The 72,089-nt window shown below is 37.5% G+C and overlaps 3 protein-coding genes, 1 long non-coding RNA gene and 1 pseudogene across 5 annotated transcripts; all 5 read left to right on the top strand.

The window, feature by feature from the left end:
- Window positions 1–16,206: 16,206 nt before the first annotated feature.
- Window positions 16,207–21,148, top strand: LOC126603903 (nitrate reductase [NADH]-like). Its single transcript, XM_050270923.1, has 4 exons — window positions 16,207–17,290; window positions 17,812–17,952; window positions 18,235–18,467; window positions 19,721–21,148. The coding sequence occupies exons 1-4, from the start codon at window positions 16,312–16,314 to the stop codon at window positions 21,077–21,079; spliced, it is 2,712 nt and encodes a 903-aa protein (XP_050126880.1). The 5' UTR covers window positions 16,207–16,311; the 3' UTR covers window positions 21,080–21,148.
- A 21,423-nt stretch (window positions 21,149–42,571) lies between these two features.
- LOC126605914 (probable calcium-binding protein CML29) lies at window positions 42,572–43,203 on the top strand. The gene has a single exon (XM_050273371.1). The coding sequence runs from the start codon at window positions 42,631–42,633 to the stop codon at window positions 43,102–43,104; it is 474 nt and encodes a 157-aa protein (XP_050129328.1). The 5' UTR covers window positions 42,572–42,630; the 3' UTR covers window positions 43,105–43,203.
- Window positions 43,204–43,814: 611 nt separating this feature from the next.
- LOC126605911 (mogroside IE synthase-like) lies at window positions 43,815–47,419 on the top strand. Of its 2 annotated transcripts, XM_050273365.1 has the most exons (4): window positions 43,833–43,981; window positions 44,267–44,328; window positions 45,028–45,911; window positions 46,554–47,419. In XM_050273365.1, the coding sequence occupies exons 3-4, from the start codon at window positions 45,264–45,266 to the stop codon at window positions 47,274–47,276; spliced, it is 1,371 nt and encodes a 456-aa protein (XP_050129322.1). In that variant the 5' UTR covers window positions 43,833–43,981; window positions 44,267–44,328; window positions 45,028–45,263; the 3' UTR covers window positions 47,277–47,419. The 2 variants fall into 2 exon arrangements, with proteins under 2 accessions (XP_050129321.1, XP_050129322.1); XM_050273364.1 differs by lacking the exon at window positions 44,267–44,328 and having other exon boundaries at window positions 43,815–43,981.
- Window positions 47,420–49,237: 1,818 nt separating this feature from the next.
- Window positions 49,238–52,943, top strand: LOC126605913 (small ribosomal subunit protein S13, mitochondrial-like; annotated as a pseudogene).
- Window positions 50,554–50,774, top strand: LOC126605915 (uncharacterized). Its single transcript, XR_007617059.1, has 2 exons — window positions 50,554–50,685; window positions 50,724–50,774. It is a non-coding gene; the product is annotated as an uncharacterized LOC126605915 (long non-coding RNA).
- Window positions 52,944–72,089: the final 19,146 nt, after the last annotated feature.

The raw sequence follows: 72,089 nt of genomic DNA, 5'->3' as shown, positions 1-72,089 counted from the left end.
TGCACTTTACCGTAGTGATGAAAAAAGTTAATGCCTATACACCTCGGGTTCGATCTCCACCGATTTCCTTATCTCATAACAACTAATATTTTAACTCATTAATGTTATTGTGTATAAAAATAAAACAATAAAAAAAAAAGAAGACAAGTGTTACACTGAAGCAACAAAAAACAAATATAAAACTAATAATTAACCTTTAAAAAAATATTATTCCTCCCTCTTAGGCATTCCGTTCTCAGGGTGCCTAAGTATCCACCGTAAGCCTTTTCTTGTTTGAACCTTGCGAGGCTATGCCATCCTCTAAGGTGATGCACCTAATATACTGAACTCATATAAGAATCACACTTTTACAATTGCCCAAAAAATTTGAGTGTGATACTCTGAACCCTTGCTGATCGTTGAAATCGTTGTTTTGTACAGTTATTTTGTCAGCGTTGTTCTTGCTGCACAAACTATCGAGGTATGTTATTCAATCGTATATTGTGTATGTGTTTTTTATGTTGTACGTTTCTGAGTTTTGATTTCGGTTATTGCGTTTTCAGACGTGAATCAGAGCAGCTTCCTCAACCTCAAACGCCAATTCACACGAAGGTAATCTCAATTTTGATTTATTCAAAGTTACGATCTTTAAATTGGAAAATTAAATGAATTGGGGAGGTTCTTTGTTCGCCTGATTGGAGCACAAGTTTCAATTAGGGTTTGATAGATGTGTTGGGGTATATTCACACCAAAGTAATCTTAATTTTGGAAATTGGAAATATTGTTCGTAAACCCTATTTACCGTTCTTCTGCTGCTGCTCTGTGATATTGCCCATAAAATGCATAAGTACCAGCTACAATGATGCTGAGGAATCTTTTTACAAATTTATTTACTGAAACTGAAATTTACCTCTAAATTGTGATCAAAGAATCTGAAATTTTATCAGTGAATTGGAGATTAGAAATGTAATTCTTTTATAATTATTATAAAAAATATTTGAATTCCTAGAACTCTTGAAATGAACTCTGTTTCCTTGATTTGGAAACAAAGAAATGGAGTATGTGGGAGGGAGGTATGGCCATGCCTGTGATTCTGAGAATTTCTGATCATGCAACAAGCTGTTGATCTGTCAAAAACTAAAGTCATGAATAATCCGGAATTTATTTTCTTTTTTTGGACTCTGTTCGTGAGCATGTTGCTCATTGATTATTCTCAAACATTCATAAACTTCCCATCTAACTTAAAATTTGTGAAATCCTATCATGTGAATACTTTTGCCAACTTAATATACCTCCTTTTGATTTTGGTTTTGTGTTGAATTTTACTATCGTCTCCCCTTCATCTCAGGAACAAAAACTACCATTTGCATGCCTCGATTTTTTACGGTCTAGGTGAATCAGTGGTAAGCTGATGTCCAGTTTTTCCGAAGAGGTTTTTTGAGTTTTTCAGCCGGTTTCTTATTTTATTTTCCGTTGTTTTTTTATAAAAAAAACCAGAGCCTTTCCATGCTCAAGAGCTCCACAGGTATGTCACAGCTCTTTTACATGTTTCTGCTTTGATTTCCAATACGAGGTTAAAGCCTTTGATTAACAAATTTCCGTTGGGTAATTTGATTTCCCTCAAAGACATAAATAAATGTGATTTCTTTGAAACTTTGAGTGCTTCCACAGACAGTGCCACGAAGCTGCATTCATTCGACTACTTCTAAAGGTTAGTTTCTCCTTTTCTTTCAAGTCGTCTTTAGTTTTTCATCATGGAGAATGGTTAGCTTGCTTTTATCTTTTTACAATAGTTTGTTTTGATCCTATTATATGTTGCTATGCATTTTTCACTTGCATGCCTTTTAATTTCAGCTGTCCGCGGAGAACATAGTTTAAATATCTTCTGCACTAAGTGTGGTTGGCTGTTAATTTATTGAACCAATGGTACGTAGGGTCTGCAAGAGGTTAGGTCGTAAAGGGATGGCTCAGGATGAGGTTGTTAGGATGGTTTTAGGGGAGAGAGTCTTTTGTGTAATCGTTTTATCACATGGTAATCGTTTATTAGACGTTGAATACATGTTAAGTGTATTTTTTCAGTTGTTTGGATGGTCCTTTTATAATATAGGTGAGCCTTATTTAAATAGATGTGTTTGTATATTGTGTTTTGTTCAGGTGGATGAAACAAATTAAGAGAAATAGCAATTTGTTTTTTTTCTTTCTTTTCTGTTGTGCTTTGTCACTCTTTGTTATCAAATTGCTTTAACAGTTTGTTCTCACCATGTCAAAAATTAACTAATTTTTGTTAATATATAATCCTTTTCCAAAATGGTGGGTGGAATGAGCAAACGACTATGGAAGAACAAAGAATGAACTTTGAGTGGCCAAATAGTAATTAACATTGTGAGGAAATAAAAGTTTAGTATCTTTTTGTTATCAACGCGACAATTTAGTTATATCACTCTTTACTTATAAGTGTAAAGTTTCATATTTGATTCATTTGATTGATCATTTTAGGCGCGTTTACGTAACCGTAATCAAAATAGAGGAATTGGATTGATGAAGAATTGAATTGAGGAGGAATTGGATTGAGGAGGAGTTAGAATCAGATTCCTGTTGAAGCTGTTTACTTAAATATTCTGGAATTGGAGTAAAAATGAAATGAAATTCATATAAGTTGTTAACTAATTCACCTAAATCGGAATATAAATTAATATGATTACTAAAATGCCTTTTTTTTTTTTTAATTTCTTTCCCATATTTTTTTTAATAATATTTTCATTAGTTATTTTTATTAATTTGATTAAAGTGAAAAGCTAAAATGGGAGAGAGGGAGTTGTTTATATGCTGGAAATGGTGAGGCGGTGAGTCAAGCGAACATACTCTCATAATCACCACCCCTCACTTTCATCTTCCCCAGCGGAAGATAAAAACTCCTCCCACCCCTTTACCCCCTCGCCTTCATCTTTCCCACTCAACCTACCCCATAATCACCACCACTCCTACGTGCCAAGTGTTTCAATTTCAAGATTTTCTAGGTTGAGTGATTTCTTCACTGGATTTGTGGGTTTATTATCTGGGGTTTTGGGTGATAAATTCTTGAATTCGATTTGGGGGTTGGGTTTTGTGAGGTAGTGGCAAGGGAGTAAGGCATGGCTAAACGGGGAGATGGAAGGTGTGGCGTAGGCGATGAAGGTGAAGTGTAGGAGCGATGGAAAGGAGTACTGAAGGTGAAGGGCATTTTGGGAAGACTAATTTGATCCCGGATGGAGCCTTCTCCAATCCAAATACTACCTTTGTCCAGGTAATTCAATTCCGGCGATATCAGGAATTGAATTCTTGATTTTACGTGGGGCCCGCAAAACTGTGCATTCCGCATAAGTTGGTAAACAGAGGAATAATCAGGAATGGAGAAACCATTCCGCCACATCCTTTCCCCATATGTAAACACGCATGTTTATCTTAAATCTATCGGTGAACAAACAAATATTAACTATGAGTATGAGAAAAGAAGAAAATGATTACCATTGCTCCAAATAATCAAGGCTGAGATTATCACTTCTCATAATTCTGATCCGTCTCGGAATGTATTTTCATTTCATTTTAAGGTTATAATATTGAGAAATTCACTGTTCTTCAATGGTATTGTCGTTTCCATAATTATTTTTTAGGGAACTTTAACGAAAAGCTCATGGTACTGTTTACTTTAACGAAAAACCACATTTTTACACTAAAAAGTTAATCCTGGTACTATTCACTTTACCCTTTATTTTGTCATTATCATTAAAACTCAAAGTTTTCAAACTTTTTTCATTAGTTTTCCTTATTTTTTAACTCTTACATAACTATTGTAGCTAATTACAACAAACTCAACTTTTCTGGTGTTAATCAAACTCAGACAATGAACAAAGTTTATTCAGATTCTCAACCCAAGTAAACACTCAATTCCACTCACTCTTTATTTCTTGATACTTTTGTTTTTGTTAATCAATATTATGCTACTACAAAGTTTTAAACTTACTAATTATACTCAATTTATTTTTTTTATAATTTTTTATCCATAATTATCTATATGCTTTGTCATCCCGCAATAACGTGCGGACATCACATCCTAGTATTTTCTATTTATCAGGCATATATTATTAGGAAATGATAGTCACACATAATTTTTGCTTCTCTAACATATTTTCTTTTATTTATGCTCATCAAATTGAATAAATTAAACAAAAGGAAATATAAGATGAACAAAAATGTGTATAAAAAAGAAAGAAAGAAAGTGTAGTTAACATTTTTTTGTGTATTTTTGTTTTAAAAAAAATATTTCTTTTGTATTTACTATTGGGCTTTAAGCGGTCAACCCACTGGCCACTTCGCAGTGGAAACTGAATTTAACCTGGTTCCAATATTTAGGCCCAAGTGAATGAGGATAGCCCAGGCCCTTTGCGCCATTGTGGCAAGAAGTTTAGGTCCATTTCATGGAAATCGGGTATTAATATGACCCGGCCCTCCTAAAGAGAACATATCTTAAAATCTTTCTCATCGGATTTCAAACTAGCAAATGAAATTAATAGCAGAAAAACAATGCTGAAAGTAACTAAATCTATTCACCAAGTTAGTTCACTAGATGGCGATGTCATTACGCGTGTCATTACTACATATTTTCAATTTATTAGTAGGCTAGCTTAAAGAAAATTTTATAAACAAAGAATTTTCACAGTATCAGATAGCATAAGAAAATTTTCACAAGGTGAGCCAAGAATTTTTTATCATTAAACAAATACGTGTCAAAATTCAAACTTGAAACATATATGTACAAAAAATGATGAGGAAAATGGTGTAAGAAAAATAGATGATTTGGAAATTGTGTTATATAATTTTATATAATTAAACTGAGTGAATTAAGATTAGTGACTAAATAGATGGTGGATTACATAATTCGAAAATTAAAGAAAATTACATGTAAATTTTTTTTTCCACCGAAAGCTACAGCTACCTGGGCAACCCATGGGTAGCCTTTAACGTGGCTCTGCCAATACTTGGACTGAGTTTACTACATCATTTTGTGAACAAATTTGATAGTTGCAGCACTACTAAACAACCAGTTTCGTGAAGGATTTGGCTTATGATATACTGAAAAACACAATCAATTAGGCTTTTAATTTTAAAATATGAGAATTTAGCTGAGAATAAGCTTTTGGTGGTTTGCTTGGTGATGATGAAACACAACGTAATGGTTTTCATATTTTTTTTCAGTAGCGGTGTAACTGGTGATGAAAAATGGTGTAATGAGTCCCCACCACTGTATTACCCTATAAATGAGGAACAAAGATCTCCGATGCATTGGAAATTGAGTTCCTAGAGTATAAGGACTCACCGAATACTTGAGACATGTACCCAAATATAGGGACTGTATATGAATGAAAATGGTGGAGTCCAACAGGCGTTTTGAGTGGGAAACGAGGCTCATCGCATGAAAGTTGTTGTGCAGTTGTTTGCCAACTCTTTCCACACACGCAAGTATAACTTTAATCGCCAGACAGCTGCTAACGCAGCTATAGACATGGGTCTTGCACTACATGTTTCTTCTTTCTTATTTTTTTTTAATTGTTAGAAAATAAATGGGCTATATTAATCGGGGGTTTTAATACACAAACCTCAAATTTAAGACTATATGGACTTTACTATTGGAGGCAATATTTCTTTAGAATATCTCCAATGATGTCCCTAAAATTTTTCCTACCACCGTATAAACCTTACATATAAGGTCAATCATTCTCCAATGGGCCAAAAATGGAGTCTGTAAAGCATAGGGACTCGCCGGAGTACTCAAACAAAACCCCAAATATAGGGACGCTGTAGGGACTCTCCATGGGGGTGAGGTCCATGTTCTTATAGGAGTTGGGTGATGTGATTGATGCCACACCACATGAAGGAAAGGGATCCTCTCCAGATCCACTTTGTGGGGATCCTAGGGATCCCCACATCATAGTCATTCATCGTATATCGTATAATCAATTTTCGTCAGATACTATTTGTGTTTAATTTTAAATAAAAAAATCAAATAATTTTTAATCGCCCGATACACAATGAATGGCTACGGATGGGATCCAATTCCCCACGTGAAGAAGCGTGAAGCTGTTGTGTGACGACCCGTCCTTAATTTTACAATTTTATAAATTTCAAAAGAGTGAATTTACGAAAATTCCACTAGTGGCGAGACCATCGACTTTTGTTGAGCGTCATTCGTGATGTGTATGGCTATCATTTTACCATATTCTCGAAGTACTCAACGGTACGAACGTGTAGGCGCAAGCGAAATCGAAGTCAGGGTCACGATGGAGGTTTTATGGAACTACAAATATGGAAAGTACTTTTGTAAAAATTACTAATTATTATTGTACATATTTCTTATAATTATTATATTATTATTTTAACATTTATTTTGTTATGATATCATTATTTTAAAATTAGTTGAGAGATGAGGAAGGGAGAAAGAGATGGATGAGAGGAGGAAGAAAATAGAGATGGGGAAAGGATTGCCCAATTAGGAAGGGAGAACATGGAAGGAAAGGAGGATGATGGACCAACCATAAGAAGGAGGTGATGAGATGACCAATGGGAGGAGAGAACAAGGAGGGAGAAGAGAGAAGGGGCATAGCAGCCAACCAGGGCTGGATCCCATTGACCCGGTTTCGACCTGGTTTCTGGTGGCTTCTTCTGTCATCATTTTCGTCCGTTTTCCGACAAGTTGGAGTCTCCCACCACCACCATTCGACTCAACGTCCTTCCCTCTTCAAATTCCACACAAACTTGACAGCGGTTAGTGGAGATTTCACGACGAACTCATGTCGTCTTCTCTGGCGAGTCCGAGGGCACCTAAGGCGGTGATCCACCATTTCTGAAGTCACCACCGTCGACCACCACCATGGTTCAACTCCTTGTGAACCCAGGAACAAGTCCCAAGCCTTGGTTGGTGCATTGAAGCATTGGAGCATTGGAGACGACGAATTGACAACCACCATTTTCTAGGGTTTCTGGTAGGTTCATGGCGATTTGAGGCTTTTTTTTCGGCCAAATTGGACTTGGCCACATGTATAAAACTTTATCTACTCATTGAGATCTTCATTACTGTAAAATTTGGGAATTTTTGGAGTTGTTTGATTTTCCGGTGAGTCGGGGCTGCCGATTGCCACGTGGCCAATGGGTCGACGCTGCCTTTTTAAGTTAAATTCAATGTTCTGATTTCAATTTGATCATCGTTTGTTATAGTTCAATAGTTTGAACCTAAAATGGAATACTACACCACTTGACCATTTTATGGTTCAATGATCTGACCGTTGGATCATCACCAAACTTTAATACGTTATAGTACGTAATATTTGAGGACATTAGGAACTTACAGATCGGGAATCCGATGTAGGGATCTTCCTGAATTGGATTTGTAAGTTCGTAAAATAAAACGTTGACCGCCACTTGAATTGTGATTGGTGGATATCCGACCGTCGGATCGTGGAAAGATTTTAGGATGTTGTTCTAGAAGATTATTGAAACTCTCGGGAAGCTATGGATCGGAAATCCAAGGTGCGGATCTTCCGGATCGAGTTACATAGGGTTGTGGACCCTACCGTCGATCCTCGACCGATGGTTGACTTTTGGTCAATGGGTTTCAAATCATTCTAAAACGTCCTTGGTGATGTGTTTTATGTAAGTTACGTGTTCTATCGATAAGAATTTTGAGATGTGATTTGATATTTGTTCCAGGTAACGATCGTTCATGACGCCTTGATATTTGTGCCAGGGAGTTGTAGCGTGAACTTCAAGTGAGCGAGTCTTTTCCTTTTTATAGTATAAATACCCTAAACCATTTATGCATTTGAAAAAGAATTTCTTACGTAACGCCTGGATTAGACTAAAATTTATAAGCATTAGCGAAATGATGGAATTTATGAAATTATTCCGGATCCTGCGGGATGCCTTAATCCAAGTTACGACTTTGATGAATGTTATATTGACTAGAAATTAAGGAATATACTACATCCTACGGGATGCATAGGTATGTTTATAATCTTTGATGCCATCATTATATCTACAGCTATGAATGTTAGTGTGCTGATTAGAACTATCGAATCACTGCGACATGCTTATATTTATGTAGTCTGCTCATCATTGCTGCATCCCGGTGTTAGTGCTCGCCCAGGGACAGGGCTAGTCTTTCATGCGTATGTTCACCTCCGCACCGCACGCTTGCCTTGGATCCAAGTAGGTGCTAGTCCTGTCTTATAGGTTGCATTAGGCAACTTCGACTCGTAGATAACTGCGAATAATGTCAGTCTTCATGTAATTGTAGCACTAGAGCATATATTATGATTACACCCAGTCCTGTCGTACATGTTGCATTAGGCAACTCCGACTCGTAGATAACTGCGAATAATGTCAGTCTTCATGTAATTGTAGCACTAGAGCATATATTATGATTACACCCAGTCCTGTCGTACATGTTGCATTAGGCAACTCCGACTTATGTGCTAGCATAGATTGATGAGCATCAGTTCAATCGTATAGGTTGCATTAGGCGATTCTAACTTGTGTGCTAGCATAGATCGATGAGCACTTGGTTTGATAGGTTTGCTTATGTGAAAGTATATGATTACTGACGTCATGCACTTATATATGAACTATTGTGCTGTATTGATATCTTGATATTTTGCAGGCTACGATGAGTATTTTTATACTATATGTAGTATGTATATCTTGGAAACTATACATGTTTTACGGCGAGGGATTATAACGTTTTCAAAGGTTTTTATTCAAACTTTATTTTCAGGCCTACTCATCCTTGTTTTTTGTCCCTCCAAATTTTAGTAGCTGACCTTTTATATCGACAAAGACTCTTGGCAAATCTCAATATAAGTGGTTATCTCCGAGGGTATAATTCTCAATCAATTCTACTGTACTTTATTTATGCTTTGACGTCACTTGTGAAATGGGTTCATTCCCGCTCACCAGCGCACTCTTGTATTTAGGCACTTTTAGGTTTAAAATTATTCACATTTTCCACATCACTACACTTTATGGCTTCGTCACCTTCCAGGTGTCGGCCAGCACAACTCGATTCAAAGTTTTAGTGGACATTCCGGGTCGAGGTGTGTAATGCTTTTTCTTTTGTTTATAGATGAGAAACAACGGTCTTGATAGTTTTTTTTTTGTTTTTACTGTTTAGACCAACGGTTACGAAACTAACAATGATTTTTTAATCTTTTAGTCCTTAAATTTAAGGATTGTACAATGAGGACACAGTCATTGGAGCTAATATTCTTTTAGGGACATGTCTATTCTATTGGAGTCCCTAAATGAGTCTTTAAAAGTGGCGGTGGGAGTCCCTAAATAAGGACAATTCCTTTAAAGTCCTTAAATGAGTCTTTACAGATGGTGGTGTGAGTCCCTAAATAGAGACTCCCAATGAAGATGCTCTATCGCTACAAAAGAATGCATTTAGCCAACGATATCTCCCCAACCCAAACACAAGCATCTATTACTAGTTGCCAATGCCAATTCATCACTGCCTACTCATTTTCTTGATGCTGTTCAAGCTCTTTGAGTCTATCTTCATTTGGATTTTTGTTGGTCTCATAAGTCTTTGTGTTAACCGCAAAATATCTTCAGTATTACTCCAATTCTAATCTATTGGTTTATGATATTTTAGACACTCTTTTGTTGTAAAAAAAAGAAAGAAAAACGAATCAAAATTTGTTTCTGTTTACCAACCATACATCCGTTCTTTCTTTCAAGCCAATGGGTTATAGAAAGCTATCACGCTGATCAACGAGACCGATTAACTTTTAATATCAACTAAAGCTAGACTAAGACAACAAAAAACCAGACATGTACCAAGTGGGAAATGTTGGAAAGGTTTAAGGTTCTTGTGGTTTTGTGGCATTATCTTTATGAAACACAAAGCATCCACCCAAAAGCCAATCAAATTAGAGTCGCATCAACAACGGGAGTACTAGCTAGATTTGTCTGTATATTAGGTTAACGTATATTTACAATTGCTACGGACATAAACATGTCTACGTTTGTAAGACGTTTACGCACACACGATTCATCTACTTCGACGAACATTTAACCAAAAAGGAAAGGTTTAAAATGACCCTCCCATTCTGTGGACGTTATTCATTTTTGACAATGATATTGTCTGGCAGCGGAGGAGGGGGAGAGAAATCAAGAGAGAGAGAGAGAGAGTATGAGCCACCAAATACCAAGGTGGCTCCATGCTTCACCCAAAGGGCAGATAACAATTTCATGTTTAACCCCCCCACTCATCTATGAGCCGCCCTCAGTTGTGATGCTGTGGGCTGTGACCCTTTCCGTCTTAGTTACTACACCCTTTGAGCCTTGACCCATCCCTCTCTCTCTCTCTCTCTCTCTCGTGGTTTCTGGATGAAAAACCATATGTTCATGCCCCCTGTTTTTTGTCTATTGGCTATTGGGATCTCCATGCGCCACTTCACACCTTACCTTTACTTGCTTAGCTTGAAGTCCTTGACTTGTTCTTCCCTTTAACTTTACCCATCTGTCAATTTGTACTTATTTTATTGGTACAAGATCCGATCAATCATTTCTAAATAGAACTATATTTAGCATCTTGGGTATTTTGGATATGCGATTTAAACCTGTATTAAACAAGTTAATCAAGGTACACAACTTGTTTCAAGACGACTTTTCGCCACAAACAGTGTTTAACTAGTATAAGTTTCGGGACCTTTCCACATATTGTTCACGAATGCAACACGGTTTCTCTAACAGATTAATCGTATACTTTAATTTAGGATTAGTTGACAATACGTTTTAATTTGATGCAATCACATTCACACATAACAACCTAACTTGATAAAGCAATACGATGTTCACAGTGTAAACACCAACCTTGTTACAGTAATAATAATGTCATTATGTGTTATCAACTATAAATTTATTGTTAATCTTAGACTGTAAACTTTAACGATTATAGTGTAATTTTACATTTTTTGTAATTCAAACTGTGAACGTAAACATCACTGTTAAACGTTAATGTCATCGTTCAACGTGAAAGTAACTAGCCAAAAAATGAATAACAATGATTTATCAAAACAAAGTTCCAATAACTACCCATTTTAAAGGGTACGTACTGTAGAATTCCATTAATTTTAACAATAATTCCATGTACCCACATTTCAACGTACAAACTTATCCAAGAAAAATGGATATTTCATTCCTCTTGTATATGAGTAATAAGATATGGAATAAATTTTAACTCACGTGATGTGAGGTGAATAATTTTTTTTTTTTTTAACTTAAGTCCTGAACTCAAAAGTTTCTTCCAAGCAAAAGAAGTAACTCCATAATTATAAAAATCAAATATAAAACCTGATAATAGTTCTTTTACAATTTCGTATTAGCCTTACTCTATCAAACTTAAATTCTATCATTCACACTGTAATTTACTAAACCCTACTTACGTACACCAATCAAAGAAATAGTTAAAAAAAAAAAATCCAAGAATAATAATCCAAGGCTAATTACGGTTGGATTGAAATTTTACGCCCCAGTAATTTGTTAACTGAACCAAAATATATATGTTGCACCTACCCATTACTAACTAGCAGCACAATTACAAAAAGAGATGGACTTGTTCTATATATAATATGGGTACTCTAAAGAAATATAGGGCAGCTGATCAGAAACAGTTTGTTTGCGCTTCTTCTCCAATCCTGGTTTTAACTTGTGTGCTTGGAAAAGAAAATTACTGAAAGACTAAAATATAAATATTCTATATATTATTTATAAAATTATATCCAAGAACTCAATTAATATGTACTCAAATTTGATGACAAGTTTTTCTACTTTAATTAATAGATGTCATGTTTAGCTGGATTTTCTCGTATATATGGATGGGAGGATTTCCTCTAACTCCGATGGCTGGCAGAGTGCTAAAGTGATAACTGTGTAATTACCTTTCCCTATGTATACGTATCTGTATATGTAGAAAACCTTTAAGAGAAGGAATCTCATTATTTTTTTTTTAATAAAAATGAGGATTAGTTGTGGAGTTCACACCACATTAAACTTTAACAATCTGAACCGTTTATTTTTCAAGTTGCACCTCATAGATCATTATTGCAAGGTATTAGCCAAATCGGAAATGTTTAAGACATCAAATTGAGTTCAAAGAAATTAATGAATACTTTGTTATATAAGAAACAATGAAATTTTATCCTGATAATTAAATAAGCAAATGATTTCGGATTGAATTGAATTTTTGTAAGGATGATCTATGAAACGAAACTTACAAAATAGACGATTTGGAGCATTGAAGTTCGATGTGGAGTAAACCCCATACCTAATTCTCATTTTTTGAAAAAAAATGTGGATCCCTTTGCATAAAGGGTGCCTCGATTCCCCGTCTTTAATGTCATCTCCAATCGAAGAAGGGTCAAAATGCTATGTTTATAGTTATGTAAGAAATTATATTTTAATGAACAATGTCATGCCATGTTTTGTACCATCGCCAACCGAGAGAGCCAATGGGCTATAGGCCAAATATAACTATTTGACAAAAAATCATCTCCAACCGAGGGGACCAAAGGGTCATAGGCTAAACATAATTTATTATTTTAATTGAATTAATATAGTTAATTAAATTAAACTACCATATTAAAATAAGATTTTCGGACATATTGGAAGATTATTGAAAGATGTAGCAATTTGAAAATTATTAAAAAAATTAAAGGAAAGATTATTGGAAGATAATAGAATGTGAAGAATTGAAATAAAATAAGGTAAGATAGTATAAAATTGTGAAAAGTATGTGAGAAATGATGTAGGAAAAAAATTAGAAATTAAAAAAAAAAAACAAAAGTGGGTTGGGCTCATTGGGCTGGCATGATTTGGTGGTTTTGGACTGGTGGGGTCCACAAGCCCTTTGGCCTAGCTTTCAATGTTTTTGTGTCATTTCGAGTTATTTTTAGCTTTATGGCCCTTTGACCGGGTCGATTGGAGATGGCTAAGGGGACAACTGACACACCCCGATCCTAGAATCAAGGCGTGCTGGGAAAGTATGCCATGCTAATCTTATCCCGTTAGATATTGTGGATTTTGATGTGATTTTAGGGGAAGTGATGGTCCTACTTGACTGCACTTAGTACTTATGCTCTGAATATGTGTGTTTCACACTTAAACTCACTCTAGCATGTTAGTTGTATATTATTGCTAGTAGTTGGTTTTTATTCCTTCGTATTTCTCTTATCTTATTACTTATGCGTCGCACTTTTGGTTACGTCATGCTCACGTGACGGGCAACACACCTTGATTCTAGGATCGGGGTGTGTCAACGACCGGGTACATCTTTACTAGACCTACATGTGAATTGGCAACTTTCATATCATATATATGCATCTGACCAAACCAAAAAATAAAAATAAAATAAAAGTGAGAGAAAGAAAGATATATACATTATTATTGCAGTCATATTTGGAATTGTGTAAATACTACTGTATCTAGGGATATCTAGGGATATCTTTTATATTCCTTGTAGTAATCTAATTCCTATTAAGGATTTAACCTATCCTACTACTATAAGTTTAAAAATGGATTAGAAAAAATGGTACATTTTACATGAGTATTTATCAAATATAGCAAAAAATTAACCCTTAATTTCAAAAATGTCACTTTTTATCAAATCTTTCAAATGTATCCAAAATTCCACTTAAATAGACACAAATACCCTCAAATTTAACAATCAAATAAATTAAAGGCTTTTTAGCCAAAATGATTCGTGACATTGACATAACTCATTAATCTGATCCTTAACAATTAATGATAATCAATAGTAGGATTCTTGAATTTGTTATCATGAATCATTTATCTTTCTTTGAATATGTCCATCGTGATCATTTTAGTTTTTTCGTGAAAAATCTATCAATTGCTCTGTTAGTGTGATGATGTGGCATTACGTGGGTTTCACAAATACAATCATATAACGACATGTGGATTAACTTTAAAAACTATTTTTTTATATTTAAAACTAAAAAAGATATTAGTAAGAAAAAAGACGTTGAAGGCATGATTGAAATTCTGCTACTCCCACTTGCGGTAACCGCAGCGGCGCTCAATGCCGGTGATGAGGGGGTCGAAGGGATAGGGTTGTTGTGGTGGAGTGTAGAAGCGAAGGTGAAATTGGACCGAAGCTTGAGGCGACAGTAGCTAAAAAGCATTTAATTTATTTAATTGTTAAATTTGAGGCTATTTGTGTCTATTTAAATGAAATTTTGGATATATTTGAAAGTTTTTATAAAAAGTGACATTTTTGAAATTAAGAGTTAATTTTTGGCTATATTTGATAAATACTCATTTTACATATAACAAATTGGTATATTTAAGAATGAGTACATTTTAAGATTAAAAAGTTTTACATGAATGGGTACATATAATTAGCATGGGTACATTTAGCAAAATAAAAAGTACAAATAAAAAAAATATAAGGGTACAAATACAAATAATCTTTAAAAAATATGGGCACAAAAAGAAATTAATATATGGGTACAAATTAAAACTGAAAAGAAAATTGGTACAAATTAAAAAAAAATTACAAATTAAAAATGGGTACAAACTAAAACTAAAAATATATGATAAAAAATTTAGTAATAAATATAAATATACTAATTGTAATATTTTTAACATTAAATGAATCTATATAGAAATAAAAAAAATATTTTATTATTGAAATAATTAATGATGTTATTAATACCCAAGGACCTTGATCAAAATTTGAAAAGAAATATGATTTTAATCAATGGAGTAACAAAATGAAGGATGAGAACCTAATTTTTCCAAAAAAAAAAAAGAAAAATTAGAGCACCATTCTTAAAATTAAGAGAAAAATTGAGTAGTAGTAGGTCTCTCAACAATAATTGCACCGTAACTTTGGGTCCCTGAATTAAATTCATTAAAATTGGTATTTGTATTTGCATTTGTATTAGTTCATTACATAGACATAAATAAACCATACTTATGCACCAAGGTATTCGATCCCACAGATTTTTCTCCCCCATTTGAAACTGTGGCAAGTGATTCATTACTTGAGTGAGTTTTACGATGAGATCCTTCTATATTAAAATTAAGAGAGTTTTAACGAAACACTCTCGGTACTGTTTACTTTTAATGAAAAAGACATTTTTACTCTAAAAAGTCACTTCTGACACTATTCACTTACAAAATTGTTTTGTCCTTCTGATTAAAATTCAAAGTTTTTTTTAGCCATTTTCATTAGTTTTCCTTAAAATTAAAATATATTTAGATAGGGAAGGAACTCCTCCTTGCAAGTGCATTTCTTTTCAAATATAAAAAATTTAGATGTAAAATAATTTTTTTAAGAGTGTCAATAATCTCTACTAATTAATAAAATACCCATTGTCAACCAAAATCCTATTAAATTACTAGTTTAACCATCTAATTAAAAACAGAACATGAATAACAAATATAGGGGCAGAAATGTAATTTCACACAACCAAATTTTGTTGTTTTTTTTTTCAAAGCTTCACCTACGTGTAATCCTAATATATCTCTAATTAAAAAAAAAACAACTTCCCACTCCCACATTCTCTATCACTCTCTTCCTCTCTCCTTCTATTTCAAAAACAAAAATAAAAAATTTTCTCACACACTTTGTGTGTGCTCATATGCTAGTAATCCATAAAATTATATTTGACTCGAGATATATATATATATATGAAATGCTACTTTTATGATATTTTTCATATCATATTTCTACCACATCTTTAATAGAAATATAATCCATCTACATTAATAAACCATATTTCTATTAGAATGGTGAAACAAAAGCGGTATGAAAAATGCCATAGGTGAGCATTACTCTGCAAATTGTATATCTGTGGCTCCCTGGTATGGTTGTAGCCAACAAGAGATTTTTTAATATGATTGGCACATAAGGTGATACACCACGTGTCACTATACAAATGATGAGATATGTGTATTAAAAAGTTAATAACTTAAAAAATAAATTTTCTCACTACTTACATAAAAATATGTGGTGTATCACCTGTATTCCTGTCACAATAAAAAATTTGTTGTAGCCAACCCTCAGCCACGTCGCAGCCAACGCCTCTTTTTGGGGTCCCACATTATCACGTGACACGTGTCCACAATCCATCCGTGGAGCTCCTATATAAACTCACTCAGGTCTCTCTTGTTCCTCGGAAAACAAATTCCCACAAAAACAGAAACCCAAAAGAACAAAAAAGAGTCGGCCCTTTTCCTCACTCCACACACAAAAAGTGCACAACTCACGGCTGACGTATGACGGCCTCCGTTGAGAACCGCCAGTTCCCCCACCTCGACCCGCCGATAAACGGCGTCGTCCGCTCCTTCAACTTCTCCGATCTCACTCCCTCGAAACAAGCGCCCTTCGTCGATAGCAACGACTCATCGTCCGATGACGACGAGAATGAGGACACCGTCGTCGAGGAATACACGGATTTAATCCGGAGAGGCAACAACGAATTAGAGCCGTCCATCTTGGACCCCAGAGATGAAGCCACGTCAGACAGCTGGGTGCGTCGTAACTCGTCTATGGTCCGCCTCACTGGAAAGCACCCCTTCAATTGCGAACCGCCACTCACCCGCCTCATGCACCACGGATTCATCACCCCAGTCCCACTCCACTACGTCCGCAATCACGGCATCGTCCCCAAGGCCACGTGGCAGGACTGGACCGTCGAGATAACCGGTCTGGTTCGCCGCCCGACCCGGTTCACCATGGACCAGCTCGTCCGCGAATTCAAGCCACGGGAGTTCCCCGTGACCCTTGTCTGCGCGGGAAACCGGAGGAAAGAACAGAATCTCGTCAAGCAGACAATCGGCTTCAACTGGGGCGCCGCCGGCATCTCCAACTCTGTGTGGCGCGGCATCCCGCTTTGCGAAGTGCTGAAGCGGTGCGGAATCCGCAGCCGCAAGAACGGCGCCCTTAACGTGTGCTTCGAGGGAGCCGAGGACCTGCCGGGTGGCGGTGGGACCAAGTACGGCACGAGCTTGAGAAAGGAGGTGGCGATGGACCCCTCGAGGGATATAATCCTGGCGTACATGCAAAACGGGGAGCCTTTGGCGCCGGATCACGGGTTTCCGGTTCGGGTCATAATACCGGGGTTCATCGGGGGTCGGATGGTGAAGTGGTTGAAACGAATCGTGGTCACAACCTCGGAATCCGACAATTATTACCACTTCAAGGATAATCGAGTGCTCCCGTCGCACGTGGATGCGGAGCTGGCCAACGCTGAAGGTATTTACGACTTTTATCCAACACTTTATCCGCACTTGAAATTTGAGCGTTTCTATTGGCGGTCAGTGGTTAAAAAGTTATGTGCTGCGGTGAAAGTGATAGTTGTCAGTTGTGACGTGACCAACCTAATGTTCTTTACTTTTATTCTTATCATATTTTTTTACCACAATTATATATCACCTTCGATGACATCTAATGTGAACAACCACTTCTTCTAAATTAATTAGTATTTAATTTTAAAATTTTAATCAATAATTAATAAAAAGATTATTAATTAAATGATGATTGTGGTATACGATGAGTTTCATTTTTTCACCTAAGATTATTTAAGTGTTTTAATTATTAAAAATATTGAAATTAAATGACGTAACTGGTCCAACTCATCTGCCACCTAAGATGGTAAAAAAATATGATATAAAATTATGATAGGAATAACATTACTCTTTTACTTTTGTTTTTACTGTTTTACTATTTTTGTCTGAAGCTAATATTGTTACTGTGTTGGGTGGGTGAACTTGCAGCGTGGTGGTACAAGCCGGAGTATATCATTAACGAGCTGAATATAAACTCGGTTATAACGACGCCGTGTCACGAGGAGATTTTGCCGATCAACTCGTATACGACTCAACATCCGTACACGATTAAAGGCTATGCATATTCGGGTGAGTTTAGAACTAACACTATACGTATGTACAATTACTTTTTGATAAAAATACAGCTTGGTGAATCGGAGACCACGTTACGAAAATCATAAATATTTATCAGGTTTTTTGGATTTTAGTATGAGTCACAAGTCCCATGGGTACCTCATAATTTTTACTAAAACAAAATGGAGAAAAAAATTGAAATCGAAAGAGCTAAAGCCAGGATTTTGACTTTTACATACGTTGTGCCTTATCTCATCTGAAAGTGCATATAATGATTCAGCTTTCCTGTTTTTACAGGCGGCGGGAAGAAAGTGACACGAGTGGAGATAACAATGGACGGCGGGGACACGTGGCATGTCTGCACGTTAGACCACCAGGAGAGGCCAAACAAATATGGGAAGTACTGGTGCTGGTGTTTCTGGTCACTGGAAGTGGAGGTGCTCGACCTACTTGCTGCCAAAGAGATCGCCGTCCGAGCTTGGGACGAGACTCTCAATACTCAGCCCGAGAAACTCATTTGGAACGTCATGGTAAGATATTATCCCACATTTTTTCTTTATTTCTACATTTTAAATAAGACCGGTATTAAAAGACAAGATTGAACGCATACCTTAAAGACGTAAATAATTATTTGATGACAGCTTTAGGATTACTCATTCTTGCAACTTACTGTTTTCATACCTAAATAAAAGTTTTCAAAGAGTGTTAAACTGTGATTAGCAACGGAGTATAAATAACCAGGATTTAGGGTTAGGGTTACAAGTACAACACATTTTCTGGATCCAACTATGTCCTTTTTTAATTTGTGGCCATTTTAGTCGTCCAGTCTTTTCCAAGAGTGAATAATTTAGTAGGGCAACTAAGCAATTCGTGGTTGGCTGTTTGATATTGTCACAATCAGATTGTCACCATCTCTTGCCCCAAATTAAACCGTGGACCGTAGTCATTGCACCAAGACAGTAGAATTATTTTTCTTTTTTTTTTCTTTTCTTCCATCTCTTCTATTTGAACGATTACGATTAAACCACGTCAATATCTTATATTAATTTTTTTATAGCAAAAGAAAGACACAAAATAAAAGAAAATAAGAAGAGATAATGGAAGGAGATAATAGAAGAGGAGATAATCCTAATCCTTGCACCAAGGCCATTGAAAATGTGTCGCATTTCATTGGTGACTTCACACTTGGCTCCTTGAGTCTTGGAAAAAAGGGAGAAATTATTGTTTTATTATGGCTGCTTCAACTTACACAAGAATCTTCTCCACAAAGTGTGGGTCAGTGGGTGTTTCTTTATCTCTGGCTGCAGATAGCTATTAGTATATTTGACTTGTACATGCGTCTTCGGGGAGGAGAATTTTTTAGTTGTGACGGGAACACAAGTGGTACATTACGTATATTAATAAGAGTGGTGAGAAATTCTATTTTTTAAGTTATTAACTTTTTAGTACACATATCTCACCATTTTTATAGTAATATATAGTGTACCATCCTGTGTACCTGTCACATTGAAAAATCTCTCGTGGAAGGCTGATTTAGGAGTTGAATATGGTTAATTTATACCAAAATATAAAATTGGAGCTGGAACTGTTTTACCATTGGGAAAATAAATTAATATTCTGTGCAGTAATTTTTCTTTATTAATGAAGAAAAGTAACAAATATGATTTGTTGGTAGATGACATCATGTGACTTATGCACATTTGACAAAAGAATATGTACAAATAGTTATCCTTTGATTATTTTTCAGTAATTGATTTATGATTTGTGGGTGTAATGTTTTTAGGGAATGATGAACAACTGCTGGTTTCGAGTGAAAACCAATGTGTGCAAACCACACAAGGGAGAGATAGGACTAGCGTTTGAGCATCCAACTCAACCTGGAAACCAATCAGGTGGGTGGATGGCCAAAGAAAAACGCTTGGACTCTGAATCCAACACAACCCTAAAGAAGAGTTTTTCAACACCCTTCATGAACACTAGTGCATCCAAGATGTACTCAATGTCAGATGTCAAGAAGCACAACTCTTCTCAATCTGCTTGGATCGTCGTCCACGGCCACGTCTACGACTGCACTCGCTTCCTCAATGATCACCCTGGTGGCGCTGATAGCATTCTCATCAACGCTGGCACTGATTGCACCGAAGAGTTTGATGCCATCCATTCGGAAAAAGCCAAGAAAATGATTGAGGATTATAGAATCGGAGAGTTGGTGACTACGAATTATGCTTCAGACTCCACATCTAGTTCCCCTAATAACTCTGTACATGGGCCACCAAGAACAACATCTGTACTTGACCTTATTTCTTCTAACATGACGCAGCTAGCCCCAATCAAAGAAGTAATGCATTCAAGAAGCATCGCACTTATTCCGCGTGAGAAAATCCCATGTAAGCTCATAGCCAAGATATCGATCTCTCACGACGTCAGGCTCTTTAGATTCGGATTGCCTTCGGAGGACCAAGTTTTGGGATTGCCGGTGGGAAAGCACATTTTCGTGTGTGCTACAATTGAGGATAAGCTTTGCATGAGGGCTTACACTCCAAGCAGCTCAATTGATGAAGTTGGGTACTTTGATTTGGTGGTGAAAGTTTACTTCAAGAATGTGCATCCTAAGTTCCCCAACGGGGGTGTCATGTCACAGTATTTGGACTCACTGCCAATAGGTGCATCCCTAGACATCAAGGGTCCCTTAGGGCACATAGAGTATACTGGTCGCGGTAATTTTATGGTCAACGGCAAGCCAAAGTTTGCAAAGAAGCTTGCCATGCTGGCTGGTGGGACCGGGATCACCCCAATTTACCAAGTGGTTCAAGCCATATTGAAGGACCCAGAGGATAAGACCGAGATGTATGTGGTGTATGCAAACCGTACAGAAGATGACATTTTGCTGCGGGAAGAACTTGATGGTTGGGCCAAACAACATGAGAGGTTCAAGGTTTGGTATGTGGTGGAGAATGGCAGGGAAGGGTGGGAATACAGTGTGGGATTCGTCACGGAGAGTGTGCTCAGGGAGCACATTCCCGATGGATCGGACGGCGCTCTTGCGCTGGCATGCGGCCCCCCGCCGATGATCAAATTTGCCGTGCAGCCGAATTTGGAGAAGATGAATTATGATACCACAAATTCATTGCTGTTGTTTTGAAGGGTATATGTGAAAAAGACGTTGTTATATGTACATATTAAAATAAAGTCAATTGAACTCTGTTTGTTATTTCTCATGTTTAGAAATATGTCAAGGCCGTTATATATAAGTTAAAAATCCTCTATTTTTTTGAAAACTTTAGGGTTTCCAATAATTGAATTCAAATCTGGATTCAGTACAAATGAGAAAACGATGATCGATGTATTATATTAAGACCAATATGTCTTTTTCTTATGCAATTCATTAATAAAGTTCAACGTCGGATAACAAAAAGCTAATAAAACTTTACATAGTCGTGTGATGCAAATATGAGAGTCGTAGGTTCTCACATTTTACCGTGAGCCAAAACCAAGCAATATTGAAGCATCATGGTAAACCCATGTCCTTCTTCGGTATGCTGAAAGGTCACCAAAACCTAGTTTCCACATCCATCCAAACATGGCCCCTCCTCGAAATGGTGCATGCCGTTGACCAAAACCAAAAGAAAAGAAATTGTTAATGATGGAATCAATCAAGTAGAGAATACTCTTTTAATTAACTCGTTTGCATATGTCTGCCACCTGATGATGTTGAGTGATTAAATTTTGTTAACTACTCTTTCTTTATTAATCATGCATCGAACCTTGTTATCATCCCTAAAAATTCCCTAGTTCTTGCAGAAACGACAAAACTCTCTTAATTATGCAGATTCTTCAAGTTTAATTATATTAACACTATAAAATGTATGTATGCATTTATCTCTCAAACAGATTTGTGAGGGGCTGGAACTTGCGGGTGGTAACCAGCTGGAGCCATATCTGTGGGCTTGTGGGCATTTTGGCTTTGAGCCTGTGCCTTGAAAAAAAAAAATGAAAAAAAAATCACATGTCGTTCTCAATTAACTAGAAATAATAACAGGGTAAATTACATAATACCCCTTTTAGGTTTGAGGTTTATTACAACCCCATACAATATCTTTAAAACATTTCACTCTCATACATTAACTATGATTTTCATTTCATTTTAATACAACCGTTAGTCAATCCGTTAAATTGACTATTAAGTAAGGGTAAATTACATAGTAGCCCCGCAGGTTTAAGGGTAAATTACAACCCCATACAATAATTTTAAAACATTTCACTTTCATACATCCAGTAACATTTTATTTCAAAATAACACATCCGTTAGATTTTTCATCCATTAGTCTGTTAAATGCTGATGTGGCTACCACATTTGTGCTGATGTGGTTGCCACGTGGAAAAAAAATATTTTTTATACATTAAAAATATTATAATATTAACCCAATTAAAAAAATTAAAAAACTAGAAAATCCCGAAACTCAGATCTCTTCCTTCCCCCCCTCCCCCCCCACCCTTCTGCAACTCCCAAAATCCTCTCTTCTCCCCGTAATCCCCAAACCCATATCCCCCATCTTCATCTTTTTCCCTGCAACCCATAAATGATAACCCCCAACCCGCGTCCCCCACCCCTAAACCAGAAACCCAGAACACCCCTGCCCCCCCCCCCCACTCACGACCCTCCCTATGCAACCCCCTAACCCGCGACCTTCCCTATGCACCCCCTAACCTGCGACCCTCCCTCCCTCCGCACCCATTGATGTGAAAATTAACTTGACACACAAATTAAACCCTCTTGTTGACAATTGTAGTATGGATAAGTAGGGATCGTTCTTAAACCGGGGATTAGGAGGGATTGCTAAAACACTCTAAACTGACTCAAATATGTAAAACTAGGTTTAAAACACTCAACTAGACTCAAAGAATGCAAAACTAAACTCTAAAACACTAAAACAAATCAAAAGACTCAAAACAGCACCAAAAACACTCAAAACTGCCTTAAAACACTTTCTGGGCAGTTTTGGGACTCTAATGCAAACTTGGACGAATTTTGGTTTTCTAATGACCTAAAACACTTAAAAACATAATCTAAGACAAGTTCTAACTAATATAACTCAAAGAAATAAAGTGGGGTTGATTTTGGACGAATTTAAATTAAATGGCAGATTGTAAAGAAAACAGTAGACAAAATTGTGATGAATTAATGAATGATGGAAGAGCTAAGGGGTTCTTCTCCACACATGAAATATATGCAACGTAAATCAATTTCCAGTTATCAATTCAATAAGTTGTGAACCTCGACACTCCAAGTTAATTAGGTCCGCTTAAATTAACCTTCAGATTTCCCTAGAATCATTGAATTGGATGAATATGCATCGCAAACAAATTATTCCTAACAAGTTCTCTATATGAACAGCATGATAAAGAAACAAGTTAGAATCATTACGTTCTTTGGAAATCATAAGCATCGACAAAGCATTTGTAACTATGAAAAGCATGATACTCTTGCCAGGAATCTACTTAACACGATCGTGACTAGCGACCTTCACTACTTGCGAATATAAATTCATAACGATTAGGTGAAACAAACTTATATCCTAGCACCAAATTCAAGCATGCAAATTAAGCGTGCACTCTCAATCAACATACGAGAATAAGTTCTAAATCAAATGGTTAAGCAAATTGTATTCACGACTTATGCAACGATAACTGAAAGTAATCAACTTATTTCACATATATAATCATGGTTTTGAATACACCCTTAGCCAAAACGAATTTAGCCAATCATACTCAAAGCAAAACAAAGATTACATAAATTAGACATTGAAATATAAGATAGAAAACACCTAAAATCGTTCAACAACTCAGAATGAAGAGCCAAACAATTGTAGAGAATCTGTCCCCTTTCCTTGCTTGCGGCAGATTGGATGTTGGTGGTTTCTTGGGTAATTGAATGATGTAGAATGGATGGAAGACGTATGGAAGTGTTTAGGGTTGATGGGTGGTGCGGCTAGGGTGGTTTTGGGTCAGAAAATATGGTGAATGGTGAAGGAATGGGGCTGTTGAAGGTGGTGTTCAGTTTCTGGCGTGAATGGGTGAGTTTTTGGATGAATGGGGATGTTTGTGGCTGCACAAACATGTTTATTTAAAGGGATTAGGAAATTAAAAACCCTAGGCTAATTAGGTAAACAGAAATTTAAGTCAAAAGCTTCTAGAAATAGGAAACAAAATCAGAAAATTAAAGGAAAGGGCAAGGGAAATTCGGCTAGAGTTTAAAACACAAAAGGAAGGTGTTTTAAAGCATAAAAACAGGAAATAAGGAAGAGGAAATGCAAAGGGGGTGCGGCAAGGGTTCAAAAGGGTTCTAGGCTTTTGTTTTGTGTCCTAGAATGCTTAGAAAGTCTTCATAATTGCTGGAACTTTTAGGGACAATTAGGAAAAATCAAACCAAAGTAGGAAACCTTGGCTTAACTTTCCTACTTCAAGTAGGAATCCTTGTTGGAGTAGGAATCCTTGTTCTTCTAGGAATCCTCATGTGATTAGGAATCCATCTTCAATTAGGAATCCTTCGTTGATTAGGAATCCTTCATGTAAGCACTTTCCTACTTCAACTAGGAAACCTTGTTCAAGTAGGAATCATCATCTTCAAGTCTTCAAATTCGTCCAAACCTTGGCTCCAATTATGTGATAATCATTCCAAGCCCAATTTTGCTCCAAAAAGCTCCAAAATGCATCTTCTTGCATCCTTTGGCCTTAAAACCTGAAAACACATAAAACTAGCTTAAAAGACTACTTTAACTAAGAAAACACCATGGAAATGCATAAGAACTAGCTAACTAAGGCGCATAAATATGCTCCTATCACCCATCCTCTTTCCTTCTCTACACACCCTCTGAACCCATATCCCCTTTCTTCCCCCTCTCCTCTTCGCAATCCCTTCCCACTATCCCTCACCCACCCCCCCTAACGACCTCACCCCCTTAAGCGACCCACATACCTGTAACAACAAAAAGAAGAAGAAGGGAGGAAGAAGAAAAAAAAAGAAAACCCCCTGGCCCTGCTGCGACCCGTGACCCACGAGTCACCTCCCTTCCCCCTGCTTGGCCGTAACCCATTCCCCCCCTCCGCGTGCACGACCTTCTTGTGAACTAGGCTTTTTTTTTCTTTTTTTTTCTCCCTCTTCTTCTTATTCTTCTTCTTGCAGGTTTTGGGGGGGGGGGGGGACAAACTGGGGGGTTTTTTTTTTTCCTCCCTCCTCTTCTTCTTCTTCTTCTTCTTGCAGGTTTTTGGGTTCTAGGTTAGGGATATGGATGTAGGTCGCTTGGGGGGAGGTTGCTGGGGTGGGTGAGGGATAGTGGGAAGGGATTGCAGAGAGGAGAGGGGGAAGAAAGGGGATCTGGGTTAGGGTTTTTATGTTTTTATGTTTTTTTTAATTGAGTTAATATTATAATATTTTTAATGTATGAAAAATATTTTTTTTCCACGTGGCAGCCACATCAGCACAAATGTAGTAGCCACGTCAACATTTAATAGACTAATGGATGGAAAATCTAACGGAGGTGTTATTTTGAAATAAAATGGTACTGGATGTATGAAAGTGAAATGTTTTAAAGTTGTTGTATGGGGTTGTAATAGACCTCAAACCTGAGGGGTTACTATGTAATTTACCCATTAAATAATGACGTGGCAAATATAAAATCTATTTTTTTAATGTTGTGGACGCCACGTGTTCGCCATGTGTACAAACATGTTGACATGGCTGACAAACATGTGCCATGTGGCATAAAATTAATAAATACAAAATCTTAACATATTAAAATAATTAATTAAAAAATAAAAAAAAGTACAAATTCTTCATCTTCCCCAGCCCTTCTCCCACCACCGCCCCTTTGCCCACCCGAGCCACCCCTTCTCCTCTCCTCTGTCAGCAACATCTTATCTTCTCCTCCCGTCTACAACACCTCATCTCCTCACAACATGCCGTCGAAGTAGCCCCAAGACGCCGACTCCTTCGCTGCTATTCCAAAGACGTCTTCCACCTCTGTCTTGTCTCCTTCTCCTCTTCTTATTCCCTCGAGGCCTACGACCTCGTTGCCTGCAGCATTAGCGTAGGGGTCGCCATGTTTGACAACAAGTTCCTCAACAAATTCGCCGCCACTTATCTCACCCCCTTCGACACCTAGAGCTCCCACGCCATCAACAACTCCAACATGGATCGAATTTAAGGGTTGGGTTGGATTCGAAAAAAAAAATTGGGGGTTGCATTTAGTGATTTTGGGGGTTGCATTTAGTGATTTTGGGGGTTGGATTCGGTGATTTTGGGGGTTGTATTCGTCCAAATCTGAAATTCACCCAAACCCAGGTCCAGGTTGCAAGGCCGAAGTCGGCGTCCCTCTGCCTCCCTCGTCGTGCTACTACAACAACCTCAACGACATTTCCCCCGCCTGCCGCCTGCAACTCCTAGATCTTGAGGTAAATTTGGGGGTGGGATTCGGTGAATTTGGGAGTGGGATTTGTTCAAATCTAAATTTCCCAGACCCAACGCCTCCACAAATCCATTTGGATTGCTATTTGGTTTTTGCTCGATTAAGTACTGCAATTTGGGGCGGATCTGAAGATTCTGCATAATTTTTTTCGTCGGAGCAGGTAGCTGGAGAAGATGGGGAAGATAGGCTAAGAAGACGTTTAAAAGATGTGGGCCCCCTTGTGTTTTGTACGTTTTGTCTTATATTAGTTTTATATTTAAATTGGTATTTATTAAATGATTTTTTTTAATTTTTTTGTACACATGGCGAACACGTGGTGTCCACGTAATTAAAAATATAGATTTTATATTTGCCACATCATTATTTAACAGTCAATTTAATTGATTGACTAACGGTTATATTAAAATGAAATGAAAATCATATTTAATGTATGAGAGTGAAATGTTTTAAAGATGTTGTATGAGATTGTAATAGACCTCAAACCTGAGGGGGTATTATGTAATATACCCATAATAATAACTAGCTTATCTGCACACGCCTTGTGCGTGCGAAAGACCTTTTTTACATCACGATGTGCTACACGTGGCATATAGAGTTTTTATCCCTTCCACATTTGTGCATGCATAAAAACATCTTTACTTCAGAAACACTTCATACATGTTCTACATGCTATGTTTTATATGTTTGTAATTTTCCATATTAAGGGAGTGATAAAATTAATTTTGATTGGGGCCTATCAACTCTCCTTCAACTTTTCCAAAACCTCACTCGTCTTCTTGATTTTTGGTATTTCCTTGAGTTCGTTGATAAATTCATGTAGTGAAACTGAGTTTGAGACTTCAGCTTAAAATCAAATGCGTCATGAGTGAGAAATAATTTTTAGTTGCGGTAACTTTGAATGATTGATTAAATTAAAATTTTAATATAATGGTATTAACTTAATAACATAATTTTGAATAGCTGGTATTTGGAATGTAAAATTGTAAACCATTAGCTAATAAAAAAAATACATGGTTCGAAAGGATGAGGGGTAAGAAAAGAGATTTCTTCCGTTTGCCGCAACAATCTTCTCACCACATTTTATATTCTTTCTAATTCCTTGGGCCAAAGAATTCTTCCTGCAACACATTCGTTTCTAGTTTCAAAAAGACGAATTAAAATAATCAAATCACATCTCATGGTGTTCATGTAAGACATATTCTGAAATTACAACAACAAGACATTAGGATCACGAATAAATCAAATCAATATGAAATAGAGATCGACTAATTATATTGAACTTATATGTAGAATTCGGAAGACATGGTTATGAAGGTGAAGCCATTGATCCTTGCGAACAAAGTAGAAGTAGTCTTCTACTTCCAGTACCTCTCAATGAACTCTACTATCGAAATAGGCTTATAGTTTTCGTGAGTTTCTATCGGTATGGAAGCAGGGACGGCTCCTAGGTTATATAGCTAGGGTTTCAATCAATTCCTCCCTATTATCGGAAAGGATACCCAAATCATATCTCATCAATTATAGTCCCATCATGACTCTTATTCCTTGTATTTACTTAATAAAGGCCCTTAATTGATTGCATGTAATTAGGACTCCAATATGTTTATTTCCTTAAGGCACCGAGAGTCCTAGAGATTTCATTAACTTGATTGCCAAGTCAACTATTCCCTCAATTATTCTCGGCATAATTCATTGCCATTCACAAAATGGTTTTACATTCTCCCACTTGAATGCCAATGAGAATACCTCAACGAGATAAATATATATGGTGATCACTTGAGTCCACTAAAGTATGCAATCATACCTTTCAAGTAACTTGTCACTTTGAGACTAAATGCAGAACCAAGGAAAACAAGGCACACATTGGACAGTTCCTTGCACTCCATGATTACATTCACACTTAACTCAAAGCACTATGTTACTAACAAAGTCATGATATCAAGAGCTAATAGTCAAAACATTAGCTCACAATAGTCAAACTGAAAATATGGAAATATATTTAAGTACAAAAGTAGTTCACAAAAGAACTCAACAAGGTTGGTAACTAAATCCAACTTTTCTGTCAATTTAGAATATAATAAGAGAACAAGTAAAATACGACATACTGTTTACAAAATCAGGACCTCTTATTAAAACTTATGAACAAAATTTAAACAAAATTACTCTTAAAATATCAGCCACTAACACTTCAAAATTTTAACACAAAAGGTAATCACTTACTCCCACTGATTAAAAGAGACAAAATTATATAAATTATTATTACTCCCACTGATTAAGAGAGTAAAAAACAAAAACTTTGTCAATGTCTACAAAATGAAACATATACCTTTCAAATACTCCCATTAGCAAAACATTAGTCATGAGATCTAAAACATAAAATTTGTGAGCTCAACATCTTTATTCTAGACATCTGTAGGGAGGTGACTCTTGTGACTGAAAAACTATACAAAATCATTTGGTCAGTTTTGTTCATCTAACATCTGACAGAAATAGAAAACTTTAACTAAATGTTTTCTAATGCATCAAAAGCATATAATTCTAGAATCATCTTTGGATAGAAACTAATTATATTAGGTTTGCATAGCTAAAACATAAAATACAAGGGTAAACGTATATAGCTTCAACACTTTTGAGCAGATGAAGTATATACCATCTTGTTAATTCCATGCTTCACTATACATTGATTTATAGTTGTACTGAATAAGAAAACACTTTTGAGCAGATTAATTATCCATCAATAACATATAAATCACAAGTCCAATTTCTTGAACAACATACAAGAATTAATAAGCAAAACACTTTTGAGCAGAATATACTCATTAACCCTTCTTGAATTTCCTACAAGATTAATTGCATATATAACAAATAAAATATAAACAAGTATGATAATGTACGTTTTATCTACCAAAACTATGACCATTAAAAGCATGCAAAAAATGATGAGTGTGAAGCCCATAATACATTATTTCTCCCACTTGGGCAAACACTCAAAATTGCAAGATTAAACACTAGAGAAAGTGATTTTCATATAACAAAATATAGGCTAGTTGAATCAATAAAGATCAAATACACACACACACACACACACACACACACACATATATATTTAAGTAGGTTAGAATTAAAAAGTTCCATAAATAAAAAAAAAAACTTATGCATTGACTACAAATTTTATTTTAGTGTATGCGAGAAGACTCACATATGCATTAAAGATTAGGTCATGCATTAAAATGAAACCTAATAAGAGAATCCTAAATTCAAAATTTATGTTTTAATTCTAAAACAAAGTCGATTAAAATAAACACTTAGATATCTCAATAACATCAATTTTTCAACAATAATTTTAATCCAATTTAGAACTCAAAGAAAATTAAGGCAAAAGATTTGGCAAATTTACCTACTCATTCTTGATTTTGCAAGATTCATCATGGAAGTAGTCGAGTTGTGGAGGATCAAACGAATTGCCCATTGCATGATTGTTACACCTTTGGGCAGAAACTAATCATGCAAAGAAAGTACCTGCATAGCTAGCCAAAACATAAAATACACGAAATTCACAAAATACATATAGCTTCAACAGCTTTGGCCAGATGAAAATATGTTAGAAGTACTTTATGATTTGCTATAATACTAATTTATAATTGGTGAGTGATTTTCTGAAATTCCCATTGGGACAAAAGTATTCACCATATAAATTAGAATTCTGATTTTTCAAAATAATCATTTAGAACAGTATTTGGATATTCAATGATTCTCAAAAGATTCAATCAGACACAAAAATATGTCGTTATTGACACTGAACAATAGAGTTCTGGAAAGAGGAAACATGGTTACTTAGTTATTCGATATGGACCAAAATGATCAATTAGTAAACTGATGCCACTTTCCAATTTTCTCTCAAAAGACAATTATCATCATAATCAGAATTGATGACCAAACAAAACAGTGGTTTAAGCAAAATAAACCAATACATCTTTAAATAAAAATTTAATCAGTGTTGTCTATAAAAGTCATTAGTATTAAAAATTTGCATAAAATAACCAATAGATATGCACAAATCAGTGAAACAATATCACATAACAAAACTAGTTTTGAAGTACCAAAATTCAACAGTACTACTTTTGTTTGCAAATTCACTAAAAACTCAATTCTCTTTAGATTGTCTTGAAAATTTTCAAGTATGACTAGACATATATGACTACTATTTTGCAAAGTTTTATGATTTTTTAAAATCTTATAAGCGAACCAAAAATGAATTTGAAAAGAGAGGTGCTGCAGAAACAGCAGAAAATGTTCAGTACATACCTGAGATTACAAATTCACCAAATATTCATTGTTCATCCGATATGCATAAAAAATTTCAGACATAAAGTAAACATAAAAATATGTTATTTCCCAAAATTTCATCATTTTTGAGATTTTACAAGTGTACTAAAACAAATTCGAAATAAGTTGTGCTGCTGAAACAACAGAAATTCTGCAAAACATACCCGAAACTAAATAATTCACCAAAACTTCAATCTTCCTCCAATGTGCATGAAAATTTTCAGAAATGAAGTAGACATATAAATTTACTGTCCCCTAAAATTCCATAATTTGATCGATTTTACAAGTGAGCTAAAAATAAAATCGAATGGAATGTGCTGCATAAACCCCATAAATTCTGTAGTACAACCTCGAGATTAAAAAATTCACCAATAATTCATTATCAAACCAATGCCCGTGAAAATTTTCATATTTAAAAAAAACATCTCAATGCATATCATACTAAAATTTCATGAATTTAGGAGTTGCGTAGGTATATCAAAATAATATCACAAACATATTATGCTGCAAAATTCCAGTAACATAGTATCACACTTAAAAACAATTTACCATAAATGCATTTCTTGTACAAAAAGGATGAAAAATTTTCTGTGTATACAATCCATTATATAATATAACATGACAAATTTTCACAAAGTTTGGAGTTAGGAAAATCTATCAAAATCGTAATCAAATAGGACACGTTGCAAGGTATGCAAAACTCCATCAGTATTTCCCAAGCTCTACCAAAATTTCAGATTTATTCATAATTTAAATAAAACCAATTTACAATCTTTAATATACTCAAAACACTAAAATTTCTTAAATAAATTAAAGGTTCATTTCATTAGATAAATAACCTTTAATATGCCCAAAACATTAAAATTTCTCAAACAAATTTGTTGACTCACAAAATAGTTGGTTTGGACAAAATAAACCAATCTATATGTACCAAAATTAGGCTTATATAAGGAACAATATCTCAACATTATTAATCGATCTCAACCATTATTCATAAAATCCAAAAGAAATCACAAGCCTTGTGAGTGCATGATACATATCCAAATTTAAAATATGGAAACATGAAATCCAAAATACGTAACTCCTTAATTCTAAAAGATTCTGTATAATAGATTTTATTAGTAAATGAAATGAGTTAATTCAAATCAAATACAAAACGGGTAAATTAATTGCAATATTAATCTAGCTTAAATTACCATAATAGTTGTATTGTGATGCACAACCCAAATTCAAGGAGACTACTAATTTCCCTTTTAAGAAAACGTATTAAAATAATTTCTCTTTATATGGGCAATATCAATAATTATGAAAATACTTTTAATCTCACAATAAAACAAATAATGGAATATATTTTAAATTTAGAATCTCCTCCAATTTAGATGATAATTACCAATTGATTTTAAAATCAATTCCATAAGGAAATCTACATACAACACCAAAATAAATTAGTCAACATTAAATTAAATTGATTAGGAGATTGCTAACATAATTAGAAAATTGCAACATGTTTAATGCAATTCTTCCCTTCAATAGAATATCATTAGGATTACTGATATTAATTAAGAATAAGAGTACGTAAGTAGAAGCATGAAATCCCAGAAACTAATACCAAAATCCATATTAATTCGTAGGAAAATTTGTATTAAAAAACAATTATATAATTCATGTAATTTATACAAAAGAAAAATTGATACAAATTGTAATTCAAATTAAATCTTACCCAAGTTGTCTCCTAACAAGAAGTTATTCTCGTCGGAAAGTGCCGAGAGAGCCAAAACCATAAGGAAAAATTCGAGCTTCAAATATTAGGTTGTAAAGTAGTGCTCGAAAATTATATAACCAAAAATCCAAATTAAAAAATTATTTTTACCAAAATATAAGTAAAAAATAATTTATCTCATATAATTAACACCAATTATATTTATATTATTAACCATGAAAAATCATTGCACACCAACACAAAATTGCGGAAGCATCAAAACCAATTTTCATGAGATGGAACACTAGAAGGCATCCAACCAAAACGATAAGCAAATTTTCTTTAGTATGTGAATCATCTTCAATAAACAAATTTGCTTATACCTTTATATCAGACCCTAAGCTTGTTGTGTGGCTCTGATACCACATGTAAGACATATTCTGAAATCACAACAACAAGACATTAGGATCACGAATAAATCAAATCAATATGAAATAGAAATCGACTAATTATATTGAACTTATCTGTAGAATTCGGAAGACATGGTTATGAAGGTGAAGCCATTGATCCTTGCGAACAAAGTAGAAGTAGTCTTCTACTTCCAGTACCTCTCAATGAACTCTACTATCGAAATAGGCTTATAGTTTTCGTGAGTTTCTATCGGTATGGAAGCAGGGACGGCTCCTAGGTTATATAGCTAGGGTTTCAATCAATTCCTCCCTATTATCGGAAAGGATATCAACCCAAATCATATCTCATCAATTATAGTCCCATCATGACTCTTATTCCTTGTATTTACTTAATAAAGGCCCTTAATTGATTGCATGTAATTAGGACTCCAATATGTTTATTTCCTTAAGGCACCGAGAGTCCTAGAGATTTCATTAACTTGATTGCCAAGTCAACTATTCCCTCAATTATTCTCGGCATAATTCATTGCCATTCACAAAATGGTTTTACAGTTCATGCTTCAAAGGTGCATGTGCAATAGAATGGTAATGGAAATAAGTGAAGAGACAGAGGTAGATTACCTATAGCCGGACAGACAAACGTAAAGAAATCCAAAAACAATCATCCCAAACCTGCACTAACCGAAATAGAATTGAAATTAAAACTATGATTCTGATTCGACAGAGAACTGAGGAATAGCCAAGCTAGGAATACCATAAGTGCTCGACAGATAGTTGTATTGATGAAAACACAAACGAACAACATCAATAACAAATCATGGTATTCTTTCGACTACCAGATCAAAAAGACAGAAGACCACTCCTGTGTGAGAAGTGCCTGAAGGGATAAGCAAGTAATATAAGCAAAGGAGAATGGTTAAGTAAACCAAACTTAAGCAAAACTAAAGGATGGTTCAGGAAAACCAAACTTAAGCAAAACTAAAACTCACATAAAAACCTTTGGGTATCAGTGGAGAAGAGCTTGCTTTCGAATTTCACAATGGAGCAATCGATTTTATTTCTCCACTTCCGCGAAACAGTTTTCTCACACGTTCGCGTTTTCCCTCCTTCGTTTACACGTCTACACAGCGAGGTTTATCATGTTTGTAGATTAAAACTTCTACAAAAGAGAGTCTCTATGTGTATGTATAATTAAGCAGAAATGAGAGTTGCAATACCAGGATATGCTCCATGTAGATTGCAGAATGTAACCATGAACATCATGAAAAAGTAGGCGAAGCACAAATGGGAAGAGGCCATGATGTTTCTTTTAGTCCAAAAAAGGGAGAACCTGCAAAACAAAGTTGAATTCTCAAGAGTCATGAAATAGAAAACAAAAATTTACTCAAACCATTCGAAGTAGCAGGAACAATGAAGCTTCTTCCCTCCTTCTCTAATGTTGGATTTGTAAATTACTGAATGTGGATTTGTGAGTTTTTGGGAGTTTATTCATCTTCTTACTTAGTTTGCGACAGTTTACTCTCGAGTCCTCCATGATCAGGTTTCCTTTTTGCACGTTCAATTTCTTTTTTTTTTTCTTTCTATTTTATCTCAATTTGTGGCAGTTTATTTCGAGTCCTCTACGATTAGGTTTCTTTTTTGCATGTTTAATTTTTTTTTTCTGTTCATCTCTTTTAATTGTTATTTTTTCTTACAAAACTATCCTTAGTAATAATTTCTTTGCATTTCTTTTCAGTTAATACGTTTTTTTTATTTAGGGTTATTTTGGTCCACTTATTTTTGGTGAAGCTTTAAGACACCAAACTTGACTTCTAGCTTTTTAATATTAGAGATTAGAGATAATAATTAAAGGACCAATACTATTAAATATTGAACATGAAATAATTGTATACAAGCCTGATAAAAGCTGTGTTTGTAGGTGGGAACCTTGATAAAAGCTGTGTTTGTAGGTGGGAACCTTCATCACGTAATATATATGTATATACACACACATAAATTAAGTGTACACAACTTTCAAAGTGCTCCAAAGATATTGGATGGAAAGGGTCAATTATAAACAGCTCAAGTGTGGCAATCAAATTGCATGAGGTGATGAAATCCTCTAAGTTGTTTTTATCTTATTAACTACTTGGAATAGCTCGATTATACAAAAAGATAAATTTCAAAAGAAGATTACTTAATTAGTATAAGACTTAGCAGCCTTTATTTGTTGACAAAGGGATAGGGGGATACTTGGCAAGTGTTTGCCCCTCTGATAGAATGTCAATCACTATCATAAAATTATATTGTAAGCTGTTTTTGTATGGAATATGTGATTGTTTTTTTCCCCTCTTGTTAGACGTGTAATGTTCAATGATGAAGCGAATTAAAATTTTAATGCAACATAAACCAACACTACATGAAAGGAGACAATAGCCGCAATTATTTAGTACTTGAAAGAAATTTGAGAAAGGCCTACCCTTTTGGGCTAAGTTAAAAATAGACCTATACAAATGGTGTACTCACTTCAGCTGCTAAGCTCGAATCTCACCTCGTAATTTAGATAAATAAAGTGATGATAATAAATATAAAACTCATGACTTTTTTTTTTCCTAAATCAACAAAATTTTTTTTTTTTCTTTTATTTATAAATTTGCCATTGATGCGCATAGATTTTTCAACGAGAGCAACAAATGTCTTTTTTTTTTTTTTTTTGTTGGGAGCTACTGGTAGTGGGTGTCTTAAGGCACATCATCATCAGGGTTGGCTATAAAACATCAACGGTTTAGATTATGAAAAAGTATTGTGGATTTGGTCGAAACAAGTAATTAGCGTTGTTTTAACTGTAACCGGTTAGTGCACTCTTATTTAATATAGGAGTGTGATATCCACACACCTCTTTTTACTTCTCTCACACCTTTTTAACTTTCAGCCGTCGGATCAGATGAATTAAAGAAGATCAAATGACAGAAATTAACAAAGGGTGTGGGAGAAGTAAAAAGGGTTGTGTGGATAGCACACCCCTTTAATATATATTAAGTTATGGGTTTTATTCTTGGAGAAATTAGGTTCTCATCCTTTATTTTGCTATTCTATTGATTAAAACTTTATTCATTTTCAATTTTTGATTAAGGTCCTTAGATATTAATAACATCATTAATTATTTCAATATAAAATATTTTTTATTTCTAAATATATTCATTTAGTGTTAAAAGTGTTTCAATTAGTATATTTATATTTATGGCTAAATTTTTTATCATATATTTTTATTTTTAGTTTATACCCATTTTTAATTTGCAACCCTTTTTTAATTTGTACAAAATTTATTTTCAATTTTAATTTGTACCCATATATTAATTTCTTTTTGTGCCCATATTTTTTAAAGTTTTATTTGTACTTGTACCCATATTTTATTTATTTATTTGTACCCATTTTTAATTTTGCTAAATGTACCCATGCTAATTATATGTACCCATTCATGTAATTTTTTTCAAAATTTTAATCTTAAAATGTACTCATTCTTAAATATATCAATTTGTTATATGTAAAATGTACCCTTTTTTTTATATACAAAATCTATTCAATTTTTTTTTTCTAATCCATTTTTAAACTTATATGGGTACATTTTTTTTCTTTGATTAGAGAATGTATCCATGCCAAGTTTAATTGAAGAAATTTACTAATGTTATTAAGCCTAATATTTATTTTTTTATTTTTTTTTTGTTGTGATTTTGAAGAATGTACCCATGTTTTGGTACAATAATTTTTTGGTTATTTTTGATGAATGTACCCATGTTTTTATATATAGACACACGCACACAATAGTATATTTATATTTTAATATTTTTAATCCCACAAATTATGGTTTTTTTTAATTTTAAAATCTCATTAATATAAACAACTATAAATTTCAATATTTAATTTAAAAAAAAATAGTAATATACATAGAAATAAATTATCACATTAATTTCAGGGACTTCGATCAAAAATTGAAAACCAACAAGGTTTTAGTTAAAGAATATTCATAACTAGAGACCGCTTCCAAAGTCTCCATTTATTCTTTTATACTGAAGTTATGCATTTTATATTATATTTATACAGTTTCCATTGCACTAGTTTTATTATTTAATGAATGTGCACAATGACTGGCGATATGTTAAGAAAAAGGATAAGTATTGATACAATAATTGGTTTCTTGGATAAATTATATATATGCACACTGTGACGACCCATCCCGAATTAATATATATTTTATCCTTGAATGTATGGAAATGACGATTATACCCTCTAGTCGTGGTGATGTGGATGTACGTATATGGTATTAAATTATTTTCATGTTGATGTAATTAAATCATACTTGATGTCACGAGAGTGTCAACGTGATTTAGGGCCGAATCGGGTTCGTAACGAAAATGTTATGAATGAATAAGTGAAAATGGGTTGGCTTCTTTTGATTGGACCCAATTCCATGGATCTTGGGTTGGTAGCCCAATCAGGGCTTAAGGTTGTTTTAAGTGGCCAACCCCGTAAACCACACACACACACACATGTGCAACCTTGTTCCTTCTCTCTCTCTCGAAAATTCCTTCCGTTCGTACAATCTGATTCCTCTAGCCTTCAAACACCATCAATCACCCACGGATCAAGTGATTGGAGGTCACCATCAGCTTCCTTATGACTCCACGAGACTAGTGACACTTTTGGGACGTAGAGCAGTTCACGGGAACTCGAGAACTTAAAAGCTCCGGCGGAGTACCCTATTTCCTCAACGTGATCGTCGAGGTTTTATTTGGTTTTGAGACTTAGAAAGGTATTAATACTAGGGGTGGGTTTGGTTCAAATCGGTTCGGTTTTTTGCCAAAATCAAAACCAAACCGAAATTTCGGTTCGGTTCGGTTTCAGTTTTTTTTTTTTTCAAAAAATGAAAAACATTGAAATTTTAAATTTTAACATCTCCAACAACAACAACAACAACAACAACAACAAAGCCTTTTCCCACTAAGTGGGGTCGGCTATATGAATCCTAGAACGCCATTGCGCTCGGTTTTGTGTCATGTCCTCCGTTAGATCCAAGTACTCTAAGTCTTTTCTTAGGGTCTCTTCCAAAGTTTTCCTAGGTCTTCCTCTACCCCTTCGGCCCTGAACCTCTGTCCCGTGGTCACATCTTCGAACCGGAGCGTCAGTAGGCCTTCTTTGCACATGTCCAAACCACCGTAACCGATTTTCTCTCCTCTTTCCTTCAATTTCGGCTACTCCTACTTTACCTCGGATATCCTCATTCCTAATCTTATCCTTTCTCGTGTGCCCACACATCCAACGAAGCATCCTCATCTCCATTACACCTACGTGTTGATGCTTCACCGCCAAACATTCTATGCCATACAGCATTGCCGGCCTTATTGCCGTCCTATAAAATTTTCCCTTGAGCTTCAGTGGCCTACGATGGTCACACATCACGCCGGATGCACTCTTCCACTTCATCCATCCAGCTTGTATTCTATGGGTGAGATCTCCATCAAATTCTCCGTTCTTTTGCAAGATAGATCCTAGGTAGCGAAAACGGTCGCTCTTTGGTATTTCCTGATCTCCGATCCTCACCCCTAACTCATTTTGGCCTCCGTTTGCACTGAACTTGCACTCCATATATTCTGTCTTTGATCGGCTTAGGCGAGGATCTTTAGATTCCAACACTTCTCTCCAAAGGTTAAGCTTCGCGTTTACCCCTTCCTACGTTTCATCTATCAACACTATATCGTTTGTGAAAAGCATACACCAAAGAATATCATCTTAAATATTAAGTTTGTGATCTTCGCTAGATTGCTCCGGTCATTAGTGTGGATAAGTATGTAAATGGATAGAGACAGGAAGCAAACACAAGATGTACGTGGTTCACCCAGATTGGCTACGTCCACGGAGTAAAGGAGTTCTCATTAATTGTGAAGGGTTTACACAGTATATAGGTTCAAGCTCTCCTTTAGTGAGTACAAGTGAATGATTTAGTACAAATGACATTAGGAAATATTATGGAAGAATGATCTCGTAATCACGAAACTTTTAAGTACCGAAGGGTGGTATCGTCTTCACTTGCCTTATCTGTCTCATAGGTAGATGTGGCATCTTCTTTGGAAGTACTCTTCCTCCCTTCAGGGGTGGTATCTTTAACTGGTGGAGATGCACAAGGTAATGTATCAATTTCACTTAACGCTTACTTGTAGTTTCAGGCTTGGTCAAGCGCGATACAAACCATGTAGTAGGAGTCCCCCAAGTCGCCGAGCTAGGGGATCTGCTGAAAGAGATGACAGACAAGGTAAGCAATCAGAGCTCCAAGCAATCAGTCCCAGATCAGAAGTTTGATTTCGAGTTCCGGCTGATTGTTATCCTTCTCCTTATCTTGCAGGTAGCATGAAGGATAAAGAGAAGAAAAGGAGAAAAGGTGATATGAGATACTTTTGCTTTTGAAGAAGTAACTTTCCACAGGCTTATTCTTGAACTGGGCTGGAGGGTTTTCTTGTTTCCGCCAGAGTATAAGGCCGACTGAAGAATTTGAGGGTCAAAACAAGTCCATCAAATCTAGAGTACGTTCGACCCTGCTGATAAGCATTCTAACTAGAATCAAAGACAATGAAAATAAACATTTAAAGTTGAACTAAAATCATCAATCAAGTCTTCCAAAGTCCAAACTAACAACCTCACAACACAAAAATCGTACAAATGACTTAGAAAAGTTAAATTGTATGATGTTGTTCAAAGATCAGGGATGTTTGCTTGTAACTGTATGTTGACAACTCGATTAGTAAAAGTAATGCGTGGGTGGATTTATTTAGTGTGTGTTTGATTCTTTTTCATCACAAATTACGCAAGTAATCTAACTGAAATAAATGTTTATGGATTTTTTTACATGTTATATGAGAGTAGATTTGGAAAAGAGAGGGAGAGAAAGAGAGAGTTATCAAACAATCAATGAGCTTTTAGTTTTCATTTTTTTAACTAAAAGTTGAAAATAGTCTAAACAAATTTTTTATTTAAAAAAAATGAAAAATAAAAACTAAAAACAAAATGATTATCAAATAGTTCCTACATTCAGTTTTCTAATTTTATTTCTTTTGTATAATTATTGGATTCTGTCCATTTAAATAAGCACTAAATTATGGGATGTGCTATCCACACACCCCTTTTTACTTCTTCCACATCCTTTATTAATTTCCGTCCTTTAATTTTCTTCAATTCATCCAATCCGACGGCCAAAAATTAAAAGGGTGTGAGAGAAGTAAAAATGGGTGTGTAGATATCACATCCCTAAATTATTTGTTGTCTTTGAATAAACATTGACTTGTGCTAAGAGTGTGTTTATTAAGAACACATCGAAATTTGAGTAAATGGTAGCAAAGATCTCTCAACTTTAATTAAATTGAAGCAATGGTCCATCAACTAAAAATCCATTATCATTGGTCCCTCAACTCATTAAAATGTGTAGCTATGGTCATTTTCGTCAACTTTGTCAGAATTTTGTTAAAATAAGTTATGTTGGAAGGACTATTGCTACAATTGGGGTCCCTTAACTAATCAAAACTTGTAGCTATGGTTATTTTCGTCAAAGTTTTGTCAAAATTAGTTATTTCGGAATGACCATTGCTACAATTAGGTTAAAATTTGAGGAACTATTGCTCCAATTGAGTTAAAGTTGAGGGACCATTTCTTTAGTTGGATTAAAGTTGAGGAACCAATGGTAATGAATTTTTAGTTGATGGACTATAGCTACACGTTTTGATGAGTTAAGGAACCAATGATATTGGATTTTTAGTTGAGAGACCATTGCTCCAATTGAGTTAAAGTTAAGGGATTATTGCTACAATTTACTCTCGAAATTTTTAGTAAATTCCAAGTGCTTTGGCAAAACATTAGCTTGGATGTGCATGTACTTCTCCATAAAGCGCTTCCAAGTGTTAAGTGTTTTTAACGTTTTTGTCAAACATTATTATAAGCAGTTTGGATGTTTTCTTGATTGCCAAGTGTAGACACCCTCTTATTTTTTGTCAAATATTTATTTCTAATTCTAGTTCCAACTTGCCACTTAGTATTATGGTCTAAAATTTATAAGTGAGACGTCTTAAGTTCGATTCTCGCCAAAAGCGAATTTGAACCACATTATTGCTAGCTCATTACGAGGCTAATCCCACCCTCTCTCCCTTAGTATAAATAATATCACTTGTTAAAAATGAAATAAAAATCTAGTTCCAACTATGCAAATTACAATTTCGTGGGCGTGGTGAAACATGCATGGGCTTCATCCCTGTTAATTATCCTCCATCAACCCCAGGCCATATCAGAATATGAAACAAATAAACCCAATGGTCTCCAGCAGATGATGGGAAAGCATACAAGCCCACATAATAGGGATGACAATTCTAACCGTTAAACCAGAAAATCGTAGATAACTGTCCAAATGGAACAAATTTGGGTATAGAAGTTTGGGTATATTTTGGATATGGGGAAAAACTGTTTATATTATTCGGTTATGGTTTTGGATATGGTTATAGGGGTCCCCAAACCGTATCCGTAACCGAATCCGACCCGAATAGTAAACAATATAATTATATATAATATAATAATATAGTATATATATGTATGCATGTGTGTGTGTGTGTGTGTGTGTGTGTGCGCATTTGTATATCCACTATTCTCTGAACCATTACCTTGAGAATACAATAGCTGTCTTTAGTAGGAAAGTAAAGTTTTGAATTAAAATCAATGCGAACTCAATGGTGCTTATGGGAGATATCAAAGACAAGCCAACATGATCAGTGTTTTAATTTTTATACTCAATAAGATTCATTCATTGGATCATTTTATACATCAAATGTTTAATAACAAAATTAATATCTACTAACTTATAATGTCTCAATTGAACGAATATATTTTTTGTATTGACGAAAATGGATATACTCGTTAACCGATGGAGAATCCATTACCCGGTGGGTATGGTTATGGATTATACCCGACAGTTAATTTGCGGTTATGAATATGGTTAATTTTCATGGTTATGGGGATGGATATAGCATTTCCGTCCCCAAAACCGAACCGTTGCCATCCCTACCACAGAAATTTGGTTATACCCAGCCAAATGATTGTAAAATTAATGACGGATGGATATAGCATTTCCGCTGGTTGGTTGGCTTCGTGGGATATTTCCGATTATTTTGGAAGGGTAATGTTAGGGCCACCAAACTTTTAAACTAAATTTTGTTAATAAAATGATGTGATTATTAATAATTAGATTATTACTTAAACGTTGATTAACGTGCGTATTTCCTATTAATGACATCATTTGGTTTGTAAATTTAATTTAAAATTTTGGTCTACCTAACATTATCCTTTTGGAACACTTACGTAAGAAACACTTTTATTCTGATTCTTAAAAAAGTACTAAAATGTTTACAATCTAAAAAATAAATTGTCTAACGAATGAACATTCATATAGTTTTTATTTATTTTTTTTCTCGCAGCAATGGTGTTTAGTGGGAATCACTTTTGCAGAATCAAAGAAAGCAACTTGTCCAAGATCATTCCTTGAGCACTCAGCCAGAATAATCTTATTGTAACAAAATGCGATAACACTAAATAATTCACAAGCATAAGAATCTACTCTTACCTTTTGTTTCTTTCCAACTTTATATCAACAAAACCCTAATAAAAATCATGGGAATCCCCTTTTGCCTTAGCTAGTTATATCTTATATATATAGTTGGGGATGTGCCAATAAAATTACAAAAGCTAAATACAAGTTCAAAAAACACCACTTGATCAACCTATTTGCATGGCTCAGCCCAGCTCTCTCTCAGCAGAAACTGAGACACTGAGCCAAGTCCTCGGCCTAGTAGAAACATTCAGAGCTTTTGATTCAGACAATGATGGGAAAATTACTGCTGCAGAGCTTGGTGGGATTTTAGGGTCACTTGGGTACAACCCTAGTGAAGAAGATGTGAGGGCAATGATGCAGCAAGGGGACACGAACAACGACGGTTTCCTAAGCATCGAGGAGTTTTTGGAGATGAACACGAAGAACATGGAATTCGGAGGGCTTGAAAATGTTCTTAAGAATGCTTTTGAAGCGTTGGAGGTCGATGGGGATGAGGTTGTGACTGCAGAAGAGCTTTATGAGGTTATGGGAGATGACTTGGGGTTTGAGCTGACACTTGAGGATTGCCAGGGGATTATTGCTTCAATTGATATAGATGGGGATGGGGCAGTTAGCTATGATGACTTCAAACTTATAGTCAACTCACTCTGAGATTTCTAGCGTTGTATGATCAATATATAATTATACTAGTGAATAGTGAAGTATGTAATATGTCCAATCCTTTCTGAATAAATTCTACTATTTCTTCTACCACACTCTCCTTCTGCAACTGCATGGTGCATGCATGATTTTTTTTTTGTTGGTGATGCAAGAGAAGAGAGACCATCTACTTGAAGGATGTGGTGGTTGTGTGTGCCTATAAGTAATTGAATATTAATTTTGTAAATGACGAGTTTGATACTAATTTATTATTTTATATTTGAGTGTAAATGAGAGTATAGATCACACATCGAGAAAATAAAGAACTTTGCATGTGTTTACAAGTACTTGAGTTACTATTCACATTGTCAATTAGTTTTATGATGAAATCTTAACTTCTTCATTATATCGGAGCAAATTGTCAAATGTATGAAGCCCAACGGCCACACATGTTCCATGTCACCCGATTTATGTTGTTTAGATTTGAAAATTTACCACACCAAAAAGCGTGTTTCCACATCGGAATTTTTTTTTTTACATATGAATACATATATATAATTAAGTTATTTTTCATATTATTAAATGATTTTACGGTGAAACACAAACTTCTTCATTATCATGCATACAAAATAAAAACAATTACGTGGGCCACAACCTTCAAGTAAAAACAAAAAAAACAAAACAATATTTACAATTACGGATAACCATCAGTATTTTGAAAAGAAAAAAAAAAAACCATCACGCGGGACACACATGACATGCTATCCCATCCATACTCCCATCATTTTCCTCTGACCGATCATCCCTCAAATTTGGGTTCCGTCAACTCAGGAAGTTCACCGGTGAGAAAACATGATTCGCTTAACGCTTCTCCCTTCCAATTTCGCCGGTGAGAATTTGGCGACTACTCTTTTTCAGCGATTTACTCTTTTTATGATTTTATCCCTCTTAGAATAAATCGCTCTGTCTAAATTTTAATTCTGCATCTCTCTGTTCTTCTTTTGAAATTTTAAATTCATAATATATGCAAATTCGAAGTTACTTTAATTTTAAGTTCCTTACCAATTAGGTTTTGATTTCGAAAATTGCACTAAAGTTTCCCAATTATTAGGTATTTTTTATTTTTAATTTGGATTTTAGGATTTGATATATGTTTAATCCGTGTGAGTAGCAGTTTTCTATTGCTTCTGTACTGTTCATCTTCTATCAAAGCAATTAGGGGATGTCTCCGTGTAGGTAATGTATTGCAACTTGCCAGTAATATGCAGCATTCATTTTCTTTTTTTAGTGTGAATCAAATGCATTTGTCATTGTCACTGAATTGAATTCTGTGGAGGGTTATGCTAGAGTTTGGATCGGCGTCTTTCGGTCTTTCCTTCCCGTGTTGTATTTGGCTTTCGGTGGTTGTTTGATAATCTCATCTTAGGGTGCATATTTGAGCTGCTATTGATGCATTTTCCGTTGATCCGAGGCTGATATTACTTTCCGTGTTAATGATTATAATGAATTTATCAAGCTGGTTAGTTACAAGTCATTGCGTGGGTGCTAGGAAGCTCTTATAACCAAGTTTCTGGTAAAGAGTTGAGAAACCATTTCTCCAATTATATTTTTTGGATTTGGACTTTCGTTCTGCTGTCATATTTCATTGCTTTGCTTAAAGTAATCGTTGCATTGTGCATCGTATCAAGACCATTCCTGAAGATAAGCATTTATAGCTTCTTTTCCCTTGGTGGTATTCATCATCCTTGTGAGTTCCCATCTTTCAGTGATGTTTCATGTATAAAACATTGCGTCAGATACCTACCTCTTATTACGAATATTAAACTTAATAGTAAAATTCTTGTGGTTGATTAAAGCAAGCTGTCAAAACTTTGTAGCTAAACTTATGGTTTGTAGTTGATTGAACTCTGTTCTTATCACATTTTCACTTTATAGGTAACATATAGCGTTTGGTCTGGAATCTGGACTTTATAAAGATTGGTTTTTGTTGGAGTTTTTGGTCACGGTAACCAGAAAGGTGTTCGTGTATTGCTTGTGGTATTATGTGAACGTTATTATTGGCTGAGTTTCTTTGTAAGTGAATAATTGGAATAAGAAGGCCATCCCATTTAGTTTTCATATCTATAAAAACAACAGCAGCAAATAAAGGCAGAGTAGTCTGTACAAAGAAAATGGAGAAAGAAAAAGAAACAGCCAATAGAATCCACATACTTGTGGTTCCTCTTCCTGTCCAAGGCCACATAAACCCAATGCTCCAATTCTCAAAACGCTTAGCATCCAAAGGTTTAAGAGTGACACTTGTCACAATCTCATCCAACACTGAAGCCATTGAAACTCAATTGTGTAAGGTCAAGATTGAGCCAATTCATGCAACATCTGAAGAAGAAGAAGAAGCCGGCAATAATGTGGAGAACAAGGTTCTGTGGTTCCAAACCATTTTGTCACGGAGATTGCCACAGCTGATACTGAAGCAAGAGAATGATGGCTACCCAATCATCTGTCTTGTCTATGACTCAGCCATGCCTTGGGTTTTAGACACAGCCAAAGGGCTAGGAATTTTTGGGGCTTCATTTTTCACTCACTCTTGTGCTGTTGGAGCTGTGTACTATAATGTGCATGAAGGGTTGCTTAGGGTTCCTCTGAAAGAGCCTACAATATCATTACCTGGGTTGCCCTTACTTGAGCCACAAGATCTGCCTTCTTTCATCTATGATCCCGGGTCATATCCGTCCTTCTTGAACTTGGTGGTTAGTAGGTTTTCAAATATCAGTGGCGCTGATTGGATCTTCTTCAACACATTCCATGGGCTGGAAAAAGAGGTATATCCACATTCTTGGTAAAATCCACTATTGGTTCCTGTAGTTTTGCTTGAATGTTCAATTTCGTCTCTAATTCAGTTTAATTACGTTCAATATATCTAGTCCTAACCCTAAAAATTGATAACTTTTCCACTTTTGAAAGGATTTAAGCAATTCATGTGTATCATATACTTCATAGCTTATGGGGATCAACCCTTGTGGCAATTCCCAATTGGCATTTAGTACTCTTGAAACTGACCATAAATTTTCTTTTCCCCAATAATTGAAAAGTAGAGGCCTCTACGCTTTGCAAAACATATACTGTAAATAGTTTTCTTGGGCATTATTGAGTTTTAGAGAGGGAATAGGATATATATCATATGAAAGGGTCCAAGGGACCTTATATATGACCTAGGTATGATTGAACTCAGGCCAGAAACCAACCAGTCTTCTATTGTTTTACATATGTTAGATCTTTATTCACATGTTAGCTTCAGTTACAATCGCCCCAAGCCCCTATATAGGCAACGATAGCCATAAAATTTGAGGACACAGATTGCCCCATGCCCCTTATCGAAGTGAGGCCCTAGATAAGTTTGTATCCATCCGTGAGACATATAGTCAGTCAATGTGGTACAAATAGTTTGATTTGCATGTTATCAGGTGGTGAACTGGATGAGAACGCGATGGCCGATCAAGACAATAGGACCAACCCTTCCATCAATGTACCTAGACAAGAGATTAGAAGATGACAAAGATTATGGCTTCAGCATTTTCAACTCCAACACTGAAGCTTGCAAGAAGTGGCTAGAATCAAAAGAAACAGGCACAGTCGTATATGTATCATTTGGAAGCATGGCAAATTTAGGAGAAAAACAAATGGAGGAAATAGCATTGGGATTAAAAGGGAGCAACGCTAACTTCTTGTGGGTAGTTAGAGAATCCGAAACTCAGAAGCTTCCAAGCAATTTTGAAGAGCAAACATCAGAGAAGGGTTTGGTTGTAAATTGGTGTCCTCAATTAGAAGTTTTGGGTCACAGGGCCCTCGGTTGCTTCATGACACATTGCGGTTGGAACTCAACGCTCGAGGCATTGAGCTCTGGAGTCCCCATGGTGGCAATGCCACAGTGGACAGACCAAACGACTAATGCCAAGTTTGTAGAAGATGAATGGAAAGTAGGAGTAAGGGTCAAGGTTGACCAAATGGGAATTGTCACTAAAGAAGAAATAGAAAGATGTATAGCAGAAGTGATTGAAGGAGAGAGAGGGAAGGAGATTAAGAGGAATTTAATGAGATGGAGAGAACTGGCTAAGGAGGCCATGGATGAAGGAGGAAGCTCTGATAAGAACATTGAGGAATTTATTGCTACTCTCTCATGCAAATAATTCTTAAAAGGTCGTTTTTGAAATGTTTATGTTGTGGAACTTTAAATTTGAACAACACATTCGAATGAGAATCTACGCTCGATTAATGTACAACATAATAATAATATCATTATAAAAACATAATAATAATATCATTATAAAAACCCTAGACTTAGAATAGTTGGATTTGTAACACCTATATTGGTTTATCAGTTGTTCTTATGATCACATATAAAATTTTCAATTTTGCATCCACACATGGCGGTGTAGTTGTATTCCTTTCCAACTGTAAGTGTGAGGCCTTAAGTTCGACTTTCATTGAAACAAGTTGGCTTTTTAACCAAAATGGTCTCTAAGATTTGCATAACTCCTCACTTTGGTCGCTGAGATTTCATATCAATAGAAGTGATCCTTGAGATTGTCCATCATCCATCATTTTGGTCATTCCGTTAAAAATTCCGTTAAGTGTCCCGAAGCTTTTGGCCGGAAGTTTGGGCAATTTTCAAAGCTTCGTAACTCAATCGTTTCTTAACCAAATTCAACCCATAATATATCAAAATGAAGATAGGAAAATGTAGAATAAGATTATACCTATTTGGAAGGCCAATGGTTGCCGAAGATGGTCGGAAATAGCCTCAAAGTTGACTGGTCCGAGGGAAAACAGGAAAAACTCGCCGGAAACGGGGTAAACTTTAAACGTTCATAACTTCTTCAATACTCAACGAAATCAAGTGATTAAAATACGAAAATCATACTTCTCAACGAGACGAAGAGAATGGTATCTTTTTTTACAGCTAACTCGCCATGGTTTGGCCGGAAAACGGCTCGAAAGTGGCTAACTTGAGACCAAGACAGCCATTTTCGAGCCGTTTTCCAGCCAAACCACGTCGAGTTAGCCGCTGAAAAGGTACAATTCTATTCGTCTCGTCGAGAAGTATGATTTTCGTTTTTGAATCACTTGATTTCGTTGAGTATTGAAGAAGTTATGAACATTTAAAGTTTACCCAGTTTCCGGTGAGTTTTCCCTCGGACCAGCCAACTTTGAGGCTATTTTCCGACCATCTCCGGCAACCATTGGCCTTCCAAATAGGTCTAATTTTATTCTACACTTTCCTATCTTCATTTTGATATATTATGAGTCGAATTTGGTTAAGAAACAATTGAGTTACGAAACTTTGAAAATTGCCCAAACTTCATGTTAAGAGCTCCGGGACACTTAACGAGTTTTTAACGGAATGACCAAAATGATGGATGGTAGACAATCTCAGGGACCATTTCTATTGATTTGAAATCTCAGAGATCAAAGTGAGGAGTTATGCAAATCTCAGAAATCATTTTGACTAAAAAGCCAAACAAGTTTGATATTTATAAATATACCCGTTGTATCATCATTTTTCGGACAATGTCTTACTTAGTAGTCCAGATTCGTTGTTATACTCACCAATTTGTTATGTTCAGTTTCAATTTCTAAGCGTAATTAAATAGTCCATTGAGATAATACAAATATAATTGTATAACTAGTCTAACTTTTTGGGGATATCATGACGATCGTAGACGTCTCTCTTGTAATTATCAATCACATCATTCCCATGCTACTATTTATTAGTTCATGAAAATAATAAATTTACATTTTTTTCTCTTTTTACATACAAATGCTAAATTATATTCATCATCTTCGTTAATTTATTCAATTTAATGACAAAAGATTAAGAGTGTGTGAGAAATTAAAAAGAGTGAAGCTCCCAATTGGAAAGGGAAAACTTTCTTGGTTACCAAGCATACGAGATGAGTAGAGAGTTATCAAGATTAATTCCCAAATTTTTCAACAAACCCAACCCATATCAAATTTGTAGGTTTGCAATCTTGTTAAACATAATCTCAACCCCATAGGCTATATAGCCATAGGGGTTGTCACTTTTCCAATTCGAACAAAATGATCGCAACAATGATAACCAAGAAAATAGGTCGGTTTAATATTTTGCGAGACCGACAAAACTCGCTAGCCTTTTTCTTGATTGGAACTTAATAGGTCGGTTCAATATTTGGGTTTTCTTCCAATGCAGAATAAATCTTGGTGGGATGTGAGAAACTGGTTGGCCGGCACAATACACCCAGTTGACAAGCCACTCACTCTCCACAATTTTCTTCCGAAATTTGTCCGGCACTGACTAAACTTTAAATTGCTTTTTTCATTGTAAATTTTAATTAAGATCCCAAAACCCTGCAACTACGGGAAAAATAATCGTATTCCCCACATACAGACATACTAGCATTTGAATTTGGGAAGTTAAAGATTTATGTGATGGCTTAATGATCTTCTTTTAGCTTCCGGTGTTACTTGCAGTTTCATGCAATGCCTGAATATAAGAGCAGGAATGGAGATTCCAGACAAGAAGCTCCTCAAGTATGCGCTTCAGTACATACTGGGATTGGCAAGGCCAGGGCGGGTCTAATCATATCCGAGCTAAACATGACCAACAAACTTGCCGAGGACTTGACCCGAAGAGAAGTTGCTGCCATTGGCGAGGAAATCTCCAAGTACTTAGTTGGGAGGGAGTTGGTATAAGTAACTCTCTCTTTCTCTACCACTCTTTGAGTGCTACTCGCTAGGGGTGGGTTCAAAAAACCGAAAACCGAAAAAAACCGACAACCGAACCGAACCGAGGCCGAAAAAAACCGAACCGAAAAAAAAACCGAACCGAAACTGTCAAACCGAACCGAACCGAATCTGACCGGTTCGGTTTCGGTTTTTGAGGTTCGAAAACTGAACCGAACCGATATATATATATTTAATTTTTTTTTCAATATTATAAATAGTTTAGGCATACAATCATAACAAAACAGAACTTGTTGCCAAGTTGGTTTAAGCGAAATTTTTCACACTGGTGGCAATGGGTTCGAACCCTCATGCCTTTAGGATTTATGAGATTGTTTTTTAATTTTGTTGAGAAATCAACAAAATCCTTTAACCCTAACTTTTTTATTTTTCATTCCCCTCTTCTCTCTCTTGTTCCCTGCCTCCAGACTCCCTCCATGAACCCTAACCCAGTAACCCTCTCGCGCCGCCTGAGCTTCCTGTCTCTCTCGCTCGGTCTTCAATCGCTCTGTCTCTCTCAATCTCTCAGGCAACCCGCGACAGCGCGACCCTTCTCACTCTCAATCTCTCACACCTCGCCCTCTCCATCAGTCTCTCATCTCGCCGTTTCGAGTCTCGATAGCAAAAGGTTAGCCTCCTCTCTCTCTCTCTCGGTCTTCAACTTCAATCACTCTCTGTCTCTCTCAAACTCTCTGTCTCTCTCGGTCTTGAATCTCAGGCGACGCACGACGGGGCGACCCATCTCACTCTCAATCTCTCACACCTCGCCCTCGCCGTCAGTCCTTCATCTCGCCGTGAGCTTCTTCTTGCCGTTTCGAGTCTCGACTGCAAAAGGTTAGTCTCGCCGTGAGCTTCTTCTTGTTCGTTCGCAGACGGAAGCTCTCTACTCCAAACTCTACGAAAAGTACACAAAAATCAAGGTGTTCTGTGTTCTTTCCCACTTCTTTACAATTTTTTTTGCTCATTCATTTTTTTTTGCTTAATCAGTTAATTGTATGTTAAATTTGCTCAGGGGAGAAATTTGAGGTTAGGGAAATAGAAAGTAATTGTCTTTTTTTGTACTTCTGAATTTTTTTTGCTCATTCATTTTTAATTGCATGCTAAATTTGAGTTGGGAACTTTTGCTTACTTGTTACCCAATTGGATTTTTTTGAGCTACTTTTGCAGTTTCTTTCTTCGTCTTAATTTGGGAACAATTTGATCATGTTTGACTTATCATTTTGTTTTTGGGGTAATCTGTCAAGCTTGTAATATATGTGGAAGCTCGGCTATTGGAGGAAATCAGCAGCTTTATGGTTTGGCAAGGTGTAGTGACGATAGATAGCCTACTTTTATGTATAATTTGAAAGAGGATGGAGATAAGTATATTTCTCTGGGAATCAGAGCTTCCATGATATGTGATTACCTGTTATCTTTGAATTTCTCTGCCGACTCTTGTATTTCCTTAAGTGAAACTATGGCCCTGCAAATTTGACATGTTGTTGAAGGTTGTAAATCATATGTTGTTCTTTTAGTGGTAAAAATCTTGTTAAACATGTATTTTCATTTAGGTTATGGACTCTTGGACTTGCTAAGTCATGATGGAAAAGACCAAAGATTCATTGGTAACGTGTTCTGAAAAGTAGCATAGGCATTGCAATTCTCTGAGTAGCGTTTTATTATGGATAACGTTTTTGGTGCTGAAGGAAGATTTCCATCAAACCTAGCATCAATAGAGCATATTGTTTCTTGACTACATTATGTATGAGTATTAGAGTTTAAATTGTAAACGGATCTGGACAATATATGAAGTTGGTATTGATTTCTCAGAGAACAAATAGAATTGAACATCCAGGCTTGTTCTTGTTGACATGATTTATATAAGATATACTTATATCACTTTAGAGAAAACTGGTTATATGCATCTGTATTGTCTCAAATTAATTTTAGGCTTCCCTTCAAAGCGTTCTTTTTGTCCATCCATCTGGGTGGTGTTCAATTTTAGATTATCCTTTGAATACTAGACGTCCAGATAATGGCTTTGTGGTCCTTCAAATAAATTACTGATAGTGTTCATGCAGTTGATGGTGAAACAGGTATGGTAATTAAACGACTTCATGTTTAGGAATGATAGGCTTGTACTTTGTATTTTAAAGATGTGTGCATTTTTCATATAAATTTTGTTCATTGTGTTAGAATGCTTATGTTATAATTGTGTTGGAGATGTTAAAATTTTAGATTTCAATTTTGTTTTCAATTTTCCCAAAAAAAAAAAAAAAAAAAAAAAAAAAAAAAAAAAAAAAACCGAAAAAAACCGAAACCGAACCGGAAAAAACCGAAACCGAAAAAAACCGAACCGAAAAAAAAATGGCCCGAACCGAACCGAACCGAAATTTCGGTTCGGTTTCGGTTTTGGCAAAAAACCGAACCGTTTTGAACCGAACCCAGCCCTACTACTCGCATCGCTAACAGGTTTGAGTTTTCGGGTTTTTTCAGGCAATTGCTGTCGAGGGAGACATCAAGAGAATGATAGACATTCAGTGCTACAAGGGGATCAGGCATATTGATAAGTTGTCGGGCCGAGGGCAGCGCATCAGCACCAATTCCAGAACTAAAATAGCTCGTACGCGGATTGTAGTTGCATCATCTGTTCGTGTCGGGAATTTCCATCGGGGACGTTTCCTGGTCGGCGAGATGCACAGCTCCCCTGGAGGTTTGGCGCCGGTTGAGGGCTGCTGTCGGGCTTCTGCTTCGTGGTGGGGTTTTGTCGGGCAAGGCTTGTCGGGCAAGGCTGGAAGAGAAGGACAGCTTTAACTTTGAAAGGTGCCTTTGTGGGGCCTTAGGTATAGGCCTTGAGGCTCACAATCAAGATTAACCTCTAAGTACTCAGGCGTGCCACTGCCATCTTTAGCATGACAGATGTGAAATGGATGTCGAGTTTTAGTTGTATGTATATATATGTGCCCGAGAAACTGCGTTAGTTATGACAGGTGCCTTTGTAGGGCCTTAGGTGTAGGCCTTGAGGCTTCCCATCGATAACTAAACCAGTGCTCGAATACATAATATTTGTTCCATTGATTGCAGGAGTCTTATAACTATTATACTTCTGATTACCCGTATTCGAGAGATAGAACGAACCCAAATAGGTGCCTTTGTGAGGCCTTAGGTGTAGGCCTTGAGGCTTCCTATCAGAATTCGTTCTTTATACTCAAACGTTCTAGACCGCGGAACGAAATGAACCCAAATAGGTGCCTTCGGTGGCCTTAGGTGTAGGCCTTGAGGCTTCCTATCAGAATCCATTCCATGCATAAGCGTTCTATGATAATCATAATATAATAGAAATAAAACTAAAGGGTAGGTTGATTACTTGCGCCCCAAGTAACTTTGGACTTCTTGTTTATCAAGGACTATCGTGGATGGGTTAAGTCCACATAAGGTTCTTTTTTATGCCTTGAGGCCAAGGACTTTTAACTGATCAGATATACATGCCCGAGGGCTTAGAACTTAGATCTTATTTGAACCATGAAGATATATTCAAATCGGGTCTAAGCACTGAGAGGTTCTTTTAATAGTCATCTTACTAGAAATAACTTGAATACAACTGGAAGTACACAACATATTGCTAGGCTAATGAATGAAAAGACAAAAACAAAGAAGGTCGGGCAAGGTTTAACCTTGTCGGGCAAGCTTGATCGTCTTGCTGGTTCCTATCTTTGTGGCTTATCAAGGTTCTGAGAGCTTTAGAAGGGGGTAAAGATAGGGGTTTACAAAGAGAAATCGATACTACAGCAAGTTTGAACAAGGTAGCAGAGCTATTACAAAGGTTTGAGTGAAGGCTTGTTCCGAAGGGGATGAAGGCTTGGGCTGACTACAGCTTCGTTTTGTAGGCAAATCTGGCTTTGAGCAGAGTTTGTGCTTGCATTTGTTTGTTTGATTGAGTGTCCTTATTCCTGATTTCTCTTTCTTCTTTTATAGATAACCCAGCTTGGCCTCCTGTAGCAGCAACTTTGCCCGAATGCAACTTGAGAGGTAGTGACTCATCAACTATTTTACTTGTTCTGCCATTCTAAAGTACTTTATGGGCTGTATAGCTGGTCAGTCTATACCACTTGGCCTTTGGGTAGGTGAGCAAGTGGCCTTCATGAACTGCACCAAGTCAGAAAAGCCCTTTCCTGCTTTTCTGGGTTTCGGCTGGGCTTCGGCCAATTTGCTGGGCTTCGACCGACTCTTCCTTCAGGAATCCTTTTGGGCCAGCCTCTTTCTTGAGTCCAAAGTTTAAGTTTTGATCCAAACAGTGCCCCCTTCAATTGATATTTAGCCTGGAATCCCAGGCGTCAATATTGATTGAAAAGCTTCATGCGGCTGCATCCTTGCCCTTGGAACTTGTATCTTCTGGATGAAATTAATGGCACCTGGAGTCTCTTGATCTTCCCATGACCTTTGAACTACTCTCTGATATTCTTTATAAATGTTAGCTTTCTCAACAAATCATCATCGAACTCAACTTTCCTTCCCCCCAAGTGTTTCCTCTTTCTGAGTTTCCTCCCAAAACTGTGAAATGAGCTCCTCATATTTTAAGTGGAGTTTCCTAAAATTCCCTTTCCGTGAGAAAAAGAGTTTTCATCAGATAATCGCCATCTCCAACACCTTTGGTCGCACATCTCGCTATCTCCAACACCCTTGGTCAGGCGGTTTCTTCACGAAAGCTTGCTCTCCTGCTTGCTGCCGTAATAAATCGGGCTTCACCATCACATATGGTGATGGCCCTGATTGAGGGTCCTCTACCAGGCGTGTCTTGGCCGCACAACCTGATCACCTGATCGGGTTCCATCCATGAAGACACCGAAAAACCAGCTGAAGATATCATTGCATCCAAAAAGAGAATTGATTGTAATACATCGGCCTTGAATCCATTGTAAATTTTGCCAATTCGTCGAAATGAAATATACATTACTTTAGCAACTCTTGTCTTTCTGTCCTCTTGAATGTTTGATAAATATACACTGCACATTGATAGCCCGAAGCTTGCTTTACCTAGCATCCTCCTCAATATAACAATCTCTGACATCCCACAACGTAGGACAATATTTCTTTAAGAATTTAACATTAATGGGATGTTTCTGCCTGCTTCCTTCAAGGTCCGCCAAGTAGTATCCTCCCCTATCCAAAACACGACTAACAATGAAATGACCTTCCCACGTCGGACTCCATTTTCCAAAGCCCCTGAGCTGAGCTCCTAAAGGGATGACTGTCTTCCAGACTAAATCTCCTTCCTTGAAAGACTTCATTTTTACCTTTTTGTTATAAGCTTGGGCAACAGCCTTCTTTCCTTCATAAATCTGGTTCAAAGCTTCAATTCGGGCTACATCCAAGTCTTCAATTCCTTGACACATGGCTTCAATGTACTCTTCACTGTGTAACCCAAATTGATTTTGAATTCTGACAAAACTTACATTGATCTCCATGGGGAGCACCGCATCTTGCCCGAAAGTCAAATCATAGGGAGTTGTCCCTGTTCCTGCCCTTTTGGAAGTTCTGTATGCCCACAAAGTGTTCCCCAGCTTCTCATGCCACTTTTCTGGACTATCTATCACCATTCTTTTGATAATGTTGACCAGGATCTTGTTGCTGGCCTCTGCCTGGCCATTTGATTGAGGGTAGTATGGACTGGACTGGATCATCTTTATTTTGTACTTGCTTGCAAACTCCTCAACCTCTTTTGAGATAAAAGATGGTCCACGATCCGTCACTATAGTTTCGGGCACCCCATATCTGTGCAGAATCTTGGTCTCGATAAAATTCTTGACTGCGGCTGAAGTTATGGATTTTACTGCTGATGCTTCCACCCACTTGGTGAAATAATCCGTTGCCACAATTATAAAAGTATGCCCTTTACTAGAAGCTGGATAGATTTGCCCGATGAAGTCCATCGCCCATCCTCTGAAGGGCCAAGGCTTGACTACTGGATTTAAAGGTACCGAGGGCACATGCTGGAGAAGTCCGTGCCGTTGACATTCTTCGCAACCTTTGGCATAAGACTTGCAATCTTTTTCCATGTCAGGCCAGAAATAACCATACCTTCTAAGCAACCATCTCATCTTCGTTCCCGCCTGGTGTGCTCCACATACTCCTTCATGTACTTCGGCCATTACCCTCATGGATTCTTCTTGGCCCAAGCATTTTAATAGTAACCCATCTGGAGTTTTCCTTAGCAAGTTCTTCGCCCACAAGACATACTTGGTTACTTGCTGTCTATTCTTCTTGCTTGTAGGCGAAGAGGGATCCTTCAAATGATGAATGATAGGTGACCTCCAATTTTCTATTTCGGTCTCTAGAACCATTATATCCAAACTGAATCCCCTTTCTAAGATAGAAGGGAGGTTCTTTCTTTGGATCTCGACATCTACCCAATATCTTCTCTCCTGTATTGGCACTCCTGAGGCTAGTTGTGCCATCTCGTTGGCCACTAAGTTGGATCCCCTGGGAACATGATTGACTGATATCTCAGAATCCCAGAAACTCAGTAATTGCGTAGCCGCCAAGTAATATCCTGCCATGGTAATATGTATGCACTTGAACTCCCCATTTAGCTGGTTTATTACTAACTCTGAATCTCCAAAGATCTCCACGTCTACTGCCCCCAGATCCATTAAGATTTCCAGACCAATTATTAAAGCCTCATACTCTGCCCGATTATTAGTATTTCCTTGGTAGTCCAGGAGGAATGAATAATAATGATAAACCCCTTGAGGGTTCACAATCACAATCCCTGCTCCTGAAGCCTTCTGAGTGTGAGATCCATCAAAATACAACTTCCAAGGAGTGATCCAGAGACCAGTCACTCTTCTTATCTCTTGCTGGACCCAATCTTTTTTGCCCGAGATATCTTTTCTCGGCGGGATCCAAATGCTAGTGACCTCCAGGCTTCCTGGGATATTGATGACCTCGTCTTGAGATTCTTGATGCTCGGCCAGGAAGTCAGCAATTGCTTGGCCTTTGACTGCCCTCTGGGGTACATACTGAAAACTGAACTCTGTAATGCTAGAATCCACTTCCCAATTCTCCCTGTTAGCATTGGCTTTGACAACATGTACTTTATCACATCTGTTTTGGCGATGATGTGCACGTGACAAGGTAACATGTAATGCCTTAGCTTACTGGCAGTGAAATATAGAGCTAAGCATAATCTCTCCACTGGGGAATATCTTGTTTCTACCTCGGTCAGAATCCTACTAAGGTAGTACACTGCCTGCTCCTTCCCGCTTTCATTATTCTAGGCTAGCAAACTCCCGATTGACTTCTCTGAGGCAGAAATATACAGCTTTAAGGGTTTTCCCCTTTGAGGTGGTACCAACACTGGTGGAGAAGTCAAATAGGCCTTGATGCTGTCAAAAGCTTGTTGGTGTGGTGGTCCCCACTCGAAGTTTTCTTTATCTTTCAATCTTAATAAAGGAGTCAGCGGCTGGATCTTGCCAGCTAAATTGGCAATGAATCTCCTCAAGAAATTAATTTTGCCCAGTAGCCTCTGGAGTTGTACCTTGTTGGTGGGTGAAGGTGACTCCATTATTGCCCGAGACTTGTTCTTGTCCACTTCTACACCTCTTTGATGCACCAGGAATCCCAAGAAGTTGCCCGCTCTTACTCCAAACGCGCACTTCTTTGGATTCATCTTTAATTTGTGGATCCTCATCCTTGTTAATGCTTGTCTGAGGTCTTCCAGATGCTGCTCTTCTGTCTTAGACTTCACCACGATGTCATCGATGTATACTTCCATGCTCTAGCCAATCAGATCGTGAAAGATGGCATTCATTGCCCTCTGGTAGGTTGCACTAGCATTCTTGAGCCCGAATGGCATGACCAGATATTCATATGCCCCCACATGACCGGGACACCTAAAAGCTGTTTTATGTATATCTTCTGGAGCCATCTTTATCTGATTATACCCGGCATTCCCATCCATAAAAGATAAGACTTTATGCTTTGCTACTGCATCTATGGATAGATCGGCCATGGGCATAGGATACTCGTCTTTTGGCGTAGCACCATTAATATTTCTGTAATCAACACAACATCGTACTGCTTTTGTTATAGCTTTTAAAACGGGTACAATGTTGGTTAACCACTCTACATACTTGGCTGGTCTGATAAAGCCAGTTTTTACTAGCCTTTCAATCTCTTCTTTGACCTTTTCTTCTATCTCCTTTGACATCCTTCGTGGTGCTTGCTTAACCGGTTTATATCCCTCTTTGATGGGCATTCTATGTTCCACCAAGGCTGAATCTAACCCTGGCATCTCAGTATAATGCCAAGCAAAACAGTCTTTGAATTCTTGCAAAAGGAAGATAATCTTTGCCCGATCATCAACCCCCAATAAACCACTAATTTGTATTGGTCTGTGATCCTCCTCCGTCCCTATATCAATAACTTCCAGAGGATCTTGGACTTCTGGTGGTGGCTTATCCGGTTCTGTACATAAAAATTCGACTAGCTCCGGGCTTTCGGGCAAGTCGTCTGGCCCATCTAGGTCATAAATACACTCGGCCATTTGGATGGCCCTATCCAATTCTTCCCTGCAAGATTCCTCCTTGCTTTCATGCTGGCTGGTTGAAGCTCCCACCTGCCATCCCTACTTTTCTTTGTCCAAGAGCTCTCTTTCTTGCCTTCTTCCCTTCCCATACACCAACAGTCTTTTAATCAGGGATCTGACTGCCATTACCTGATCTTTCTTCTTCTATTCAGTCATTGATGGTGTAGGGGATTTGGGATGATACAAGGTCTATCCCACTCCTCTCTAGTAAGGAGCATTCCTTGTTCCAAAAGCTTTTGGGCCGTCACCTTGGTAGGGCGGCCGTTCTCATCGGCTCCTGAACATTTCAAGATTCCTACGTTGGGATTGTAGAAACTTGCTTCCGCAACGTTGGATGTGGGGAGAAATGGCCGTGATTCGGCCTCTACCATCTCTCAAAAGCCTGGTCCTCCTGTGCCCACCTCATGATAAACAGCCACTTGTTGATGGAGAGTGGAGGGTATGGCCAGACTTTGGTGGATCCAATCTCTTCCGAGTAAGGCTCCATAAGTGGAGGTGCAGTCCACCACAAAGAATGCCAGCATGATCTGTTTAGATCCCAAATCCACTTCTAAAGGCAATATCCCATGGGTCTTGGTGATAACGCCCGAGAAGCTAGAGACCGTGAAGTTTGTAGGAATAAGATCCTCCGTACCTCTTCCCATTTTCCTCATTTGCTTGGCTGGTAACACATTAACAGCTGCTCCCCCATCTATTAAAACTCTCTTGAAATGCACCCCTTCCAAATGAGCTGTAACATATATAGGCTTCAGATGATTGGCCATCGAGATGTTCGGGCGGCTGAACACCATTTCGTCGGTATAAATCCTTAAAGGACCACTTTTGGATGCTTCAGAAGTTTCAGCCTTGCCCGATTCTCCTTCCTCGACTTCCTCCACATTGACATGTGCCATTATTGGCTTAGTTGTCAAGTAATCACCCTCCATAGTAGCGGGCTGATCAGGTCTGGCACCAAACGTGGCAGACAATACGTATGCCATGTTGATATGAAAATTATTAGGCTCGAGCAAATCTTCTTTCTTGCTCCCAATCTGGTCCATGAATTCATCAAACCAGGCCATTGCATCGGGTGGAAGTAGTGGTTCTGGTGCCCCCTCCTGTTGATTCATGCCTGCATCCAGCGTTTGCTTTGGAACTTCACCAAAAGGATCCACCAACGGCAGAGAAGGTGGTTTTCTTTCAGATGAAACAGTTTCTAAACAAACGAGTTTTGGCTTCCATCCGGGAGTTGGTACCATGATTAGATCTTCTTGAGCCCGCCTCAAGATCCTATACTTCCCAGGGTGCTGGTTCTGCGGCACGTGATTCCCCTCGCCTTCTCCCTTGCTACTGGCCTTTCCTTCCTCTTTCTTACTTTTCCAGCGGAGCTGATTACCTCCCCCAGAAGATGTCTTCTCCAGTTTTAGATTTTGGAAGGCTTCAGATGTTGCGGGGGTCTTCAGGGAATTCATGTAGGCTGTCCATTCTTTCCAACTACGTACCATTTCCGCCCAGAAGATGGCTTTGAACTCTCCTGATCATGGAGGCTTCCATCTGTTTGATAGGCTGTCCATTCTTTCCAACTACGTACCATTTCCGCCCGAGGTGGGCATGATTTCCTTTCCTGACAGGATTTGTTATCCCATCAATCTTCTTGATTTCCCTCCCCATATGGCCATTTTGAGGATGATCTGTATCCCTCGGTGTTTTGGCCTCCATATCTTCTGCCTCTTCAGAAGCTTCATGGTTTCGAAATACTTCTGATAAGGCTTTGGGTTGGGAATCACCTTCTAATCGTTGAAAAACGTTTCGGGAAGTGTCTTTTCTTGTAGCCTGCTTGATCTTTTCGTGAGCTTCTCTTCTTTCATCTTCTTCTTTTCTCCTGATCAGTTCGTGATCAATGAGGATTCCAGCTGGGGGAATTTCGAGCTCACACTCGCATTGGCACTTACTACACATAACCATCCCCTTGATTATGGCTGCTTTTGGATATTCGGGCGGTTTGATCGCCCCTCCTGTAGGTTTTTTAGCCAGTCTTCCTTCCTCCGTTTCTTTTGTGATTTTTTCTTTTCCCTTCTCAGCCCATGCCATACTGATCATATTTATAGGGGCCTAAGAGAAGGGAACTGCAGGTTTGTCCATCGCCATTTCTTCTGGCTGGCTGGTTTTAAGTCTTTTTCCCTCGGGAGGAACCAAGTCTGTTTCTTTTCTGGAGCCTGTGGAGGCTTTCTCCAATCTTTGCAACATCTGCAGCAACGTGGTTTGCAAATCTTCTGGCATTTTGACATATATCTTTTGATCAAATGTATCCTACCGGGCGTGCCAAAACTATGTTCGCGTCGGGAATTTCCGTCGGGGACGTTTCCTGGTCGGCGAGATGCACAGCTCCCCTGGAGGTTTGGCGCCGGTTGAGGGCTACTGTCGGGCTTCTGCTTCGTGGTGGGGCTTTGTCGAGCAAGGCTCGTCGGGCAAGGCTTGTCGGGCAAGGCTGGAAGAGAAGGACAGCGTTAACTTTGAAAGGTGCCTTTGTGGGGCCTTAGGTATAGGCCTTGAGGCTCACAATCAAGATTAACCTCTAAGTACTCAGGCGTGCCACTGCCATCTTTAGCATGGCAGATGTGAAATGGATGTCGAGTTTTAGTTGTATGTATATATATGTGCCCGAGAAACCGCGTTAGTTATGACAGGTGCCTTTGTGGGGCCTTAGGTGTAGGCCTTGATGCTTCCCATCGATAACTAAACCAGTGCTCGAATACATAATATTTGTTCCATTGATTGCAGGAGTCTTATAACTATTATACTTCTGATTACCTGTATTCGAGAGATAGAACAAACCCAAATAGGTGCCTTTGTGAGGCCTTAGGTGTAGGCCTTGAGGCTTCCTATCAGAATTCGTTCTTTATACTCAAATGTTCTAGACCGCGGAACGGAATGAACCCAAATAGGTGCCTTCGGTGGCCTTAAGTGTAGGCCTTGAGGCTTCCTATCAGAATCCATTACATGCATAAGCGTTCTATGATAATCATAATATAATAAAAATAAAACTAAAGGGTAGGTTGATTACTTGCGCCCCAAGTAACTTCAGACTTCTTGTTTATCAAGGACTATCGTGGATGGGTTAAGTCCACATAAGGTTCTTTTTTATGCCTTGAGGCCAAGGACTTTTAACTGATCAGATATACATGCCCGAGGGCTTAGAACTTAGATCTTATTTGAACCATGAAGATATATTCAAATCGGGTCTAAGCACTGAGAGGTTCTTTTAATAGTCATCTTACTAGAAATAACTTGAATACAACTGGAAGTACACAACATATTGCTAGGCTAATGAATGAAAAGACAAAAACAAAGAAGGTCGGGCAAGGTTTAACCTTGTCGGGCAAGCTTGATTGTCTTGCTGGTTCCTATCTTTGTGGCTTATCAAGGTTCTGAGAGCTTTAGAAGGGGGTAAAGATAGGGGTTTACAAAGAGAAATCGATACTACAGCAAGTTTGAACAAGGTAGCAGAGCTATTACAAAGGTTTGAGTGAAGGCTTGTCCCGAAGGGGATGAAGGCTTGGGCTGACTACAGCTTCGTTTTGAAGGCAATCTGGCTTTGAGCAAAGTTTGTGCTTGCATTTGTTTGTTTGATTGAGTGTCCTTATTCCTGATTTCTCTTTCTTCTTTTATAGACAACCCAGCTTGGCCTCCTATAGCAGCAACTTTGCCCGAATGCAACTTGAGAGGCAGTGACTCATCAGCTATTTTACTTGTTCTGCCATTCTAAAGTACTTTATGGGCTGTATAGCTAGTCAGTCTATACCACTTGGCCTTTGGGTAGGTGAGCAAGTGGCCTTCATGAACTGCACCAAGTCAGAAAAGCCCTTTCCTGCTTGTTTGGGTTTCGGCCAATTTGCTGGGCTTCGACCGACTCTTCCTTCAGGAATCCTTTTGGGCCAGCCTCTTTCTTGAGTCCAAAGTTTAAGTTTTGATCCAAATATCATCAAACAAGGTAAAGAATAAGTAGTCACTGTAAAGGAAGTCTCGTCAGTTTGGAATCAAAATGCGCTTCTCTTCACAACTTCTGACTTTTGAAGCCATTATACTTTGGTGTCTTACTAGTTATCCTCAAATCTTCACTGCCTGTCTCTCTCAACGTTTTCAACTTCTATGTAAAACAACTCTTAAATATTATAATTTCAAGACATTTCTGACAAGCTGATAGGCATGGCAACAAACCTGAGAACCAATGTCCTTTAGTCAGAACTAAAAATCCGTTTGTATTAATCTTTGAACTTATTATAGTATGTTAAAATTTCCTGTCTTTTTAATGCCTTTCAAACCTTTGTTTAGACTAGTATAATATATTTCATTGTCAAAACGAAACGGAATGATATTCCTGAAATGTATCCAACGATTAATATTGAGGCAGTAAAAGATCTACATGTACTAAATTTGTAACCGAAATTCCAAGTACAATTATTTGTTCAAAAGCATCGAACTAAATTTAAACTATGGGCCTCCATCTCAATAGCTCTCAACATGCACCAACAATGGCGGCAGACTCAGGGAACATAATGAAAGGGGGATCCCAAGCATAGGAAAATTTGACGGAAGCACCAGGGGGCAAGGTGCTACCCATTTGGAGGAGGCACACGTCACCTTGCTTCAAGAAGATTGACGTATCGACAGGCTCTGCAGAATGAAACCCTTTGCAATTCAAGATTATGCAAGAATTTCTACGTGAAGAAAGAATGCAGTACCGAAGCAAATCAATTTTTACAACTATTTACCTCTGCTAATGAGACAGAAAAGAAGAATCACAATGAAGGACTTGACCGAGGCAGCCATTTTTGAGAAAATTGTGCTAAAGATGTTTCGGTACTGAAATCGTAGGGGTAAGACTAAGATGGATGGTACCTGTGCTCATGGTCTAATTTATACACTGTATGGAAGGGGACTCCAATCGACAATTATAGTAATTAGTAAGAAATAAAATCAGATTATTATTTTTTTTCATTTATTGCCAGAAGGAGAAGCAGTGGATTGAGTGCTTTATTGACCTAATGAGGGTGATGTTCATGAACTCATGAATAAATTCTTTAATTAATTTTTATTAATTGGAATTCTAGAGGAAGACCTAGGAAAACTTTGGAAGAGACTCTAAGAAAAGACTTAGAGTACTTGGATCTAACGAAGGACATGACACAGGATCGAGCACAATGGCGTTCTAAGATTCATATAGCCGATCCCACTCAGTGACTTGGATTTTCCAAGTCTCCAACCGAGAAGTTTTCCTCACTCGGAAAATTAAGGGAACACTACCCCAACCTACATGCTCCACTCAGAAAGCTTCAACATACAAGCTTCAACAAAAGAAAATTCAAAGAACTTAGCGAAGAAGGCTTTGGTGTATCTAACACAATACGTTGAAATGAAGGAAAGCTTATTTATTGATATCCCCGATAAGCTACAAATATGTACATATACATGAGTCAAAATAAACACACAAGAGGGAGCCTTCACAAAGGTTGCTTAGGAGAAGTCTCAGCAGTCGGTAGAGCCCCAGAAAGAGAAGGCACCGGAGGGGGATCATTTGGAGCCTCAGTACTGGACAGAACCCTAGAAGGAGGAGGCATCAGAGGTTGATCATTTGGAGCTTCATTACGCGGTACAGCCCCAGAAGACGAAGGCAATAAATGCCTTTGGAACAAACCCACAAATCTCTGATGATCAAGTAAAACCTGACCATCAGTTTCCTTCATCTGGTCAAGCTTCCTCTTCATGTTTGTAGCATAGTCATGTGCGAGCCGGTGCAACTGTTTATTCTCATGCTTGAGCCCTCTAATCTCCTGTTTGAGACTCATCACTTCAGCCGCCAATGATTCAACTTGGCGGGTTCGAGCAAATAGGCGTTGGGCCATATTAGACACAGAACCTGCACACTGAACACTGAGAGCCAGCGAATCCTTAACAGCTAACTCATCAGACCGTTTGGAAAGTAGTCTGTTATCTTTGGGAGTGAGAAGGTTCCTGGCCACCACCGCAGCGGTCATATCATTCTTCATTACGGAATCCCCAACGGTAAGAGGACCAGTAGGGGAGACGAAGGATGGGCGCCACATGTTGTCTGGAGAAGGCGGGGCTGCCTCTTCAACAAGGTTCAAGTCAAAACGACGGTCGGAGGGGCCAGACATTTTCAAAGGTGTTGAAGAGAGAAGAGGTCGGACAAATCAAGATCTTAGAAGTGCAAGAATGAAGCTTCTACTGGTGGAGATTCAAGTGTGCTTTGGAACTTAATGCCAGCCCCTATAAAAATCTGCACTCGACGGAGCTTCAGAAATCGAAGAGGCGCCTGCTCAGAAATCGAAGAGGCGTTTGCTTTCTCAAAAGCTGGGCTGCTTAGAGATCACGAGGGTTGATCTCAGAAATCGAAGAGGCGTTTGCTTTCTCAAAAGTTGGGCTGCTCAAAGACCTCGAAGGCTGATCTCAGAAATCGAAGAGGCGCCCGCTTTCTCAAAAGCTGGACTCCCCAGAGACCACGAGGGCCGATCTCAGAAATCGAAGAGGCACCTACTTTTCCAGCCTTGTCAGCACCTGTCACACGCACACTCAGCTTTGCGGAAATTATGGGCATTCTGTCGAAGACTTCTGGGGAAGTAGAAAACACATGAATCTTACTGTTCAATCACCCACTTCCCACACGCAACAATAGCTCATGGGTACCACAGAAAACTTTGCCATAGTTCTCTGCCAAAGTTGAGCACGTGAAGCTTGCAGCTCCCACTACATTGCTCTGACCAAGAAGGGTAAAAGAATAGCAAAGAAACAGCACTAACAAAGTTTAGACCCATAAATTTTGAAGGTCTAGCTACCATATTATTACCCACAAGGGTAAAGGAACAGTACCACTGCTGGATAATTGGAAAGTCCCTGTGTGTCAACCTCTGTGCTTCGTGGCAAGGTAGACTAGCAAACATGCCCAACCTTTACTCACATTCGAGAAAACACTCCCAATAAGATTGCTTGCTCCAAAATCGAAGAGGCACCGTCCTCCGAATCTCGAGAGCCAGACTCCCAACATGACTACTTTCTTAAAAATCGAAGAGAGGGTAAAGGAACAGTACCATTGCTGGATAATTGGAAAGTCCCTGTGTGTCAACCTCTGTGCTTCGTGGCAAGGTAGACTAGCAAACATGCCCAACCTTTACTCACATTCGAGAAAACACTCCCAACAAGATTGCTTGCTCCAAAATCGAAGAGGCACCGCCCTCCGAATCTCGAGAGTCAGACTCCCAACATGATTACTTTCTCAAAAATCGAAGAGACACTGCTCCCCGAATCTTCGAAAGCCAGACCCCCAGCATGATTGCTTTCTCAAAAATCGATGAGGCATCGTTCTCCGAATCAATCGAAGAGGCGCTCGCTTTCTCAAAAGCTGGGCTGCTCAGAGACCACGAGGGCCGATCTCAGAAATCGAAGAGGCACCTACTTTTCTAGCCTTGTCAGCACCTGTCACACGCACACTCAGCTTTGCAGAAATTATGGGCATTCTGTCGAAGACTTCTGGTGAAGTAGAAAGCACATGAATCTTACTGTTCAATCACCCACTTCCCACACACAACAATAGCTCATGGGTACCACAGATAACTTTGTCAAAGTTCTCTGCCAAAGTTGAGCACGTGAAGCTTGCAGCTCCCACTACATCGCTCTGACCAAGAAAGGTAAAAGAATAGCAAAGAAACAGCACTAACAAAGTTTAGACACATAAATTTTGAAGGTCTAGCTACCATATTATTACCCACAAGGGTAAAGGAACAGTACCACTGCTGGATAATTGGAAAGTCCCTGTTTGTCAACCTCTGTGCTTCGTGGCAAGGTAGACTAGCAAACATGCCCAACCTTTACTCACATTCGAGAAAACACTCCTAACAAGATTGCTTGCTCCAAAATCGAAGAGGCACCGTCCTCCGAATCTCGAGAGCCAGACTCCCAACATGACTACTTTCTCAAAATCGAAGAGAGGGTAAAGGAACAGTACCATTGCTGGATAATTGGAAAGTCCCTGTGTGTCAACCTTTGTGCTTCGTGGCAAGGTAGACTAGCAAACATGCCCAACCTTTACTCACATTCGAGACAACACTCCCAACAAGATTGCTTGCTCCAAAATCGAAGAGGCACCGCCCTCCGAATCTCGAGAGCCAGACTCCCAACATGATTACTTTCTCAAAAATCGAAGAGACACTGCTCTCCGAATCTCGAGAGCCAGACCCCCAGCATGATTGCTTTCTCAAAAATCGAAGAGGCATCGTTCTCCGAATCTCGAGAGCCAGATACCACAGACCACTTTTTCAAAGTGCTCTGACAGAGTTAAAACATGTGAAACTGGCAGTTCCCACTGCCGTGCTATGACCAAGCAGGGTAAAGGAATAACATTACTACTTGTTAGGGAGACTCCTATATATGTCGACCTCCATCCCCAACGGACAGGCAGACCTGCAAAAATGCTCAACCCTTCATCATATCTGAGAGGGCACTCCCAACGAAGCCTTTCGAAATATTCAGCTTTCTTTCCCCCCGATATACCTCTGCAAACAAGCTATACTAGAGCAAGAATATCTCATATCATCAGGGTTAAAAGCAAGAGTATCCCATATCATGCTTTTTCCCTGTCTTTTCCTTTGGCCTTGTTTTTACCTGCAAGACAAGGAGAAAGAGAGCAATCAGTCAGCACTTGGAATCAAGCTTCCAGCCAGGAACTGACTGCCTGGAACCCCTTACCTGATTACTTACCTGGCATTGCTCTCGAGTACTCATCTTCAACATCGTATGTTTCCAGGGAAGATTCCGCATCTGCTTGAGGAACAGATAGGGCAAGTGCGAAGGATACAAGGAAGCATGTGGAGACAAGCGTAACAGCACACATGCCGATACATCCATTACTCTGTCAAAAGCAAAAGTATCCCATATCAGCAGGGTGGAACGTACTCTAGATTTGATGGACTTGTTTTGACCCTCAAATTCTTCAGTCGGCCTTATACTCTGCAGGAAACCAGAAAACCCTCCAGCTCAGTTCAAGAATAAGCCTGTGGAAAGTTACTTCTTCAAAAGCAAAAGTATCTCATATCATCTCTTCTCATTTTTCTTCTCTTTATCCTTCATGCTGCTGCAAGATGGGGAGAAGGTGAACAATCAGTCGGAGCTCTGATTGCTTACCTTGTCTGTCACCTCTTTCAGCAGACCCCCTAGCTCGGCGACTTGGGGGACTCCTACTACATGGTTTGTATCGAGCTTGACCAAGCCTGAAACTACAAGTAAGCTTCAAGTGAAATTGATACATTACCTTGTGCATCTCCACCAGTTAAAGATACCACCCCTGGATGGAGGAAGAGTACTTCCAGAGAAGATGCCACATCTACCTATGAGACAGATAAGGCAAGTCAAGACGACACCACACTCCGATACTTAGAAGTTTCGTGATTACGAGATCATTCTCCCACAATATTTCCTAATGTCATTTGTACTAAATCATTCACTTGTACTCACTAAAGGAGAGCTTGAACCTATGTACTTGTGTAAACCCTTCACAATTAATGAGAACTCTTCTATTCCGTGGACGTAGCCAATCTGGGTGAACCACGTACATCTTGTGTTTGCTTTCCTATCTCTATCCATTTATATACTTATCCACACTAATGACCAGAGCAATCTAGCGAAGATCACAAAAAGCGACCGTTTTCGCTACCTAGGATCTATCTTGCAAGAGAACGGAGAATTAGATGGAGATCTCAACCATAGAATACGAGCTGGATGGATGAAGTGTAAGAATGCATCCGGCGTGTTGTGTGACCGTCGTAGGCGACTGAAGCTCAAGGGAAAATTTTATAGGATGGCAATAAGGCCAGCGATGTTGTATGGCACAGAATGTTGGGCGGTGAAGCATCAACACGTACACAAAATGGGTGTAGCGGAGATGAGGATGCTTCGTGGGATGTGTGGGCACACGAGAAAGGATAAGATTGGGAATGAGGATATCCGAGGTAAAGTAGGAGTAACCGAAATTGTAGGAAAGATGAGAGAAAATCGGCTCCGGTGATTTGGACATGTGCAAAGAAGGCCGAATGACGCTCCGGTTCGAAGATGTGACTACGGGACAGAGGTTCAGGGCCGAAGGGGTAGAGGAATACCTAGGAAAACTTTGGAAGAGACTCTAAGAAAAGACTTAGAGTACTTGGATCTAACGGAGGACATGACACAAAACCGAGCACAATGGCGTTCTAGGATTCATATAGCCGACCCCACTTAGTGGGAAAAGGCTTTGTTGTTGTTGTTGTTGTGGAATTCTATAGGTTCATGCTTTAACTTTGAGTAATAATTTTCTATTTGTTGGGTTCAATGTACGTAAGTGGTGTTGTTAGAGTTTGTTTTGTTCCTCTTGTGAATTCTTCCTTGATTTTTATCATTTATAATGACTTCAATTTACCATTCCAGAAACAGCTGTGAACAGTTACTTGGCAGTATGTGATACACCTCTTCTTTCAGTTCCATTATTATTGATGAAGATTTAGATATCAACTTATTATGATTGACCATTTTATGGTTTAGCTCAAATATTCCGCAACTTAGTACAAATATATTGTTGTATTAAATTTTTTTTTTTAACAAACGATATTATTTATATTAAGGGAGAGGGGGCTGGGCTAAGGGGTGGTTTGGGAGTGAGGTGCTTAAAAAAAAAGCACCCATGAAAAAAAGCTGTGAGGGTTTTAGGTGTTTGGTAAACTGAAAAAAAAAGGCTTATTTTGGAAGCTGCTGTGAGAATAAGCTGAAATCAAAGGAAAAGGCTGAAGCTGCTATTTGAAGCTTTGGAAAACTGGTTTTTTTTCAAAGCACACGGAGCTACAGTGCTCCTTTAATGAAAAGACCCACTATCAGACTGTTTTTTTTTTCAAAAGCACTTTTACAAAAATGTTTACCAAACACTCTGCTGATTTATTTCACAGCCGCTTATTCTCACAGCACAGCCGCTTCTTCTCACAGCAGCTTTTTTTCAAAGCACAGTAATACCAAACCAGCCCTAAGTCTCACAATGGGTAACAATAATATGGTTCAAATTCGCCTTTGGCGAAAATCAAACTTAAGACCTCTCACTTACAAGTGAAAAGGAATACCACTAGACAGTAGAAAAGTGTTTTGTTTTCAAAGCATAGTGTTCACTGCTTATTTAATGAAATCTTTAAATGGCAAGTATACCCCTGCATATTTTACAAAATTACAACGTTTGCCATTACATTATTAGCCTTGACAATTATAATATCACATAAATATCATATTCTTTTTAGTCATTTAACATATCCACAACAATTTTATATAAAAGTTTACCCAACACTTAGTCACTGTTTTTTTTTTTTGGTTAAAAACAAAGGAAAACTAATGAAAATGGCTTGGAAACTTTGAGTTTTAATGATAAGGACAAAACAAAGGGTAAAATGAATAGTATCAGGTTTGACTTTTTAGTGTAAAAATGTGGTTTTTCGTTAAAGTGAACAGTACCGAGGGCTTTTCGTTAAAACTCTCTAAAAACAATTTAAAAAATTAAAAATTTACCAAACACTCAACAAATTTATTTTACAGCTGTTCATTCTCACAGCAATGCATAAACAGTTTTTTTTTTTTTTTAAAAAGCACACCAATACCTAACTAGCCCTAAGTTTATGACAGTAAACTTAAGAAAAATTAAGTTTATAAATACATGTCCTTCAACAATTGGAGCCACATAGAAGACACACTAATTTTTGGGGCAGAAATTTTGATCTATGTCATTTCTATGTGCATTCACTGCTATTCCTGTATGCTATCATGTTGAAATTAGCTAGATATGAACCCAAAATCTTGCTTACTTGACCGAGTGAATTGTAATTTTAATGTGCTAGTCACTGAGGGGAAAATATAGAGAAATGCTAAGGAGACTCTCAAAATGAGACTCCCCACCACCTCATGTTTTAGGTATAATATTTTATAATGTTGACACGGGAATCGTGCTCACAACATGAGGTGACGAGTAATTAATTCATGAAAAATTCCACTTTTGAGATAATTTCCTTAGTGTTTCTCGAAAATATATCTAATCATTGTATTGTGGTTGGTAATTGTTCAATTTCATATTTCAAGAAAATGGTGGTTTTGTTGGTATTGGAAAGAGAAAATATGTTTAATGAATAATTCATCCTCCACTTTCAAGTTGAACAAAATTTCTTAATTTCAACATACCATAAATATAATGATTTTTTTTTTGTCAAAAAATATAATGAATTACTCAATCCAATCAAATTCTAAGCACGAGATAATCATATCCTATCGTATGATTGAAGTTATATTGGAGAAGGGAGAGTCGAATACACTATCCCGTGCTCGTATTATACAGAGAATAAGCAAGGTTTATAAGAACCATATGTCTCGAGAAATAAAATTATAACACCAATCAAGCATATAAAGCCAAGCATTTCCCATTGATCCTTAAAAACATCACCCACTTCACATAGCACACATATTTAAAGATACTCATTTGAAGTTCCTCACTTAAGAAGCCAGCATCATGGCACATCATAAGACCATATATTTACAATTCAGATTTCAGCTAAAATTAAGACACCAAATATGTAAAATCATTGAAGCTTGGGAAAAATATATATATGACCAAATGAACCGCACAAGGCACAGATCACTTGCAGTAAGAGGGTTTGCCAGCAAGTTTTCCGACGACGGTTACCGTAGGCAGATTCATACCGTCACATGCAGGTGCCAAAACGACCGGCAGGTACGAATCTAGGTGACACCAAAACAGCTTGTACCTAAAATTTGCCATTAGAGAACTCTTGCCCTACAATATTTCAAAACCAAATAAGAAAATGAATAATATAAAAAATAAGCTCACTCACTGAAATTCGAAGATCCCAGTTCCAAAATAAAAACTCAGAACTTTTTTATTTTTTATTTTATAAATAAATAGATAAAAGTTTTAATTAGAAAACCCATCTTATATAATCAAAACAAAGGACTCAGGTTAATTAGTTAATTAACCTGGATTTCGGCACGTGTAACTTCACATATTTTTGGGTTGAATCCTACTCTCCAAGGTCGGTTGTGAAATTCCCAGTAAAATCTCAGTGCTCCTTCAGGACTTGTGAAATTCACAAACGCATAACCCAGATTTGAAATCCGCTTTCTCCTACATACATGGAAACAAAATTATCGAAAATAAAAACTACAACCGCACAAACAAGGTTTGTGAAAACTAATTAATTTCAGTGTAGTAAAAATTAAATGTTACTCACTTGAAGTCCATGGGCAGATAAACGAAATCGAACTTGGACTTGTTTCGTTCATCGCGTATGTGACGCATTTGGTTCTCTTGATAACAATGCGTTTTCAGTACGTTCAGAAAATCAGTCCTCCTACATATATAAACACATCAATATTTGCAGACATGCTTTAATTTATAAATTAAAATAAAATTTAATGCAATCACATGTACTCTCGGACAAGACTTGTTGTTTCAGACAGAAAAGGGTAAACATTGGAGACGAAAAGTTCAGTCTTTAAAGAAAGAGGGACAAAAGAGATTTGCTATTTTCATGTTACTCCATATGAACAGTGAGTGTCGAAAGATGCAGAAAACATGCACAAACGCAGAAAAGTTGCGATCTTTTTCCTC

The sequence above is a fragment of the Malus sylvestris genome, chromosome 15 (assembly GCF_916048215.2).
Source record: "Malus sylvestris chromosome 15, drMalSylv7.2, whole genome shotgun sequence".
NCBI lineage: Eukaryota > Viridiplantae > Streptophyta > Magnoliopsida > Rosales > Rosaceae > Malus > Malus sylvestris.
This window is presented reverse-complemented; position numbering and strand designations above follow the sequence as displayed.

Bases quoted from the DNA above. Each gene is read 5' to 3' on its own strand.
- LOC126603903 (XM_050270923.1), top strand. From the start codon at position 16,312: ATGACGGCCTCCGTTGAGAACCGCCAGTTCCCCCACCTCGACCCGCCG. The intron at 17,291-17,811 runs GTATTTACGACT...GTGAACTTGCAG, and splicing joins GGAGCTGGCCAACGCTGAAG to CGTGGTGGTACAAGCCGGAG. The intron at 17,953-18,234 runs GTGAGTTTAGAA...CTGTTTTTACAG, and splicing joins TAAAGGCTATGCATATTCGG to GCGGCGGGAAGAAAGTGACA.
- LOC126605914 (XM_050273371.1), top strand. From the start codon at position 42,631: ATGGCTCAGCCCAGCTCTCTCTCAGCAGAAACTGAGACACTGAGCCAA.
- LOC126605911 (XM_050273364.1), top strand. From the start codon at position 45,264: ATGGAGAAAGAAAAAGAAACAGCCAATAGAATCCACATACTTGTGGTT. The intron at 45,912-46,553 runs GTATATCCACAT...GCATGTTATCAG, and splicing joins TCCATGGGCTGGAAAAAGAG to GTGGTGAACTGGATGAGAAC.